We start from the raw sequence: 72,089 nt of genomic DNA, 5'->3' as shown, positions 1-72,089 counted from the left end.
TTGGTTTATCCTTTGAAAAACTGCCATGGAGGGGGGGGAGCAGAGAGTGAGAGAGGCAGAGAGAGAGAGAGGCAGAGAGAGGGGGGCAGAGGGAGGGAGGGGGGAGAGAGGGAGAAAGGGAGGAGAGGGAGGGGGAGAGAGAAAGGGGGAGAGAGAGAGGAGAAGGAGGGGGAGAGAGAAAGGGGAAGAGTGGGGGAGAGAGGGTGTGGGGAGAGGGAGGGAGAGTGGGGAGGGAGAGAGAAAATCAAAAGAATCCAAGAGGACAAAAGACTTTGAATTGCATATAATAAGAATGTTATCATTAATTCATTCATTTATGTATATATTTATATATGGTACAATACATCTCTTTTACTATTTTTATCTTAATTAACATGTTAAAATTATTTTAATGCAATTCCAGCCCTATTTGAAGCAATCATCTCACTCTTTCAATAATTGTATTAAATGGCTTAGTCATCCATCCACGTCTGCCCCATTGTGACCCAGAGGATATTTTGCCAAGGTTATTTGTGAATAGCTGCTCTTTTGAGTTCTTTTAAGCCAATGCTGACATTATAAGTGTGATGGTTTAGCCATCTTGTCTGCTGCCAGACATTTTCATTTACTTTCAATTCTTCAAGCATTAAGGGCTTCGCCAATGATTCTTGTCTGTGCATAATATGTTCCAAATAAGCTTTAGCTTTATCATTAATACTTTCAGTGAGCCATCTAGTTTTTCTGCTTAGTCTAGTGTTCTTGTGTTCTAAAGCAGCGGCTCTCAACCTTTTGGGTACCAGGGACCGGTTCGGTGGAGAGAGGATTATCTGCGGACCGGAGGGGATGTGGTTTCTCATGCTGCATCCCACAGATAGGGCTGTGCTTGTTTGTGTGGCCTAGTTTCTGACATACCATGGCCTCGTGCCAGTCCACGGACTGAGGGTTAAGGACCCCTGTTCTAAAGTGTCCAAAGTATTCTCAACCATTTTGAGCAGTAGCACAGTTCAAAGGAATTAATTATTCTTTATTCAACTTTTCTGAAGGCTAGTTTTTATAGCCATATGTGATAGGTGGAGAAATCATAGCTTTGACAGTATGTGCTTTTTGTCAAAATATTTCTGCACCAGGCATCTTTTTATTCCGTGACTACAGTCATCATCCTCATGCATTTTTTGATCCACAAAGACAATCTTTTGCTACCATATTTCAATTTTTTGTCTGTCTACCGTGTTTCCCCAAAAATAAGACAGGGTCTTATGTTCTTTTGACACTTCCCCCTGAAATAAGTACTTGGCCTTTTTTTCAGGGAGGTCTTATTATTTCTGAGGTGCAGGAGGCAGCGAGCGTGGTCACCTCCTGGCTGCTGCTGTGTTGCAATATTTATGGGGAGAGCTTATTTTTGGGGGGACAGCTTATTTTAGCGCATGTGCTCAAAAGCCCAATTGGGCTTATTATCCAGGGAGGTCTTACTTTCAAGGAAACAGGGTATTTTCATTGGAAGTATATGTACATTATATTTGTTGGGGTTTTACAGTACTTTCATATATTGAGCAGAAAATAGGCTTTTGACCTTTTTCAGCTTTAGAAGGTATTTCTTGTTCACTTTGTTATCAAACCATATCTGAAATTGATGATACTTCTCTCAATAGATTTTAATTCCAGTTTCTATTTCTTCTACCACAACCTTTCTCATGTGACAGAAACTCTTTAAAGTGTTAAGATAAGTGTTCAGCTTCTGATGTAGTACTCATACAATTATAAACATGTGAATGTTTATGGTAATAACTTCATTTTAAGCTTTAGTTAGAAACCTTCCTACAATCTTTAATTACTGGAATTAGATTCTACTCTTGAGGACATTCCGTTTTTGTGTATTTAAGTACATATGGTTAATGTAAATTGTTTCTCTGCAAGCACTAAGTGTACAATTATACTTTCTAAACAAAATCATTATGTTTTCACAGCACTTTTCCCTATGATTATCTGAAATATAGTTTATCCAAGTAACCCAATTTTGTAGGTACATATGACACATTGAACTCTTAACTAACAACACAGGCAAGATAAGTTCAATATACTGGGCTAAAATATGGTTGGCTAGTTTGTCGTTATAATGTGTTGTGCAAATAAAGTTAGTGAATAGAAACCCACAGGTATCATGGGAGTGTTTCATACTTACGTTTCTTGAAGGGCGGGAGAAATCCCATTGGTTTCTGCAAAGCTAATCTGGACTCTGAGAATTGTAAATCTTCAAGTTGTAATTTATGTTGGAACTTTGAATTTAATTGCTACGATTAGGGATCCTCCATAAGTTGAATAGCAGAGGGAGAAAGAGAGAGGCAGTCAGAGCGGGAAACACTGTGTAGAAAGCTTGTCAGGTCAGATTGGCATATGAAAAAGACAGGTTTTAGTCTTGAAAGAAGTTCTAGTGGAGTAATGAGGAAAGAAGAGAGGCACATGGCTTTTATGCGGGATGGAAGAATAAGAGAAGATAAGCTCCGTGGGTATGTCAATTTTTTCAACTTTCAAATTGCGAACATTAGGGGTGCGCCTGTGGATTTACAGGTGGCTGTTATGTATAAATTGAGCTGACAAAATCAGAAATGAGGAGGTGATAAGCCTCCTGGGAAAGCCAAGGGAAATCACTAAAAGCATAAAAAAACCAAAAGGTAGAATATTTTGGACATGTGATGTGACACCCAGAAAAATACAGCATATTTCACTTAATCCTCCAAGGAAAGATTGAAGGCAAATGAGGTCCAGGCAGAAGAACATCATGGCTTCAAAATCTAAGGGACTTGTTTACATAAAATTCAACAAAACTTTTTAGTGTGGTTGTTGATAAAAATAGGATCGCCAACATGATCGCCAATGTCCAATGCTGTATATGGCACAACAACAAGAAGAAGAGTGTTCCAAAGTTGTGACATGCCTTGTAAAGACACTTTGGCTACTATAATAAATTTAGATGTGTTTGGTGAGTAACGGCATAAATATAACTTTTTAACATTTTGTTTGTTTCATTTGAGTCAAGTATTCTATATGCTCCATGAACTGAGTCTGAGATAAGACTACCATGTGGCTGACTATCCCTGTTTTGGCCATTCATCGCTTCCTTTTTTGAAAGCTCCATTTACTGGCAAAATCCACTTGGATTACATTAGACTGCATACTAGATATACTGTATTTTTCTGAGTATACGACATGTCTTCCTCCCCCTGCCCCCAAAAGAGAGGGTGAAAATCTGGGTGCAGATTATATACTGAATACAGCATTTTTGGCCTACTGAAACCCCACCCCCTTTTCAAAAATGGACGTGCAGAGAGTTAGGGAGGCTTGCAAAGTGCTCCTGGGAGCTAGGGAGGGCAAAAACAAGCAAAGAATTAGCCATTTCCCCCCCCCCCCAACCCCCAGGAGCACTCTACAAGCCTCCAAAAGCCTCTGCATGCCCCACTTTTTTTCAAAAATGGCCCATTTTGGGGGAAAACAGACTGTGTTTTGCTTGTTTTTACCCCCCTAGGCCCCGGAGCACTCCACAAACCTCCTAAAACTCTGCATACCCCCCCTTTTTTTGCAAAAAAAAAAAACGCAAGGTGTGCAGAGAGTTTGGGCGGCCTGCGCAGTGCAAAAACTTTTTTTTTTAATTTACCTCTTCAAAATCATGGTGCATCTTATATTCTGGTGCATCTTATAGTGCGAAAAAGTATACAGTATATCTGGATGTGTGTTCCTTTGAGGTAGATCTGACTAGGAAACCAAAGCCAGGCAGGCTAATACTACCTTTAATTTGTAAGGTTACTATAACAGAATCTCTATAGAATCTGAATGCCCTTTCCCCCTCCTATTCTTTACCTTTGTGAACCTTAGGGAGGGTCTTCCCTGAGATGGCATCTCAAGTTACAGTTCTGTCCCGCACTCAGATTTCTTTTATCCAACACTGGCTACCTATTAGTCTCCGAATCTGCTTCAAGGTGCTGGTCGCTACCTATAAAGCCCTACATGGCATCAGACCTGGGTACCTGAGAGACCGCCTCCTGCTGATTACCTCTCTCAGACAAATTAGATCGCACAGGTTGGGTCTCCTCCGGATTCCATCTGCCAGCCAATGTTGGCTGGCGACTCCCTGGGGGAGAGCCTTCTCTGTTGCAGCTCCGGCCCTCTGGAACGAGCTCCCTGTTGAGATCCGGACCCTTATTACCCTCCCGGCCTTCCGCAAAGCCACCAAGTCCTGGCTGTTCCAGCAGGCTAAGGGGAGCTGAGAAGCATCTACCTCCACGGAAATTGTGAATGTTGGTTTTGTTTTTAATATGTTGTCTTTGTCTCGTTCCCCCCTTTCCCTTGTCTTTTAGTGGGCGGCATACAAGTCAAATAAATAAATAAATAAATAAATAAATAAATAAATAAATAAATAAATAAACAAACAAACAAACAAACAAACAAACAAACAAACAAACAAATAAACAAATAAACAAATAAACAAATAAACAAATAAACAAATAAACAAATAAACAAATAAACAAATAAACAAATAAACAAATAAACAAATAAACAAATAAACAAATAAACAAATAAACAAATAAACAAATAAACAAATAAACAAATAAACAAATAAACAAATAAACAAATAAACAAATAAACAAATAAACAAATAAACAAATAAACAAATAAACAAATAAACAAATAAACAAATAAACAAATAAACAAACAAATAAATAAATAGTTGTCTTGATAGTGAATCTTCCTCTTGTTTCTCAAGGTCATTTCTTCTACCCATTACAAAGTGTTGCAAAATAGGGCGGTGCATCCCTACATCATCATCATCATTCTAGGCATTGTCTACCCATTGCAGGATGAAGGCCTCTTCCACACATTTCCAAACAATACAGTGAAGAGCTTTCTTTTGCTAATTGGGCCCACCATACTTGCTGATGTCATCGATCCATCTTGTTTTAGGTCTCTTTCATGGATGGTTTTTATCAAGTGGGATCCAGGGGTGAAATCTACTCACCCTTGCTACCAGTTTGCAAATGTGAGCGTGTGCACCTTCTGCGCATGCACAGAGCATCAAAAACAGATGTGATGATGTCCGGGCGGGTGGGTGGAGCCTGCTACCGAGTGCATCTGCAAAGATAAGTAGAACAGGAGGGGGGGATCCACTGTGCCACGTGATTTAGATTAGCTAGAAAGGTGGAAATCCTGCTTTCTAGCTAATATAAATCGCACGCCACAGTGATAGTCGGAAATACCGGTTTGCCCAACCCGGTAGCATTTTTTTACTACTGGTTCGGGTGAACTGGGGCGAACTGGTAGCATTTCACCCCTATTGGGATCCATTCTATGACTGCCTTGGTCCACCTGCCATCAGTTCTTGCTATGTGACCAACCCATTTCCATTTCAATTATTTTACTCTCTTGATGATATTATATACCTTTGTTAGTTCTCTAATCCATGTGCAAGTTTTTATTTTGTCTTGTGATGCCAACCATGTATCTTTCCAGGGCTCTTTGCCAGAGGTGGGTTCCTACCAGTTCGCACCTATTCGGTAGAACCGGTTCGTCAAATCTACCGAACCGGTTAGAAGAGGTTCCACCAGTGGACCCGGAAAGCAGGCCACACCTACAGAAGAGGTTCCAAAAATTTTTGAAACCCACCACTGGTCCTTGGATATGATTATTCTACACTATCATGCTCATATTTATAAAACTCAGGGCCTCTGTGAAAGGTAAGGATGACTACTGCATTTGTGGTACAATCAGAACATTGCGTGTGTTGAAGTTGTTTTAACGCAAACCAAAGATGCCTTTTAAAAAACAAGTTTACATCATATTCTTATGCATGCTAGTGCTGTGTGTGAGGTAATTTAAGGTGGTTCTGACAAGTGTCATTGGCATCTTCCTATCCGGTCACATGGGCGGCAAGCCACTCCCATCCGGTCACATGGGCGGCAAGCCACTCCCACAAAGGAGGCCACACCCACAGAGTAGGTTCGAACAATTTTTGAAACCCACCACTGCTCTTTGCACCACTTTGTAGCTTTGGTATCAATTGTCAGGTCAGTGTCCATGTTTCACTGGCATATGTTAGAACAGGTAGCACATCTCTACATATCTCAAGGTATCTCTTTATTAGCATCCCTATACATCTGTTAGTAGCAGTTAGTAGCATCTCTGAATATATGAGTATATATCTCTATATAGTATCTGAATATATCTCTTTATGTGTTCTGTTCTCTGTTGCTGAGTTCCATTTTTTAAAAAGTGCAGGATATGCTTGGTGTAACTATTGGTCAGTGATGTATTTTGGATAATTTTTTTTAAAAAGCGGGTAGGACCAGAACCCTCATCCCACTCCTAACTTTGATTTCAATCTTAATTCATTGGAAATTCTTCTATGAGCTGAGTATATTTAATATAACTGTTCTACCTGCATTTACTTTTTTCCTCTTCTTTTATTGTATTGAGCATTCCAGTTCAGCATCAACTTTGGAGTGTGTTCAGGAGGATGTGCCCAAAGGGAACCACAATCTGTGCACCCCACCTTAATATTTTCTTACTGATGAAGGAATAAAGAAACAACTGAAAGGAAAGGGCAGCAAATGTAAATGCAAATGCCAAACATAGACAAGATCACATGAATCTACTGCTTCAATGAGCAGGACCCATCTGTGTCTGAAATCTTAAGATGAGCAGAAGAGAATAGTAGTCTAAAATCCTCCCTATCTCCCAACTCCGCTAGCTGAAGGCAAGTCACAAGAACCCTTAAATTGTTTTGCGTCACCAGCCAGGCAAAGGTTTGTTTAAACAGGAAGATTGTGCGCGACTATCCAAGAGATTACCATGAGCTGGAGAACCAAAGCAGCTTTCAGAGTTTGATTCAAAGGCCAGCCCCTGATTGGCTTTTCTCTAGGGACTGAGCTATGCAAATAATTAGAAGAATTTCACAAGGTAAAATGTCAGGTTGCTTTTCGACGTCTCCATCAACATCTGCACCATCACCGTTTAAAAGCTTAAGAGAAGTCTTCCATTCAGTGCTATGGCTCCCAGATTACCACTTGGGGAACTAGACAAAATTAATCTTTTTTGTTCTAAAGCCTATTATGAGACCTGCCCTTGGTGGCATCTGAACCCCCTCAGAGAAAGTCTTGATATAGCTTGGGAATTTTTCAGAAACGCGTCCTTCAGATGGCTTCTCTCTATCAGCAACTCCCAGTGACATACACTATATTGCCAAAAGTATTTGCTCGCAACTGCTTCTGATTATGTGGATGGGTTGGCAATATAGTGTAGGTCAGGGGTAGTCAACCTTTTTATACCTACTGCCCACTTTTGTATCTCTGTTAGTAGTAAAATTTTCTAACCGCCCACCGGTTCCACAGTAATGGTGATTTATAAAGTAGGGAAGTAACTTTATAAAATTTATAAAGCAGAGTTACAGCAAACCCCTCCCACCCACCATGAAAGCTGGAACGCCCACTAGTGGGCGGTAGGGACCAGGTTGATTACCACTGGTGTAGGTAATCCTTGACTTAGTGGTGGGTTTCACTTATTTTTACCATTGGTTCGCACCGCACGTGTACGCTCACTTTGCACACATGCACACCTTCCACACATGTGCCCAGCCTTCTGCGCATGCGCTTGGCATACGCATGCACCTTCCACACATGCACCCGGCCTAAAATACATGGCTAAATAGGACGTCATAGTGCCGAGGCGGGTGGGAAGGGGAAGGCCCACCTGCGATCTCCGCTACCGTTTTGCCCAAACCGGTCCGAACCGGCTGAATGCCACCTCTGCTTAGAACCCTTTGTTTAGCAACTATTTCAAGTTACAACGGCCCTGAAAAAAGTGGCTGATGACCAGTTCCTCACATTTATGATGACTGCAGTGTCCCCATGGTCACGTGATCTGTTGCCAGGCACTTGGCAATTGGTATATATTTACGATGGTTGCAGAGTCCAAGGATCATGTAATCGTCACTTACAACCTTCCCAGATGGCTTTCAACAGGCAAAGTCAATAGAAGAAGCTGGATTTGCTTAACAACCATGTGATTCACTGATTTAAAGTTTAATTTAAATTTAAAGGCTGCCTTCAGATTTAAATAAACAAGAAGAGATAATTTTTTTTCATACATAATACTTACAATGATCTATTATAGCAGGAGACCAATGCAAACTCGATCTTCAGAGGGCAACTAATATCTATTATCTCAATTGCTCATTGTTATGGACCAACAAACAAACATCAAGTTATGCACCAAGCATTATTCCCAAATGTTCCTTAGGTCTAGAGTCCCCAATCCCTGGACCAGTGCTGAGCTGTAGCCCATTTGGAGCTGGGGCGTGAAAGTGCTGGGTAAGCACGCCATGTGCAGGCACACATGGCTGCATTTATGAAAACAGCACATGCGCAAAACCATCCCCTCTCCCACTGGCATTTCACTGCCACTGCCGGTCCACCAAACCAAAAATGTTGAAGACCACTGCCTTAGGTTATCTGTTCAACAGCAAATTTGCAATCTGTCTGTCTGTTTCTCCCTCCCTCCCCATCTCTCTTTCTCTTCTCTGTGGCTGCTCCGGCCCTCTGGAATGAGCTCCCCGTGGAGATTCGGACTATCACCACTCTTCAGGCTTTCTGCAAAGCCCTTAAAACCTGGCTGTTCCGACAGGCCTGGGGCTGATGAGTTCCCTGTCCCCGCTCGAATTGTGTGGTTGTTGACTGTTTTTAAATTGTTGTAGTTGTTTGTCCGTTGTCTTTCCTCCATGTTTGTATCCCCCCCCCTTTATTTTGGTTTGTGAGCCGCCCTGAGTCCCTCTGGGAATAGGGCGGCATAGAAATGTAATAAATCAAATTAAATCAAATCTCTCTCTCTCTCCCTCCCTTTCCCTGCCCATGCTAGTGGCAGGATGTGAATATGGCAATGTTGTGTTCTGGTTCCATTCTTAAAGGATACTCAGAAGCCAGTGCGTCCCCTGTTATTCTACACATTAAAACTTGCTCTACATATATTCCTCACTTTCATAATATCGAAAGCACAAACCATACTGCTGTATCACATCACCATTCCCCCCCCCCATTGAATACCACATGAGTGAGGAGTTCTTGAAATGTAGATAAATCTGATAAATCCCACTAATACCTAGGTGTTTACAGGAAGTGGTACTTCAGTCTAAGCTTGCTATTTATATTAGCATCAAAAGTGAGCAGAAAGTACGTATATCTAAAAGATGTCCGTCATCCCTTTGATCACGTGGCTGTGGAAGGCTATGTTTGTTTGTTTTTAGGGTGTGAAAAAAATAATAAAGCAAAGCACAAATGAAAGCAAAACCCATCGACAATTCTAGACAAGAACTCTCTTCGCATACATCTGATAAAAACCATAATTTGGGTTGTTCGGTGTGCATGTGTGCATATTTTTTTATAAATTATTTGTATACCATTGCAGAATGGCATGGTGGCCTAGAGGTGAAGACTCTCGCCTCTCATTCAGAAGGTTAAGAGTTCAATCCCAGGCAGCAGCAGATGTTTCTCTATCAGGGCTGAAAGAGAAAATATTTGCTGTGAACTCTGCGTAGGTGTCAGGAAGGGCATCCGGCCAGTCAATGCTCAGCTCCATTCAGTCGCTCTGATTCCAACCCAAAACAAGGGTTGTGGGGGGTGGGGGGTGGAGATTTAATAACATCACAGCTGCACATCTCTAGGTGGCTGAAGTTTACTCAATAAACTATTTTTAAGTTAATATCTTTTACGGCAGTGTGCAAGCTTGGTTAACAAGTGAGATAGCCTCACTGCAATGCCCAGTTTCTCCTTCCACCTGCCCACAAAATCAGCATTTTACAATTATTCTAATGATAATACACCTACTGCCTCATACATTTTCACTAAAGCTGAGTTACAATTCATATTGTGCATATATTCTCCCTTCCATCTAAACTTTAATAATAATAATAATAATAATAAACATCAGGGAAAGAAATCATCTAGCATTTATTAAACCATTCACCAAGATTAGTGTTCAGATCAACATTTTTCATTATGTGGCCAAGTTAATAAGTTTGATTCTCAGTCCGTATTTACTACAAATCTTCACTGAGCCTCATTTGTCAAGGCTTTCCCAAGAATGAGGAATGAGGCTATAAAATAGCTAAGCAAGCAGCTCCACCTACAGGGTAGCTTAAAAAAAAATCTCACTGAATTAATAAACTGATTTTCTAGGGTACATATCAAAATGTCTCATCAGTTTGTGGAATATTTCTTTCTCTACTTTCTCCAGAAAACCGTTTTTTTAAAAATATCTCTCTTAGAGGTCAAGAAATTGATATTAGGCTTATTATTATTATTACCAGTTAGTTCTCTAAAGTCACAAAGAAACCAAGAATATCAGTCTGCATTACAGGTTCCAAACCAACCTCATGAAGCCAGCAGAATGGGCCCATCATTTTCAGTTATTCAATCTTGTGTTTATATGATACATTCACCCATCGCTAACACCATCAGGGTTTACTTATTAACCCAACTGATCAGAGGTGGGTTCCTACCAGTTTGCACCTATTCGGTAGAACCGGTTCGTCAAATCTACCCAACCGGTTAGAAGAGGTTCCACCAGTGGACCTGGAAAGCAGGCCACACCTACAGAAGAGGTTCCAAAATTTTTTGAAACTCACCACTGGTCCTTGGATATGATTATTCTACACCAGTGTTTCTCAACCTTGGCTACTTGAAGATGTCTGGACTTCAACTCCCAGAATCCCCCAGCCAGCGAATGCCAAGTGGCCAAGGTTGAGAAACACTGTTCTACACTATCACGCTCATATTTATAAAACTCAGGGCCTCTGTGAAAGGTAAGGATGACTACTGCATTTGTGGTGCAATCAGAACATTGCGTGTGTTAGTAGCACTTCCGGGGAGTGGCCTGTCGCCGGTCGGCAGCTTAACAGAGCTGCCCCCAGAATTCAGGATCGTTATCTACTCAATATCAAGAAGATAACTCTTTTTTCAGACAAGAAAAAAGCAGTGAGGAATCTCAGCTGGTAAGAATCTTCTTTGAAGTTCACAGTTTGTTTCTTTGTGAGCTGTGGACGGAGGGGGAGGGTCAACCCAAAGCTGAGTCATTCAACTCCGACCTGAACTTCGCAGCTGTTATTCACAGCACGAGACAGGATCCCCTCCCCCTCAGGACAATCTTTAGAAAAGAGACTATTAAAAAACAATACGAGCAAAGACCAACTTGTGAACTTTTAAACCTTTCTCTATCTGAAATACCAGCTTCAATGTTATAAAAACCTCTTTTGCTTAATTGTCTTCAAAATGGCGTTTACAGCTTCTGCATCTGTTATCTCCGGCTTCCTGCTACAGAAGTAAAGAAATAATCTCTTATAATTTAATTAGAGCTACTCCCTTAAAGCTTTCAAGACTCTTTGTTGATTCAGACACATTCCAAACATTCTAAACAGACTTTCTCTTTTGAAATCCTCCGTAAAACCCCTTGGAAAAAAAAAAAAAGGAAAAAAAAAAAGAAGGGAAAAAAGGGGGGGGGAGGAATTTCTTTTTCTCCACATAGCACAGTGGATTAGTAATTTAGAATAAATAATTAAAACCAAAATATAATGGCATCCAAATCAACCTCTGTTAAATTACCTCCGAAAACGTCTCCCATACCTGGCACAAAGTTGCAACCCCCACCATCTATGCCCCCTAGTGGAGATGTACTAACAAAAGAATTTTTTCTGGAAATGTTCAAAGAATCCAGAGAACAGAACTTAGAAATGTTTAAAGAATTCAGAGAACAGAATCTAGAAATGATTAAAGATTTCAAAGATGAAATAAGGAATGAGATGGAAGTTCTATATGACAAATTTGATACCAGGGTCACTAAAATGAATGATAATATGATGGGAATTGTAAATGTGATAACAGAATATATTTCTGGAATGGAAGATAATTTAGAAACTCTCAATGAAGCTAAAACTAACCTGATATCCAAAACTGAAGCGGTGGAACAAAAAATTGATAATGCTGAAAAACAAATTATTATGATACAGTATAAGCAGATGGAGCTTGCATTAAGAGTGAGGGGGCTGCGTGAAGAAAAGCAGGAGAACTTAAAGCAAATGTTTTCTGAAGCCTTTGACCGTCTGGTGGGAAAACCGGGATCCAATTTTGATTGGCAGATTGACAGGATTTTTCGTGTTAACTCATGGGCGGCAAAACAAAGGCAACTTCCCCGAGACGTGGTAATATACTTTGTTACAAGAGAATCTAGAAATATGATACTACAAGAGTCCTACAATACTAAGCTTCAAATTGGTGGACAGGACCTGATTGTTCTGAAAGAAATACCGCCTCAGATGCTAAGAGCCAGAAGAGATTATGCTTTTCTGGTGGAAGAGCTCAGAAGGCGCCAGATACAGTACAGATGGGATGCCCCATTCGGTATTATAGTTACAATGGACAAACAAAGATATCGTCTCAGCTCTGTATGGAAAGCTCGTGATTTCTATCATAAGATTCTGAAGATGGGATACCCTGAATCTTCGGGATATGGTGAAAAACCACGAGACGAACAAGATAAACAGCAAACCACACAACCATTAGATAAAATGTATCATCTCCCTCTTCCGGAAGGGCAAGGAGTCAAGGAAAAAAGATCCAACCGCAAGACCACCAGACAAACGGATAAACAAGCTACTATGCAACAATCTCAACAATCATTGGCCACTGACCAAGGAGCTACTGCAACAAGCTCAGAAGCTGTGGGAGGAGCCAAACCAAAGGTGAGACAGGCCTTGCGGGAGGCTCTAAAAAAGCTTCAGGCAACCAAAAATGACAACTAAGATTTTGACATGGAATGTTAACGGATTGAACTCTCCACAGAAAAGAAAGAAAATATTTCATTATCTTAAACAGTTTAAGAATGACATAATTTGCTTGCAAGAAACTCATATCAAATCAACCGATCAAAAATATTTGTTTAACCCCAAACTGGGCCAACATTTTGCGACCTCAGCCATGGAAAAGAAAAATGGCATAGTAATATATTTAAGAAAAGACATTAAAGCTGAGCTAATTGAAGCAGATCCCTTTGGAAGATATATTGCATTAGATTTAATCTTAGAAGGGAAAAAGACGTTACTTTTGGGAATTTATGCTCCTAATCAACAACAAGATGGATTTTATAGAAATCTCCATGCTAAATTAGTACAGTGGGATTTTGAGTCTTGTATATTAATGGGTGACTGGAATGGCGTGATCGACACCAAAAGAGATAAGAAGACAGCTCGCCCGAACACCAAATTTCGAGCTAAGTTACCCAAACCCTTTTTTGACATGCTGGACGACTTTGAATTGCGAGACGCTTGGCGCGAGAGGCATGCAGAAGAATATGACTTTACCTTTTTTTCCAATAGACATCAATCTCTTTCAAGGATTGATTTTATACTAATTACAAATGATTTACTTTGTAGGGTGAAGAAGACAAAGATTATGGCGAGAGTTCTTTCAGACCATAATCCAGTCTGGATGGAATTGGGAAGGGTAGCCCAGGCAAGAAGGTCCTGGAGGTTGAATGAAAACTTATTTAGATATGAAAAGTATGTTAATGATTGTAAAAAATTGCTATCGGAATATTTTGTCTTCAATATGAACAAGGGTACATCTTTGGAATATGTATGGGATGCAAGCAAAGCGTATATGAGAGGAGTATTAATGAATATAAATAAAATACATAGATACAAACAAGGGCAAAAACGAAAAGAATTGGAAGAGGAAATTAAAGGGAAAGAGTCAGAATTAACATTGAATCCAGGAGATACAAAGATTAGGGAAACAATTGCTATATTAAAATCTCAGTTTGATATGCTGATCTCTGACCAGGTAGCTACTAGTTTATTATATGCTAAACATAATACTTTCTGCAATGCAAATAAACCCGGTAGGTGGTTGGCTTATCAGATTAGAAAAAAAAGGAAAGCTCGAAATGTATCCAAATTGTGTCACAGAGGGAAGGAAGTGTTTCAACAGGAAGAGATTCAAAAGGTATTTCGGGAATTTTTTACAGAGTTGTATAAAGGGGATAAAATTAAGGACGGAGATATAGACAAATACCTAGATAAAGAGAAAATCCCCCTAGTCAGAGAAGAACATAGGCATAAGCTGAACCAACCTATAACCTCTGGGGAAATTTTGCAGGCAATTAAACAATTAAAGTTAGGGAAAGCACCAGGCACAGATGGTTTAACAGCTGTTTATTATAAATATCTACAGTTAGAAATGGTAGAACCCCTCAGAGAACTATTCAATAAAATTCAATCGGGAGGGAAAGTGCCTCCCTCGTGGAAGACTGCGTTCATATCGTTGATACCCAAAGAAGATCAAGACCTTACCCAACCAAAAAATTACAGACCTATTTCATTACTTAATGTAGATTATAAAATTTTTACTAAAATATTAGCAAATAGGCTAATGGGGGTAACTCAGCAACTGATACATACCGATCAAACTGGTTTTATACAGGGCAGACAGATGAAGGATAACGTTAGATTAATTATCAACGCTTTAGAATACCTGGGAAAGAACAATCAAATCCCGGCCGCATTCATATTTTTGGATGCGGAGAAAGCCTTTGATCGAGTTAATTGGCAATTCCTGCTGAAGACATTGCAAAAAATGCAGATAGGAGATGGCTTTTTACGGTCAATTGGTGCAATATATCAGCAGCAAACAGCCCAGATCATTGTCAATGGAAGTCTGACAGACTCCTTTCAAATTGAAAAAGGTACAAGACAGGGCTGTCCTCTGTCCCCATTATTGTTTATTATAACTTTGGAAATACTGTTGAATAAGATACGGGGCCTGGGCGGTCTAAAAGGGATCAAAATTAGACAGCAAGAATATAGAGTTCGTGCATTTGCGGATGATCTGGTTATAATATTGGAACAACCGCAGGAATCTAGTAGGGTATTATTGAATACGATCAATCAATATGGTCAAGTCTCGGGATTTAAAATAAATCTAGGAAAAACCAAAATAATAGCTATAAATATGACTATCAAACAGAAGGAAGAACTGGGGGCGACGCTAAGATGTGAGGTAGTTAAAAAAGTTAAATATCTTGGAGTTAATATCTCAATCTCAAATGGGAAATTATACAAGTATAATTATGAATCACTTTGGCATAGTACACAGTTGGAGTTGAAAAGGTGGGAAAAACTGCATTTGTCCTTGCTGGGTAGAATAGCGGCAGTAAAAATGAACATTTTACCAAAATTTTTATTTCTTTTTCAAATGTTACCAATACTTAAAAGAGATGCGAATCTTTTACAATGGCAGAAGGGTATCAACAAATTTGTGTGGGCAGGAAAGAAGCCGAGGGTAAAGATGAAAATAATGCAAGATGCACGTGAAAGAGGAGGATTGAAATTACCTAACTTAAAATTATACTATGACGCAGTGGCATTATCTGCAATTAGTGATTGGATTCATCTAACTAATGACAGAATTTTGAATATCGAGGGATATGATTTGTTATATGGTTGGCATGCTTACCTGTTATTTAACAAAAAAACGGATAAGAAATTTAAAAATCACATCTTAAGAAATGCTTTATTGCAGGTTTGGAAGAAATATCAACATAAACTAAATGATAAAGTGCCCATGTGGGCAATTCCTAGACATGCAATTGAAAATATGAATGTAGAACAAAAACACGATAGAACCACCTATAGACAACTTCTTATCTCAGAAAGAGGGGTGATGGAACTAAAATCTTTAGAGGTACTTAAAGAAGAGAAGGTAGTTCAAACGTGGTTTCAGTATGGTCAACTACAAGCTAGGTGGAAAACAGATCAAAAAACTGGCTTTGTAAAAGTTGAGGATAATTTGTTTAAACAAATAAGAGATCAAAGCTCAATGCATATAAAGAGGATATATAATGTATTAGTACAGATGGATTCTGAAACGGAACTGATTAAGGATTGTATGATAAAATGGGCTCAGAATGTCGAGGAACCAATAATGCTTGAAACATGGGAAAGAATCTGGGTAAGAAATGTGAAATTTACACAAGCACAAAACTTGAGAGAAAATTTTTATAAGATGTTTTATAGATGGCACCTAGATCCTAAAAAGCTTGCCTCTATGTATCCAAATGTTCAACCTAAATGTTGGAGATGTGGTTCTTGTGATGCTACATATTTTCATATATGGTGGACATGTCGTAATGTTAAGGCATTTTGGATAAAAATATGGTGGATCCTGCAAAACATCTTTAAAAGAAGGATAAAATTTACCCCCCAGCTGTTTTTACTGGGTATATGCATTGATTTTACAGTAGCAGAGACTAATTTGATCCTGTATTTAATAACGGCAGCAAGACTCTTGGTGGCGCAGTATTGGAAGAAGAAAGATTTACCCACAATTCAAGAATGGACTTTGAAAGTTATGAACTTAGCCGAAATGGCCAAAATCTCAGCATATCTCAAAGAACATTCAAACGAGAGATACAAAAGAGACTGGAAAAAGTGGATTGATTACATAAAAAGTAAATATGGGACTAAAAAACTCCAGATAGCTTATGCTTAGTATCAGTAATAATTTAAATTGTTTAAAATTTGGGTAACAGTAAGAAGCTGAGCTCAATGTAGAGATATTTCAGACTGTGATTGTTCAAAAATTATACCAAGTATGGTCTTTGGGAAGTCGGGGGGAGGGAAGGGAGGTGGGGATTTAGGGGGAGGGGGGAGGGGGGAAATACAATATGTGTTAAATTCCATGATTGTATTTGTATACTGTGGCTTTTCAATGTTAGTGCGAAAATAGTACAAACCGAATATACTGGAAGGTAATAGATACCGAAGGAAAGAGTCGAGTGAAAGAAGAAGGAGGGTGGAGAGGGTGAGAGAGAGGAGGAGGAGAAGGGAGGGAGGGAATGGAGAGGGAGTGATAGGGTTAGAAAGAAGGGGAGGGGAAGTAGGCGTAGAGGGGTGTGTGAGAAGGAAGAATGAAAGTTGGAGGGGGTTGAAAGAGGGTGTATGGCAGGCCAAGGTGGTATACTGGGTTTGTATTGTAGAGGGCATTTTCTATATAAGTGAAGGTCGTGTTTATTATTCAATGTTATATGCCCTGATCAAGCACAGTGAATATGTGATTGTATAGAATGAAAACATAATAAAATATACATTAAAAAAAAAAAATAGAAAAACACATAAAAAAAAAAATAACACAACAAGAACATTGCGTGTGTTGAAGTTGTTTTAATGCAAACCAAAGATGCCTTTTAAAAAGCAAGTTTACATCATATTCTTATGCATGCCAGTGCTGTGTGTGAGGTAATTTAAGGTGGTTCTGACAAGTGTCGTCGGCATCTTCATATCCGGTCACATGGGCGGCAAGCCACTCCCATCCGGTCACATGGGCAGCAAGCCACTCCCACAAAGGAGGCCACACCCACAGAGTAGGTTTGAACAGTTTTTGAAACCCACCACTGCAACTGATTAATCCAACACATTGAGTTACAAAGGACTTAACCTATTGCCCTAAAGCAGTCTTTCTCACCTGGGGATCCATGGCAGCACAAGGATGCTGGAGTTTCCATAAGATATCTTGACTGGAAAAAAAAATTAGCATCATTTTTTAAATATTAGCACCACACAATGACACTACTCACAGTGATGAAATTTTTACGTAGTTTCCAGCCTTCTGCTTTGCTGTTGTAAATATAAAATGTTGATTGTGTGGATTAGAAATGAATTATACTGTGAAGAGTGGGGAGGGGTGTGTGTGCCTTTTTTATGCAGGGTTTTCTCAAGACCAGAAAATTATTTCAAGGGTTTTCCTTCAAGGTAAAATGTTGAGACGAAAAAGGCTGCACTAAGACTATGATATAGTCTGTTTAAATTTGGCGTAATGCAATGTATTAGTTTAAAAGGGATGCAGTGGCTCAGTGGCTAAGATGCTGAGCTTGTCGATCAGAAAGGTCGGCAGTTCAGTGATTTGAATCCCTAGTGCTGCATAATGGAGTGAGTTCCTGTCACCCGTCCCAGCTTCTGCCAACCTAGCAGTACGAAAGCAAGTAGAAAAAATAGGAACCACCTTTGGTGGGAAGGTAACAGCGTTCTGTGCGCCTTCAGCATTTAGTCATGCCAGCCACATGACCATGGAGAGGTCCTTGGACAGCGCTGGCTCTTAGACTTTTCATTTAAGCCTTGTATTACTGAACGGATGCTTTATTTGCCTCTTGAAATTCTTAAAGCTGTCAAACTCGCGGCCTGCAGGCCGGATGCGTCACTTGCTGGCCACACCCACACCTGATTTAGAAAACGGGGGAAAAGTCACGATACATCACGTGACACCACCGTGATGACGTGAGTTTGACACCCCTATCTTAAAGGGGAAAACATCTGCACAGTTTCATTTACTAAAAGCTTATAATGAGCAGCTCTGGTAGCTTTAAAAACATTGTAATACATCTCCCCTTTTAAAGGGGAAAAGCAGGGGCCGTACTATGCTGGGCCTCTGTTCTTTCTTTCCATTTGGAAAGGATGAGACTGACTGCTTGGGAACTCTACTTACCTATGACAATGGGATAATGCAAAGTCCAGTCCCTGAACAGATGTTTGCCAGATATGTCAGCATTTGGATAAAGTACAGAACTTTCATCAAGATGGAAAATATAGCAGAGGTCTTAGCTAAGTGGAAGGAATGCTTTATAAAATGTAGCTAACATAAATATTATAGTAAATTAATAACCTGGAATTCCAAATTATAAATCCAAATGTCACATTTTTCCTGGTCAAAAGTGTTCCTTGAAATCATCTCACCTTTGTTCCCAAACAGGCAACACAGATTGTGAAAGGAAATTAAATACCTTTCATTAATTTTTCACCCTCCCTCCCTATCTGCATGTTCTTCTTGTGTCCTCAGATGATGCTTTTAACTAGCCGGATTAGCATCATTTTGTTCTGGTTCACAAAAGCCCCAAAGAAAATGATAGAATGCCAGAATATCTATGTCATCACCATCTTAACCTTGGCCATTAAAAATCAAATCAAATAAAAATAGAGTTTTTTCTTGGCATGGTAGATTTATGTTATAGGTACATAGTTGAGTAACTTTTATTTGCTGGTATTCAATGTTGAGTTAATTAATCTCTTTTTTATGTTGGTATCCAATGTTGAATTGATTGATCTATTATTTGCTTGATGATTAATCATGCAATCAATCAGTTAAACAGTAAATATGCTAATCAGTTAAACATTAAAACAGTAAATATGCTAATGCTACACTGATCAATAACATTAACTAGTCAATGTAATAGATGCTCAATTAATTAATATACACTCAATTAATTAGTCAATGCTGTAATATTCATAGTAATTAATCCATTAGCAATAGATCTGTCATTCTAATGTTTAATTGCAAATAAAATAAATGTTTATTTTCAAAACAAAATGTTGCAAATTGAGAAGACAGCTTTGATTTTTTTATTTAAAAAAAATCCGACTTGGATTATAGATTTATAGCCATAATGTTCAGTGGCAACTAATGGAATGGAATTAATGAAACATCAAGATAATAGTCCCAAATCTCAACTTTGGTGGAGGAAAACAATGATGATGGTTGCTTTGGGGGCCCCTTCAATATGAGTTTGAAGAACCCTTATGTAAAGGCTTATTCTTTCTAGGCCAAGTAGTGGTACCTCAAGAATTCCTACAAATATATCATTTCAAGTAAAAATTTAGACTTCATCTCCTTTTTTAATGCTACTTGGTCTGCATAGTCAATAGAGGACCCTGTTGGAAAGAACATATTACCTCTTCCAAACATGCAAAATATTGAACCCCCAAATTCTATCACCCATTAAAACAACTCTAAAAAGCTGTACTAAACTCAACAAAGAAAAGTGGCACCATTATTAACCTTTCATTAGAAATTATTTCTATCAGCATATTCACCAGCAAATGAATCTGATGAATCTCTTTAGAGAAGAAGGTATACAATATCAGAATTTGCAAGTCCTTTCTTATTCCCTTTTGATTTTACAGATATATGTACAAGAAAAGCTTCCCTTTATAGCCATAAAGCTTGGAAAGGTTAATATATAACAGGGGTGTCAAAGGAAACTCAAGCCTCTGAGTCTTCTTTCGTTGGGGGTGTTACTTGGAACCTTGACAATCTTCTTGTAATAGTCTGCATTTTTCATATAAAGAGATATGGTCGCTGTAGTCATGATTAAAATGTCCGTCTTATTCCCTTTTGATTTTACAGATATATGTACAAGAAAAGCTTCCCTTTATAGCCATAAAGCTTGGAAAGGTTAATATATAACAGGAGTGTCAAACTCAAGGCCTGGGGGTCAGATCTGGCCCACGGGGGTACGTAGATCTGGCCTGCAGTGCTTCTGCCAGTGAAAACGGGCTCCCGGGCTTCATTGTTGGCTGCCACGGCCTCCTGCAATCCTCTGCCAGTGAAAATAGAGCTCGCCCTCCCAAGCTCCCTTTTCACTGGCAGACGGTTGCAGGAGGACGTGGCAGCTGAAAACAGAGCTCGGCAGTCTGTTTTCACTGGCAGAGCGCTTGGCCCACCACAGGTGCCCCTGACAGGAGTGACACTGAAGTTCCCCCACACACACATAGCCACATACACACAGACACAAGGTCAAACACAACCTTGATGCAGCGCTCAAAGAAATTGAGTTTGACACCCCTGATATATAAGAAGTCCTTAAAAGAAAAGTGGTGTAGTGTAAAGATTAAGGTGCTGGATTATGACTAGATAGAACCAGGTTCCACTCCATCCTTAACCCTTAATGACTTAGGTCATGTTCTGTCCCCCCTTCTCTGCTCGTTAACAGACGACATGCAGACAAACTTAAAAAGGAAGAACTTTATCAGTTCTCGGCTCAGACTGGCTGCGAGCCGAAAAATAAACATAAATAAAGTCTCTGACGAGAAGATAACAGGATACAAAACAAAACTCTTACAAAACAATTCACTTCTCCAAGTGTCTCCTTGAATCAGGGTTACAGAAAGCAAGGGTCTCTCACAAATAAACCATGACCGATCAATGATGAATGAATGAATGAACATTGACTCCTGCAACCAGGGCGTGGCACCATCCGTCCTTTTATCACCAGCAGACACCACTAACGAGCCCCAGCTGCATTGTTCATCTTGCATCCCGAAAAGACTCACAGGAGACTTCTGCTGAGTCACAACAGGTCAGCTACTGTCTTTTAGCCTAACCTACTTTACACTGTTTTTATCACAGAAAATGGGCTCTGTAGAGCCCTGTAGAATCTGGAGAAGCCTTTTTCTTCTTAACAGAAGTAAAGGGGAAAAAATCTGGACAAATTAAGAGAAAAGAGAATGACAACTGGAAAGCAACTTAGGCGGGCCTTTTGTCAAATTCCATGACTGAATGTGAGGAAAGTGTGTAGAAAAAAACTCATCTGGAAGCACCTCTAGTAGCTGCGGACAATTTGTTTCTCATCCACAGATAGCAGAACGCATCAAAATATTTGGTCAGCCACAGCTGGAAATAGGACAATCCTAAATCAGAGGCTCTTATTTTTTTAATTTTGCGATGGATTTTTCTGAGATTTGCTGAAACCTACAGGGCCCATTTATGCTCAATTATACAATTATAAAAATATTGAAAAATAAAAAAAATATTCAATGTGGTAATATATGTAAAATTAAAGTTGTTGTTTTTCTATACTTGTTTCCACCCAAAGTTAAGAATCTTTGTTCTAGATATTTGAAATTAAGGGATCCTTGGTGTTCTATGACATTACATTTCCAGCATCCTGAATCACTGGCTATCTGGGGCTCATAGAAGCTACATTTTCTACTGTGGGAAAATGGAAGGGGGGATTATTTGGAGTATGGGTGAGATATGGTCAAAATAACATTCTTTTCTCGGAGAGTCAAGGACATCTTGTCCTGCAGCTGTGAGGGTGTGCCTGGGAGGCATCTCCTGTTTTGGATGGTGCCTGATTGGATATGTGGGTGCTAGGCAGGGACTTGAAACTTCATTTGGGTGGGGAAAACCTGGAAACTTTCAGATTCGGGTTTTTCCAGATGTGCCAATATGTCATCTCTAATAAAATTGAACTTTGAGGAAACTTAAGCCTCGGAGTCTTCTTTCATTGGGGGTGTTACTTGGAACCTTGACAAACTTCTTGTAGTAGTCTGCATCTTTCATATAAAGAGATATGATAGCTGTAGTCATGATTAAAATAAAACTACAATTCATAGAAGCAGGGTCCTCATTAAAATCAGTGAAGTGATGCAACATTATGGTAAGCTTCCAAGTTTCAAGAATTTTTCATTTGGATAAGTTAGGAAAAAAGGAGTAACAGGGAGGAAGAAAAATGTTGATATTGGACCTATGCCCATACTAAGTCACACTGATCTTCAGGGAGTCTTCAGACATGCAAATTGGATTTTATTAAGTCATAGTAGAATTAGATTGAAATAACAGTACTCTCAAATTTTGCAGGAAAAGTAGAAGCAAGCCGGTATGTATCATTCTCAATTTGGGAAATACACCTATTTTCATCCGATCAAGGTCTTGTTCACTTGAATAGTATTTAACAAAAGGCTATTTAGCTAGCTCCCTATAAGAAAAGTCAATGAGCACAATTTTAATCATTTAAAAATGAAATAAGTAAATACACCTGATTCATTCTAAACCTAATATATTTCATTGATGCTTAGATAATCCTGCTGAGTTAACTCCTGTCTTTAAAAAAAATATCTCTTCAACTGAACATGCTTCAATCCTATCTTTTGCAATTTGTTTCCAACATCTGTACATGATGTTTTAAATGCAGTCACTTGGTGGTGCTGTAATTAATATCTTTCTTTTTGACCTTAGTACTATTTCCCAGCCTCTTTCTTATCTGTGTTGGTCAACGCTAGTTTAAAATGGCTCATGTCTCCTTATTTCATACTTAAAGTAGAGGCAAATGGCATTGGTTTTGGATGTTCTTGACACTATCTCAACAACTTTTCATTAAACAAACATTCAAACAAATGATCACTTAGGTATATTGCCAGCTTAGCAGACTGGATTAATGTTGGGGACTTTCTTGATAACCACAAAGAAGGGATCTTTGATAAGCATTTATTACAATGTGCAAAATTGAAAACTTGAACACATGTAAAAAATAAACCATTTGCCAATGACAACTTCTTCCAATTGCAAAGCAAGATGAATAGCTTCTGATAGATTTTGATTTTCCTTTTTGGGGAAGCAGGGTATATTCCTATCACAGCTGAATTAGAACATGTATTTATGAAAACAATTGCACAATGTTATTTCTGAACATTTTTCTCTCCTAACATAAGCCTGACATGCCTCACCAGTCCTCATTACAAACAGCTTGTCCTTTACTTACAACACTTTGTTTAGTGACCATTCAAAGTTACAACAGCACTGAAAAAAGTGAGTTATGACCGTTTTTTACACTTACGACCATTGCAGCATCTCCATGGTCATGTGATGAAAATTGAGTTGCTTGTCAATTGACTCATATTTATGACGGTTTGGTGTCCCAGAGACATGACATCCCCTTTTGTGACCTTCTGATGAACAAAGTCAATGGGGGAAGCCGGATTCACTTAATCATATTCCTAATTTAACAACAGTGATTCACTTAAGATCCATGGCAAGCAAGGTCATAAAAAGGGGCAAAACTCACTTACCTGTCTTACTTAGCAACAGAAATTTTGGGCTCAGTTGTGGTTGTAAGTTGAGGATTACCTGTACTTTCAATGTAGGATTTCTTTTCTTTCTGTTGTGACGCAACAGCAATTTATTTTCTGGAAAGCACGGAAAATAAATTTGGAACTCAAGGGCATTTGTCAGAAATAGAACAGTATAGCTGTTAGCAAACTAGGCTCCCACCAGATGATTTTAAGCTAGTTTGAATCTATTTGATATAGGACATCAGCTCCCTAAAGAGCAATATTGAACTTTGGTGGTCTACGCTGATTTATATGAAACTACAGCAAAGTTGGAGGTTTTTTTTTTATGTGCAGCTAATTATTTATAGGTATTTTGGGTTTTCATTGTTTGCAGTTTACCTCATTTCCTGGCCAACTGTTTCCAAATCTAAATGTAAGCAGCTTTACCCCTTAGAAAAAAATCCCTGGAGAGGATATGATACCTCTTGAGGTACAGTATATAACTGTGATGGTGACCTATGGCACGCATGCCAGAGGTGGCACATGGAGCCCTCTCTGTGGACATGCATGTCATCGCCAGCTGATCTTCCGGGTTCTGTTGCTGCTTTCTTCATGTGCGTCGGCCAGCTAGTCTCCGCCCAAGTGGTATATGAGATGAATGATTACAGTTGAATTCTTATCTTGACCAGACCCTTCTTGGAAATAGATAAAATATGTATTATACCTATTTATGGGATAGAAAGCATTGTACACCCAATCTTTAGAAAGGGCGATAGACTGTTAATTACCTTCCAATTCATCTTCTAGTTATCTGAAGAATAAAGCAAAGAATAAAGTTGTGGAACCTGACCAAAAAAACCCAAATTCCTTTTAAACAAATTGGACTATTAAAAGGAAAGCTAAATTAGGTAATATCTGTATTTCAACTAGGCTTCTCCTCAGGAATACTTTCATTGGACACCATGTTCTTGGTAATTATATTTATTAGAAAGATACAATATTTTCATTTATATTTCCCACTTCTTAACCATGTATCTCCCTCAGAATATATTTTTCATGAACTGAGTACTTCGGGCCTAGCATAAGGTTGCTATCGAAGTACTATAGTAAGGATCTTTTTTTCTTCTTTTTATATATTGCAAACTGTGAGCACGTGAATGATGAAGAACGTTAAGACAAGGACCATTAGAGATTAAAGTGTAACTGATAGCTACATGTTACCAGCTGTTCCCACAGCAATGTTGAAAGATCTAAATTGATCTCTGTGATTTATCTCCTCCCATTCATTGCAAAGTATGTTGTTTGCTACTCAGTTCTGCCATGTGGTAAAAGCCTCTGCCATATGGCCCAATAATTTTTGTTTGGAGATGGGAGCTCTTAATGCTTTTGAATGTTTGATCTTCACATTTCCCTGGCCTCAGTGGATGCAGGGATCCGTTTTCAACCTTCCAGCCATTCAAAGCTTTAATTTTAGTCCTTGTTTTTTTAAAAAAAATAAAACTTAATTCTTCAGCTTCTGTTTCACGCTGTATGTAGGTCTCGGTTAATTCCATAAGTTATGGCAATGCCAAACAAATGGATTTAGAGAAATGTGTGCAGTCTGAAGAAAGGCAACATGAGCTTTCAGAAGGTTTCAGGAACCTTTCATGAAAAGGCTACATGTAATTTGGAGAAGGGTGGGGCATGGCCTAGGGAAGAAAGTCTGGCCCAGCTCAAAGCTCCCCCCCCGCCACATAGAGACAGGCTAGGTGCCCCTCATCAGTAGGAGAAAAAGTACATGGCAAAGGTCAGCTTAAAACAGCAGGGCGCTAAAAGAACAGACAATGGGGTTGGCTGGGGCCTTACTCTAGGGTGCTGCTGGGATAATTGAATGGGATGCAGTAGCAGTGGCCAGCTGAGATTGCTGAAGTCCACAGGACTCTAATTCAGGCCCAGCACTGCTGGCACTTCCACTTCCACTTGGGAGAGCTGTTGTACAGGGCAGGCAAAACATTCAGGCATGTTATACCAGCTATTAACCCAAGTCAAATATTTTTTGGGTAACAAATGTGACAACTTGATGTATCTACTGAACAAAGCTCCGCATTGGCAACAGGAGGAGCATCCGGCCATTAAATGTTCTGTTACCTCCATTCAGTTGCCCAGACTCCACCAAGGTTCCCCTTGCACAAATGTGCTAGTTGTTCCCGACTCTAGGGGGCAGTGGAAAGAGATAGGCAGGTTGGGGAGTCAAAGAGTTGCAACACAGCAGCAACCATGAGGTGACACAGCAGCAACCTCCTCCACTTCAAAAATAATAAGACCTCACCCAAAAATAAGACCAAGACCCTGTCTTATTTTCAGGGAAACATGGTGTATATATATTTGGCGTTTTGTCATGCTAGCCACATGACCATGGAGATGTCTTCGGACAGCACTGGCTCTTTGGCTTTGAAATGGAGATGAGCACTGCCCCCTAGAGTCGGGAACAACTAGCACATTTGTGCAAGGGGAACCTTTACAGTTCCTATACCTACACATATCCATCCATCCATCCATCCATCCATATATCTATCATCTATCTATCTATCTATCTATCTATCTATCTATCTATCTATCTATCTATCTATCTATCTATCTATTTATCTATCCATCCATCTATCTATCTATCATCTTATAAAAAGGTATAAAATATAAAGGTATGCTACCTTTAACAGAGAAAAGTTTGCTGGGTTGAAATTCGCTGGAATGTTCACTATACTTACTGCTTTGATTAATCTACAACATGAGGAAAGTGAATTCTTCCACCTATCCAACCTCTTCACTTTCAATTGTTATTTTGACATTTCAATTCCTCACAGTAATCATGAGCTTGATCTTTTTGATGTTTACGAAGAGACCAATTTTTTCACTTTCTTCTTTAATCCTTTACGAGGCCAAATTTCTCACTTTCTTTTTTTATCTTTTTGATCAGATGTTTCAAGTCTTCTTTGATTTCCGAGAAGAGAGTTGCGTCATCATCATATCGAAGATTGTTGACATTCCTTCCTCCCTTCTTTATTATGAACTTTGATTCTTCAAATTCCAGCTTCCTCCTTCAGTATACAGGTTGAACAGGAAAGATGAAAGAATGCACCCAGTTCCACACTCCTCTCTCTTCTTGAACCCATCAGTCTCTCCATATGGTGTACACACAGTGGCTTCCTGATTTGTGTACAAAGACTGCAGTAACTTTACCAGGTGTGTTGGCACGCCAGGTCTTCTAGGCCTATCTACATCTTGCCACGATCAACAGAATCAATGGTTTTCTAACAATCAATAAAGCAGATGTGGATATTCTTTTGATATTCTAGAGCCATGATGCCGAAATTATGACCCATGTGTCACAGGTGGCATGCAGAGCCCTCTCTGTGGATCCACAAGCCATCGCCCCAGCTCCGTTGTGCATTCGCGCACACCTCCCACCGGCTTGCTGGTTTTCGGGTCTCTGATGCACATGCGCAGAGGGCATGTGGGAGACATGCACACATGCGTGGGGGCAGGGCACACATGGGGGTCACACTCGCATGCACGGAGGCGGGGGTTGGCCATGTGCGCATTGCATTATGGGTGTGTGTTCACACGCGCTATTGGCACTCTGTGCCAAAAAGGTTAGCCATCACCATTCTAGAGATTTTTTTTCATGATCCAGTATAGATTTGCAATATGAGTTCAGTGCCTCTGAACATCTGGTAATTCCTGATGGTAAGTTATAAATAATATATTTAATGTAGCAACAGACTGAATATCTATAACAGTAAAGCGTTATAAATTAAAGTTTTACACATCAATTCATCTTCCACCAAATTTCAATATTTTAATCCACACAGAGGGGAAAAAACATGCTCACGTTTCATAATTTCAAAAACTAGGAGTCCCCAATCTGTGGGCCGCAGGTCGCTACCAGGCTGTGGCCTATTTGCACCTGGGTCATGCAAGGGGCAGGTGCTGACATTTGCAGACCCATTCACATGAACGGTGGGCACCAGCGCTTGCAGCCCTGCTCACACAAATGAAGTTGTGCTCATGCCCCTTGCACAAAACCATCCCCTCCCCCCCCCATGATAGACCACAAACCCTGAAAGGTTGGGGAATGCTGGCCTGGAGTATAAAAGCTGTTAAATATTCTACTACAGGTCAAAAATATTCTTGATGCTGTTATCTTCTCCTTTCAAGAGAAAACGGGTGCAATTAATCCTAAATAATACTTAAATAAATATATTAGTTGCAATCAACCATTGAAATGGTAGCATTAATTTAATTTAAAGTAAAGGCATTTAAATGTGTAGTACTGTATGTCAACATTCTTTTGAAAGTTGATAGCAAAAGGGGTGTATTTTTGTGTTTATGAAGAGACCCAGAATGCAACAATTTCCATTATTTCTTTTTTTATATATAAAATTTATTAAAAGCAATCCCAGGCTGGGTTACAAAAAATATTTAGTTAAGTAAGCATATAGATTTTAAAACTGGTAAAATAGTTACTAGTGAGTGTACTTACTCAGTTGTTAGAAATGTCTTTTGAAATACAGAAGTTTGTAATAAACTAAATACACTAATACACTAAAATAACTATCAGAACAATAATGGGATTTATTTGTTTGTTCATTATATGCATGTGCTACCCATCTCACCTCTACAAAAAGATTCTGGAGTTTTGAAGAATTATACTTTTGTGACCTCATCTCACATATTAATCAATCCAAACTTCAGCTGTTCAATCTAACTATGCAAGTTTATCCCGCTTAGTTCAGCCGTGATAATTGGGGAATTAAAACAATTAAAATCTAACTTCTCTGAAGAGCCCCTCATTGAAAGCATGCACCCTTATTGTAATCCTTATTATTCCACCTATCAAATTAACCTAAAACTTTAGTTGATTAATCTACCAATTAAACAAATTACAACTTGTCCCCCTAGTTCTTATATGATAGGAACATCAATTCTGACAATTTTATTGCAAGCTTTGATCATTATCTTATTAACCTGATAAACCCCATTCTCATCACAAGGCAGAACTATTCTGGGAATATTAATTGTAATGTTTCCCTTGAGGCCCTTATTTTATTGAAATTTTCATTGAAATAATCACAGTTGTACTTCTCCGCAATTCTGGCTCATATTTTCCCCTAGGGAAAAACTCAAGCATCCATACATGAGCTATATAGAGAACCATATCTCCGTCCCACTACCCTTGTACTATGAAATGGATACCATTGACAAATCTGTGCAATTTTTTTCCTAAGTTTTTTTTAAATTAAATACAAAAACCAAAAAAGAATACACAAAATGATAAACTAAGGGAAAACAGCTAAAAAGGAAACAGAAATATACCAAATGTGCATTTACAGATGTATTGAAGCCATGATTCATTACAATCCTCAACAAAGGATCTTTATTTAATACAAATTTAAGCATTTTTAAAAGACATTGCTATGTAGTTTATTTTGATGCTCAAGGCACATGCTAAATAATAATTTTTTAAAGAGAGGCCAGTGGGTGGCCATTCAATCTCACAAATGAATAGGAGGAAAAGGTGGTGTTCGAAGAATATCCTGTCTCAATATCTCTAGCAGCTTTGCCACAACAGACTGGTGTGTTGTACATAAGCAAACATCATAGAATGATCTCAGATTAGTTCTCCAAACATGTTTGAATCTATAAATTGATCTTTATTCTTCAGCTGCCAGAAGACTATTGAAACAAAGCACAAGGGTGAATGATGACGTATCTAATAGAGCAAACATATTTAGGGTTAGGCCTGAATCTTATTTCCTGCCATTTAATCTCTATTTTATACTTAGATGTGCCCTTTGTCCAGCCTAGCACAGCTGTGATTTCTTTCCCTCCTACAAATGTATTACAGTTCAGGTCTGTGGATTTCTGCCCTCATCATGTTGTTATTAGGAGTGCTAGGATGAATATGTAATCTGCATTTTCGGAAGGTGAAATGCAATATTTCCATCGCTCCTGCATTATAATTAGCATTGTCATAATTAAGAGGGAGAGAGGAGAATGAGCAACATAGTGCTGTAGAGCAAACAGCTAACAAAAAGAGCAATTTTGTCCCTCAGGAAGTACCTAGCTTTTCTCCTCTTCCCAACTTGCAGCTGGCACATAGATTATGCACCTATGCTGCTTTACCCAGTTATAGTTTAGGGCTTTGGAAGATGGTAATAGTACAACACAATCCCTTAACAGAAAACTGGGAACCTTTTTCTTTTTGTGGGCCATGTTTCTACAAGAGTGAAATTGGCGGCAAACAAATTTAATAAATAAATATTGCTCATGGTGTGGTGTAATGGTATGTGGGAAGGACCTTGGTAGACAGGAAGAAGAGTCGCAGACTAGACAACTGTCAAAGGATATCTCAGCTCACAGAAGGAAGAATAGTGTGGGAAGCATTCTCAGAGGATAGCCTCCCTAGATTTTGTCAGTTTGCTGCAGTAATCACATCCAGGAAGCACACACAGCTAACTGATTCAGCAGGATTCATTAACTTCTCTTTATATATAACACATGAAGTAAATATACAATACCAATGCTGGTCCTTACAATGTGGTAGCAAATACAAGCAAACACGGGCAGAGGAGAGATTAGTTTCAGTTTCAGTTTAGAGCAGACGACTAGTTTAGAGCTCAGCACAGACTCAGAGCTTTAGTACAGACCAGTTGAACTAAGCCACACCCAGCTCCTTGCTGTCTCCTTGTTACTCACACAGCAAATACTCTTTAAGTCCAATTAAAGTACCTTCACATAATACTTTGATACTATTCTTGGACTAGTGCCATATGTCTATGTTACAATACAATACAATACAATACAATACAATACAATACAATACAATACAATAGCAGAGTTGGAAGGGACCTTAGAGGTCTTCTAGTCCAACCCCCTGCCTACGCAGGAAACCCTATACCATTTCAGACAATGGCTATCCAACATCTTCTTAAAGACTTCCAGTGTTGGGGCATTCACAGCTTCTGGAGGCAAGCTGTTCCACTGATTGATTGTTCTGTCAGGAAATTTCTCCTCAATTCTAAGTTGCTTCTCTCCTTCATCAGTTTCCACCCATTGCTTCTTGTTGTACCCTCAGGTGCCTTGGAGAATAGTTTGACTCCCTCTTCTTTGTGGCAACCCCTGAGATATTGGAACACTGCTATCATGTCTCCCCTAGTCCTTCTTTTCATTAAACTAGACATACCAAATAGGTTCCCATATAGAAATTGTTTATGGGTAGATGAGCTGATTGAGTGATGATACAACAATAACAATTTCAGTTTGACTGTGTGTGGATTTTCATAAGAAGACAAGTGCCGACATAATCTATTTTATATAACTTCCCACTGGTATAAAACATCAGATTTTCAAATCTAAGCATTTATCTCACCAAAAGTACTTAATATCCACAGCTGGATTTCTTTTTAAAGAAGTGATTGACATTTAACCCAAACATGCTTTCATAATTTTGTTGGGGTTGTCTCTCACAGAACTTGGAGGGAAAAGGAAAAAAATCTTAGGATAATACAAGCCTGAATTCACTTTGCTGGTAATTCTACAAATATAAAGTGTTTCCATCTTTCTCCACTTACAGCTCCCCATGTTGAGAAGAAGAACAGATGAAAAAAGCAGCAAAATGTGAAAATTTAATTTAATTATCAAAATTTATATGCCACCCCATCCCGAAGGACTCCGGTAAAAGGAAATAAAGGATACGTATGATCTTGATTAGGTGCAAAGAAGGTGTCTTATTTGAATAACCTTACTAAATTTTCCTCCCAAATTAAATGGCATTGTTGCAACTGATGAAGAATCAAATACAGTACTCAATCAATTTGTAACCAAGTTGCAAATATAAATAATAGACTCAGGATACCATTTATTCATTTCTAGGACAATAATCTCATTTCATTAAGTAGAATTTGATAGTGTTTTATGCCTCTTTCTCAAAATGCCCAGGCAGTTCTGTTTTATTACATACACATAGCCTGCATAATACTGGTAATCCCCAGGTTACAACCATTCCATTAGCGAAATTATGTGATCAGCGTCCCCTAGTGTTTCCGAACAAGGCTCAAAATACAAATCTTGTAGCACCATGGCAATTGTTCACCCTTACAAACAACTGCAGAGGCTCTGCAACATTTGTCCTGCAGGTTGCTGGTTGAAATGGAGGTTCTGAGGGGCAGATTTCCCCTGGAGGCTCCATTTCAGTCTGCAACAGGCCAGGGGAAGCCTGTGGAGGCTCAAACGGGGCACATGAGACTGGAGAGGAAGCTGCTTTCTAGATTTTCACAAGGTAAGTGGCCTGGCGTGGCAGGTTGGGGTGGGAAGCAATTTGAGCTGGCATGAGGTATTTCAGTGGGTCCGGGAGGCCTTGGATGCAGTGGTGGGTTCCTACTGGGTCAGACCGGGTCGGCCGAACCAATAATGATTTGGCAGCCTGGGTTGCTGGCCTGCCATGCTCCTGGTTCCCTGGTCTTTTCTGCCATCACCGGCATGTTTCTGTGTATGCACAGAACAGTTTTCACTAAACTGTGCATGTGCAGCAACATGTGGTAGGTGTTTGTGCGAGCAAAGCGAGCAGTGCATACAAAATTTTTGCACACATGCAAAACATCCTCTCTCAGTGAACTGGTAGTAAACCGGTTAGGAACCCATTAATGCTTGGATGGTCTTAGGAAGGTGGCCTGTTCCATTGGTAGCCCCCCCCCCCCCATGGCCTTCCTCACCCTGAAATACCTCATGTGCACTTAACAAGCCATGTATTTGATTAGAGAATGTGTGGGCAAAAGGAGGGAGTGATCTCATTCAAAGTACAAGATTCACTCCCATGAACCCTCAGGTTACGAATGGAATGGGCAGGCTCCATTACATTCATAACTCGACGACTACCTGAATACATTACAGTAGTTATGAAATTCATTTAACATACAAGGACATTTGAAGAGAAGATGGTGGATCATATTGCAGAACGAATAATGTCCAAATGATTGTTTGTTGCCCAGCAGCTGCCCAATTAGCCATCAGGATTAGGAAACCTCCTGAAAATCATTCTGTGATTGGAAACCTGTGGTTGCATTGGAGCACACATAGTGCCACGCTGACATACAGGTGGAGTGAAGGGTCCCTCATGCAGGGTCCCTCAACATGATCTATGTTTTTATACTGAACATCACCAACTGCAGTATAGTTATCCTGGTTTACATTGTCAAATCAGACAAGTGCAAAAAGCAGAAGTTTCTACCACTGATTTTTTAGGATTCAGGGCTTCTTTTTCATCTTCTCACAAGGTCAAAATGAGTGAGTATTTACCACTCTCTTGGGGTTTCCTGCTTACAATAAATGTAACTTACTCAGGCTTTCTGTCTCTAGGAAACTTGCCTTAAATCTACCTGGCTTCCAAAGGAAACGATTCTGGGCCTCCAAAGAAAATGGTTCTGGGCCATGTTATAGGGAAGGAAGAAGTATCCAGATCAAGTGTGTGTCTCTGGAGCTGCATCTACCCCCGAGTTTAATTATAAAGACCATACCTGGAGCCAAATCAAAGTCCAAATTATAAAGACCATACCTGGAGCCTTGAGAAAAAAACATATCTCAGTTAGAGGACTGGATCAAATTGCTTTTGACTGCCCAAATTCCCGAATTTTGTTTTAAATACAAAAGCTGAGATTTAGTGTCTTTCTGTCTTCGTACCAGAATTTGTGAAAGAACAGAGCCAAGCACTTAACAACATTGTGTACAGTATCAGAAAGCATTCTGGCTCCTGCTTTTTACGTTAGAAACAACTCTAATTCTCTTCAAGACGATTCCCTTGTTCAGGGAGTATCGACCTTGTCTTTATTAATTTTATCCTCTTTCTACTTAATTCACACCTTCAGGCAGAGATCCCTGTCAAAGTGCAACAATCCATGCAAATAAATGAAATCCTGGATATTGTTCTGAATGAATATTCTCTAATACTTTGCCCAGGTTGAAAAAGTAGCAAATTCCTTCTGACAACAGAAAAATTCATTAACTAAAGCTCTTCACAATAATAATTTAATATGTTTAACACTGGAATCAATGTGACATTTAATCCTTTTTGGACACTAATGCACAGGTTCATCTACGAAATCTGAGACGTATTAGAGTTATATTCCCAGGGTTCCTATTCAGAGTCATATAGAAGAAGTACGTTAACATATTTGAACAAAATCCTGCTTCTCAGAATAAATATAATACTCAAGCCAGTAAGTATACCTCTTTTTTTAAAAAAAAATCCCTCTCAGAAAATAAGATTTTCTGTATGGGATAATTTCTTAAGGTTTGGAATACCAGGGGGACAGCATCAATTATGTTAAAAAGAAATCTATGCTGCTGTTTCTTGTAACAAAAAGTGCAGATATGCCCTTAATCAAAAGTATAAGATCGCTTCAAAGTCACAAAGATTATCAGGGGGGCCAAAGGACCATTATGACATCATGCCCTTCAGCACTTAACCTCTCAACAATCAGGCCCTATGTCAAACTGGCACCAGTGCTCAGGTGAGAAGACATTTCTCTTTTCTCTATTAGCTTGTTGGTCTCTGAGTTGAAGGAAAGGAAAGAAAAGGGGAAATCATGGAAGTAAGATTTCACAGCAAAGTCTTCATTCTCCAGGAGGGCTCTTTGCCTCTCTTATTGTTGCTGTCTTCTACCTGTTCCTGCACAAGGGAAATCTCTGCAAATAATTTCTCTCATCTTTTTCTCTCTATTGCAGGTTGTCCAAAATAATACGGTTCTTTCTCAGAAAGAATAACAAAGTTGCCCCAGAAGTTGTGCCAAAGAAAAGGCCCTGCGTCCTCATCATCCTCGAAAAGAGCAACAGAGTCCAACCCATCCAGCCTCTTGGAGATTCCTCCAAGAAATACTCCAAGGGTTCTCGCTGAAGGCTGGGGCGTTTTTGTGCATAGGAAGTCCAAGAGGTGAAGATGGCTCCACTAAAAGTAGAGCTGATGACCACTTTTTCTGAACAAGAAAAAGACTTGAGATCACCAGAGTGCTTCATACAATTGCTCTTTGCCAGAAGACCACAAGTCAGCAGTCTTCAGGGGATTTAGAATTCTCAGTGATGATCTTTTTACTCAAATTGTATTACATGTCTTTAAAAGGACACTGGGTTTGTTTATATATTTTCTTTTGTAATCAATTTTAGTATTTTGTAATCAATATTATTCCATTCTATATTATATTGAAGATTATCCTCGAAAAGAGCAACAGAGTCCAATCCATGCAGCCTCTTGGAAATTCCTCCAAGAAATACTCCAAGGGTCCTCGCTGAAGGCTGGGGCGCTTTTGACCTTAGTGCAAGAGGAAGTGCAAGAGGGGCATGATCTCCTCCAAACTGAGACATCAGAAATGGCGAAGTGAAGATGACTCCACTAAAAGTAGAGCTGATGTTGACCATAGTAGAATGAAGATCTGGGAAGTAGACCAGCTCTTTGCCATTCCTCTCTGGACAAGGAAAAGACTTGAGATCACCACAGTGCTTCGTACAAATGCTCCTTGCCAGAAGACCACAAGTCAGCAGTCTTCAGTGGGGTTAGAATTCTCAGTGACAAGGGAATGGTGATCTTCTTACTCAAACTGTAGTATGTGCCTTTCAAAAGACACTGGGTTTATATATTTTCTTTTGTAATCAATTTTAGTATTTTGTAATCAATATTATTCTATTCTATATTATATTGAAGATTAAATATTTAACAGCGTTTGAAAAAAGTCAGCATGTGTGAGTGTACTGAGATACAGCTAAACCAATGCAGCCCTTCTCATGCTTATCTGTGTGAAATTATTTCAAGAACTAACTAATCTCCAGTTTGAAAGGAATTTGGACCATAATATAGAACAGAGATGGACAAAGATGAAGATTTGTGGGTGAGAAATCAAGTATGGTTTTAAATACAAAGTCCTTAGCCAACTAGAGTTATGTAAAGTTACGATCAATTTCGTTGCATTTAAGTACAATGACAATAAAGATTATACTTTTACTTATATGTTCACTAATATTTTAGGAACCACACACTGAAACTGTCTTTGAGCAGTTGTTGAGAATTGTTTGCTCTAAATCCAGGTTCTCAGTCTCTTCACAGAAACATCCATTCCTCATTTTCCTCAAGATTTCCTTTTGCATAGATCCTGGTGCCTTTTAACTAGCTCTTCCCATCAAGATACTGACAACACATTGGAGACCCTGGAGGATAATACAGGGTTCAGTTTCCATTGCATTATATATCATCATTTTCATCAGCAGGGCTATCTTGCATTCTTAAGGTGACAAACAGGCTAATTCCCATATGCAAAAGAGTAATTTGATATCAGAAACACTAGGTATTGAGAAACCAGAGAGGGAATCACTTCACTGACTACATATTCCACCACTTATCTTATCTTACCTTTAAAAGGTAGGGTAAGATCAGAGGGGGGTTTCTGCCGGTTTGCCCCAGATCGAGCGAACCAATAGTAGCGGCGGCAGTAGGCTCCGCCCACCTGCCCGGACACTTCTGCGCAAGCACAGAAGTGTCACGCAAGTGTGTACGTGCGAGCAAACCAGTAGTAAAATAAATAAATTGAAACCCACCACTGGGTAGGATGAAATAGAAGAATTGGAATTCACCTGGCAATTCAACACTAGATCCTCTGGCTTGAGCTAAAAGAACTTTTTTTCAAATCACATCATGGTTAATCCATTCCCCAACTGAAAGGATATCTGTGTTCATCTCACATATATACTCCTCTCAGGATAATACTTTCTGAACCTGATGTGATCCCATAATGTTTAACAAACATATTTTGGCATCTGAATTTCTGGATTTCAGTCTCAATAAAGTGCCGCAAAATCAGGAATCTAGTAGCACCTGTCCAAATAAGAAATGTTATTAAAAAGCATGTTTTTGGCAAGCTGCAGTATTACATTCAATTTCGATGAACATTACATTCAATTTCTTAGCTACTAAGATTGTTGGCTGAGCAGGTACAAAGATGGACAGAAAAATGATTGAAGCCTGGAAATGGGCTCCTTGTCAGTCAACAGAGTGCTGATTTATCACTAGATCAGATCCTTAGGAGCCGAGAGTTGGCAGCATAAGGAAACAACAGCCAATGACTTAATAGCCAGTCATCAACATCCCCTTCAACTAATAAGAAGTCCCACCCAACCAGGCACCACATAAATACTGTGCACAGAATAGTCCAAAGTGCACATTCTGGTAGAGAAAAGTTCCCTGAGAATGGATTCCAGAATGAGTTCGAAAGTTGGGAAGACTAAATCTCTGGTCCCAGTGACCAACCCAGATTGCATCCTGCAAAAGAATTAGGATATGGGTCTTTGGATGGGGGGGGGGGGGGGGGCTGTCTCAGACTTCACTTTAATAACAAAAGAGCCACGTATGCCTCCTAATCTGCTTTGAACATCCAAAATAAGTCCAACAAGCAGATAATCGTGAATCAGATGTGAATCAGATCAAATTACTTTTTTGGAGAAATGATCAAAAATAGAACTTGAATTATTTTGCATCCAAAGTAGAAATTACACATCATAGGCCAACTTGTGGGTCTCCTGCCCTTATTAATCGTGTAACACTTTGGTCTTAATATCTATAGCAGTGATGGTGAACATTTTCGGCACTAGGTGCCCAAACCAGAACCATGGTGACTGTGCGCACCGGAGCGCTGGAAAACCTGAAGACCAACTGGCTGGTGCACATGCCTGTTTTTGGCCGTGTTTCTGGCCATTTTTCGAGGCATTTTCCAGCACTTGCAAAGACCAGCATGCTGGAAACCAGAACAGCAGCTGGCAACAGTGCGCATGCCCACAGAGAGGGCTTTGTGTGCCACCTCTGGCACACATGCCATAGGTTTGCCATCACAGATCTATAGTTACTGCCTTTCTCTCCTGATCTTTCCCACAACTTTTAATTCTTCCCATTTTCTTGCTCCTTCCTTATGTGGGAACCAAGGACACTCTCACCAGCACCTGGAGGGGCATGGATGGGGAGCATCCAGGATGGGAAGAGAGATCTGATTGGGGCATATGATGGGTGTAATGTGGGGAAGAACTTTGGATTTTGAACTGGGTGGGGAAAACCTGAGGGATTTCAGATGTAGGTTTTCACCAGCTGTGACAAGATGATATGCCTAATAAATCTAAACTTTGAGGAATCTTTCCTTGGAGTTTTGATTTCCTATGGGCTGTTACTTGGAACCCTGACACAGGGGACATTTGCATTGACAATGATTCATCCTCCATGTGTGTCTGTCTGAGAGGCAGGCATCAGAAGTTCTAGGAATTTATTTTAACTGTGGCAATTAATTGTGCTGACCAGATGTAATACAGGACAGAACATCTGCCTGCCAGGTTTTCCTTTGTCCCCCACTATCTTGTCAACCCACTTACTTTTAAGATTCTGAACAACTGCTCTATGGTGGTTGTTCCAGACATTCCTTCAGCCTATGCTTGATATTTCTGAATCTCACATTTAACTACCTGAACATTTTGAAGAGGAACAAAGTAATATGGAGTTCTACCTATTGAGATAAGATCCTTCTCCGTGAAGTGGGAGAAGATGAAACTATACTTACTGTATCTCCCTCCTAGCATTCTCCTGACCTGTCTGGATATCATGGGTAGAGCGTTGAAGTTGAAATGTAAATTACCATTCAAGGGAACAGATACCTGCCAGAAAGTAAATGAGCTTAGTAAGACCATCAAGATAGATGAATAAGTGAAGTTTTGGGCTCTGTAAGCTAACTATATGTTATTGACAGTTTCCCTAGCCATCAGGATTAGGAAACTTCTTGAAAATCATTCTATGATTGGAAACTGTGGTGCCACACTGACGAACAGGTGGAGTGAAAGGTTTTAGGTTTCAGGGCTTCTTCCAACTGCCATGAATTGTTCATTTTCATCTTCTCACAAGGTCAAAATGAGTATTTATCACTCTCTTGGGGTTTCCTGCTTACAACAAATGTATCTTTCGTCATCTTTGAATTTTCCAAGAGGCAAGAGCCATGGCTTAGTCAAGGCAAAATTGCTCAGGCTTTCTTTCTCTAGGAAACTCCCCTTAGAACTACCTGGTCTCCAAATGATTCTGGGCCTCCAAAGGAAATGATTCTGGCCCATATTATAGGGAAGGAAGAGAAGTACCCAGATCAGGTGTCTCTAGGGCTGCATCTATCCTGAGTTTAATTATAAAGACCATACTTAGAGGCAAATAAAAATCCAAATTATAAAGGCCATAACTGGATCCTTGAGCCAAATCATATCTCAGTTAGAGGACTGGATCAAATTGTTTTTGACTGCCCATATCCCCAAATTTTGTTTTAAGTACAAAAGCTGAAAAATTAGTGTCTTCCTGTCTTTGTACCAGAATTTATAAAAGAACAGAGCCAAATACTTAACAACATTGTATACAGTATCAGAAAGGATTCTGGCTACTGCTTTTTACATTAGATACAAGTCAAATTCTCTTCAAGATGATTCCCTGTATGGGATAATTTCTTAAGGTTTGGAATACCAACTTGGAGTTTAAACAGGGGGGCAGCACCAATTATTTTAAAAAGAAATCTGTGCTGTTGTTTCTTGTAACAAAAAGTGGAGATATGCCCTTAATCAAAAGTATAAGATTGCTTCAAAGTCACAATGATTATCAGGGAGGCCAAAGGACCATTGTGACATCCTGCCCTTCAGCACTTAACCTCTCAGCAACTCAGGCCTTATGTCAAAATGGCACCAGTGCTCAGGCGAGAAGACATTTCTCTTTTCTCTCTTAGCTTGTTAGTCTCTGAGCTGAAGCAAAGGAAAGGAAAGGGGAAATCATGTAAGTAAGATCTAATGGCAAAGTCTTCATTCTCCAGGAGGGCTCTTTGCCCACCCAGTACAGGAAAGGGTATCTTTAATACACTTTTTCTCTTCAGTTTTGGAAGAACTTTGCTGGTCACCTGAGAATGAAAGGCGGCTCATAATTAAATCTGAGGGGACAGTTGGTGGAAATCATTTTCCCTATCATTCGTACGGAAGCCACCCTTCTGAACAGAGTTTGGTGCCCTTCATAATTACACATCCACATAGTTGTCCCAAGTAAAGGTAACGGCGAGGAGAATTCAGCATATATACCTAGATGCTTCTCTGTTGTGAGCCTGCCCTCTCCAACAACATTGCTCCAGAAATTAGTATGGCCTTACAGATCTGTAAGCGAGCCTCTAAATCTGGCTTCTGCCCCAGACCTTGTCTCAGTGTGTGGCTGGGCCTTTAAAGTGGAGAATGGGATGAATTGTCTTCCTGATTTGCTCTGTCTAGGTAACTGTTGTGCTTTTGTTATGATCTTTTTTCTCTCTCTTTTTAATTTGGAAGCATCCTAGAGTATTTCTGCACTCAGAATTTTATCTATAGTCTTCTCACTTTTATTCCAGTTTCCTGCTAACTGCATATATTTTACACACAGAGACGTGCAGTCGGGAGGCAGGGGAGGCAGAGCCTCACCACTGTCATCATGAAAAGAAAAGAAAAAAATGTAAAAGGAAAAAGGCAAGAGCTGAGGTCAGGCTGAGCTAGTTGCTGCCAGAGTCACCGTGGATGACTCTGCTTAACTGTTTAAAAAAGCCTCTAAAAAGCGCCCGCTGCAGGAGGCAGCAGGAGAACGACGTGCCTCATCTAGTCTGGCGTTTTATGATCACTCGAGCAGAGTTAAGCAAGGGTTAAAAGCCTAAAAATTCCTGGCGTAGGTGAGGCACGTCATTCTCCAACACTCATGCGTGATTAACGTCTTTTCTCTGCAAAAACCCCACAATAACAATGCTTACAGAGTATAAGATGCACCTTCCCCCCCTAAAAGAGCATGGAAATGTTGCTGCGTTTTATACACCGTATACAGCCATTTTTGCCTCCCGAAGCCCTGCCCACGCATCCCATTTGTTTCAGCAGGGCTGGGGGAAGGTAAAATCACTCCGTTTTGGTGGAAAACTGATGGAAAATGGGCCATTTTTGACCAAAATGGGGATGTTTTTGCCTTTCCCCCACCCCCGAGAAGCATTCTGCACATTTCAGCAGGGCTGGGGAAAGGGGAAAATGCGTCTTATAGTCTGAAAAATACAGTAGCTAATAATACTATTAGTTAACACTAAAGAAATTGCCTGAATCAACCAATCTACAGCAGTAATTCTTAGCTGGGGGTTCTTTTGAATTTGCTGACCACTAGTGAGTGGGAGAAAGCAATTTCACGGAAGAGGGGATGGAGAGGGCTGTGGCATGGTTTGTCTGGGAAAATTCACACCCACTCCCAGGCCCCCTTGGGATCAATAAGGATACCTGCAGTCCGCCCCTGCCTCCTCAGGTGTTGGAGTGGGGGGGGGGGAATGCTTTTCAAGGAGCCACAAAGGGACTGAGAACTGATTTCTTTCCCAGAGTAAGATTTGGTCCAACATAAAGTTCTTTTATTTTCTCCTTGTATTCCTTGTCATTGCATTTTTACATTATTAATTCCAGAAGTCAGGTTCTGGATTAAATGGCATTCCAGACAAGATGGAGAAGAGGATCTTGCTTTTAGAGATGATAATAGCTGTCTAGTAAGGTGAGTTGTGAGCTATTTTTACATCATCAGAAATTTAATTTCTTACATGGTAAAAATGCAAAGAGAAGGAGTACAAGGAGAAAATAAAAGACCTGCATGTCGGGATTAGGTCTGGACCAAATCTTACTTGTGGGACAGAAACCAGATCGCAGCCCCCCTTGGGTTCCTTGAAAAGCATCCCCCCCATCCGACCCTTGCTAGCCCATCTCATTTGGGCCAGCAGGGCATGAAATGGCTTCGGAGGTGAGGGCTTTGGGAAGCAGCTAGCAAGGCTTCCCCCACCTCCCTCACTAGCCCACTCACGGTGTTAAATGGCTTTGGAGGTGGAGGGCTTTGGGAAGCAGCTAGCAAGGCTTCCCCCACCTCCCTCACTAGCCCAGCACGTTGTTACATAGCTTCGGAGGTGGAGGGCTTTGGGAAGCAGCGGATTCCCATGGATATAAGGTCTCCTGTTGCAGCAGGGGTTGGAGTAGATTACCTCTGAGGTCCCTTCCACCTCTGGATTGCTGTGCTGTTTCAAAGCATCCTCTGAAGCAAACCTCTAGTGCCAGGTTTGTGGTCCTTCCTTCTTCTCCTTTTTCTCTCCCTCCCTCCCTCCCTCTATCCATCCATCCATATCACATTCACTTTCCCTTCTGTTTTTCTCCCTTCCCTCCCTCCCTCCTTTCTTTCCTTCCACTATTGATTAGCTTAGCCCGAGCAAGGATAGCTAGCCATATTTTCAATAAGCTCTCAACTCCATGCCAGAGATCTGCAAACTTGGCAACTTTAAGACTTGTGGACTTGAACTCCTAGAATTCTCCAGGCATCAGAGCTGAATTCTGGGACTTGAAGTCCACCAATCTTAAAGTTGCCAAGTTTGTAGACTTCTGCTCCATGCACTTGGGGATCCCCAAATGGTGAGGATTTCTTTCTTTATCTCTCTCTTGAAGTCCCCCCCCCCCCCACAAAAAGCTCTATTTTGGGCCTAGCAGATCTCCCTGAAGCCTGCTGGGAGCCAAAATGGATGTGGAGGCCCCTCCACGCTTTATTTTGGCCTAGCAGGCGTCCCTGAAGCCTGCTAGGAGCGAAAATGGGCCTCCCCCTATTGCCCCCCCCACACTCTATTTTGGGCCTAGCAGCCCTCCCTGAAGCCTGCTCGGAGCCAAAATGGGCCTCCCCCCATCCCCCCCCCGCTCTATTTTTGGCCTAGGAGGCCTCCCTGAAGCCTGCTCAGAGCCAAAATGGGGCTGGTGGGGATCCTGAAAGTGGCGGAAGGGAAGGTTGTGAGCCCAGTGTGAATGGGGTGGTGGTGAAGCAAGCTCTGTGGGGTGGGCTAGAGAGACTTACCTGTAGGCAGGAGGAGGAAGCTCATTTGGGGCGTAGGGCAGGCACCACGTGGCACCTTAGGCAGGGAAGCCACCCAGGAGTTGAGGAGTGACTGGGTGGGTGGGCAGGGCATCTGCACTTAAAATGGTCTGCGCATGTGCACAACAGTAAGAAAAAAAAAGGGAGAAATTACATTTTTCCATGAAGATTGTTCTGCGCACGTGCAGAATAGAAAACCAAGATGGCGCTGTACCGGGAGAAAAACGGCCCAACAGGCAACCTGGAAGTCCGCTCCTAAATGTCCGGTTTGCATGTTGGGCTGTTTTTCGCCCCGCAGAGGCTTAAGGGAAGCCTCCTCAAGCTTCCGGAGGGAGAAAAACTGCCTAACATGGAAACCAGAAGTCAGAAAATGGGCCGTTTCCAGTCTCTGGAGGGCCTCCGGGGATGCGGGGGAGGTCGTTTTTGCCATCCCCAGGTTCCTAGAAAGCCTCTGGAGCCTGGGGAGGGCAAAGAAACAGACCTACTGTGCCCACCGGATGTCGGAAAATGGACCATTTCCTGCCTCCAAAGGGCCTCTCGGGGGCCTGGGGAGGCCGTTTTCGCCCTCCACAGGCTCCAAGAAAGCCGTATGCACATGCACAGCCAGTGGGGCGGGGGCTCACGTGTGCATGTGCAGGGGGCATGGCGCGGGGGAATAAATTATGGGGGTGGGCATGCAAGTGCATGCAATCGTGCGCACCTGTGTGCTTTTGACACCTGAGGCAAAAAAGGTTCGCCATCACTGTCCTATTGTCTATCGATCAAGTTAATCTGAAACATGCCAAGAAAATATGCAGATACACAGTAAATATCATGGTCACAACTATGAATTCCAGTGGTTGGAAAAGAACCATAGTTCAATGATAAAGCATATACATCATAAGGAGAATGTCCCAGCTTCAGTCTTGAACTTCTGAAATGAAGAACATGTTAATTAATCTCTACGGCAAGGGGGTGCAATGTTTCCATGCCCAAGAGCCACTCTTCATAGAGTGTAGCTACCTTTATAGAGTTAGCGTTTCCAAGTCAAAGAAGTGGGAAGGATGAGGGCAAGCATTATATTTATTTTAAGTTCAGTTAAATTGTGTCCAGTTCTCACTGCTGCTTCTTGACTAGCATATAGGTTTCTCAAAAGAGAAATAGGTTGATAACCACTTTCAAATAAAACAAAACAAAATATTAACAAAAAGCCTCCATACTTACAATTTCTGATATCTTCCTACTTAGTCCTGCATCTTGAAACATCTTAAAATATTCCAAACTTCCAAATATTCCAAAAAGCTGGATTTGCTTTAATAATGGAGCTCCATTTACATGATGCAGACTTTGGCTTATGATATTGCTTTGCCTACTGGATATTGTCCACCTCTGCTTCAGTGGACAAGTAGCCATATCAGAAAAAGACACAAATTCTATTAATTCATCATAGGTGCTCAAGTAAGGAAAAGGAATGCAATCCTATGCACAATTTTCATGGCATAAGCATATCTGAATATAGGGGTGTCCTTCTGAATAAAGATGCATAAATGATGGCAATCATCTACACGTCTGTAGACAATAAGATACAGTGATAAACTGCATCAGGGACATGACTGGTTCAACTCAGTCAACATGACTGACTAATGAATGAATAGGTATCTGTAATAATAGGGTAAGAATTATAATCCATCACACAGGATATTCTAAAGTAGTGAGGGGAGCAGTCTTGTATTCGGGGACTGCACTTTTTATAAAAAATGTTTTTTCTCCTTCGTCAACATGGTAGAAAAATTGGCAATACCTACGAGAGGAATTTCTTTTTCAAATTGTTTGGGGATTTAATTATTTTTAGAACGGTCAATGTTTACACTTGTCAGATTTAATAGGCCTGATAGGTTTTTTTTTTAATGAGGAGGAAGAAGATTGTATATATACTAAAATATGCCAAAGGTGCAACAGATCCAAAAGGTGACATAGGTCTCATAGTGATGTATTGCAATCAAACAAATCATTCCACATTGATGGCAAGGTTATTCGTCTGAAATAAGACTTTTTAGGTTATCCAAATCTATATATAAAAAAAGCTATTCAATAAACGGATTGCATTCAGTTAAAAAAAAAAGACAAGATGGTATCAGGTGGTTTTACTTTGCTGTGTTAAATACAAAGCAGATGGAAACATCCACTCCATTACCTGATCGCCAGTTTGCCTAGTGTTTGCTGAGTTTTCCCATCATGAAATTGGATCCAGCCATTTTTTTGCTGAATTTGCATAGACTGCATTTTTCTAGAAATGAAATAACTGTTAACACTAAAGAAGGAGATGAGCCATTATGATATTGACTCTGGCCACAACATGTTTGTTCACTGGTGTATGAGAGATCTCTGCCTTCCTTTTTTTAGGGGCAACAGAGCCAATCAGATTAACCACTAAGTAGAATCATCCTTTTTGTTAGACTTTAGTGGGAAAGATACCCAGGTCAATGCTAGATTTCAAGATAAAGAAGAATGCACAAATTGACTCTTAACGTCACCCATCTGCAGACAGCATCTGAGTAACAGATTGAGCAAGCAATCTGACCGCTCACTAGTCTTTCTCATTATTCTGATGAAATGCATTTTTGTAAAAGTAATTCTTTTAGTGATTCACATTTGCATACATATCAAACAGCATATGCTAATTGTATCCAAATTTCTACCCTCTTGGGGAAAAGACATACTTGTTCCTAGAGTTCAAATTGAATACAGCCAGTATGGAAATTCATTGCTGTATTGAATTATTGCTCTATGAATGCATACAGAGGCTGAATAGTCTCCTTTCCTTCTACTTGGCAAAATCTGAAGAAGATACATTTGGCTTAAATATCATCCCAGTGGTATCCCTGATGATAACAACATAAAGATGTATGTGAAGCCTTCTCATATAGACCCATGTTAAGTTCTAGTTTTAAATGAATTTCTCTTTTCAGGCTAGCAATGCCAAAAGTGAACAGTTCCAGAGAATCAAAGCTACAAAATCAAGTTGAATACCGGTAATTGCCCAGTCCAAGTTCTGAGGGAATATTTTATGTGTTTGTGTGTGTATATAAACTCACTTTTGTCTTGACAGCTCATCATAAATCACTTGGAAGAAATGTTTGGATTGCTAAATCAACCCTAGCCTGTGAAATTTAGATACACACATTTGTATTTTGAAACAAACTTCAGCGCTTTGTGAGCTATTGTTACTATGGTCAGTTCCAGTAAATGAGCTATTGTAGTCTGCTATCTGGGGTAAAGAAATTACTGACTAAAACAGAATAAATAATAATGTCATAATTACTGTTTTTGTTTCTTCACTTCCTTGCCCCACCATAATAAAGAAATATATTTCTATACCTAATCTTTGTTGTACTTAAGTGTTTTTTCCTAAAAACCTATATTTTGCTTAAAACAGTTCTAGGACATAACAAAATGGGAATGACACATTTTATTTTCATTATAACTGTTCTTGAGATTATAAATATACACATAGTCTTTAAACAATTAAAGGTTTTTGTTTTTTTTAAAAGGTCTTTATTGGCACAAAACAACAACCATAAAATATACAGGGCCTGCTTTCAAACATAACATTTACAAATTGATTTGGATGTTCATGTTAAAACATAAACTTCCAATCAAAAATGCAATTGGCCTGTCATTTTGTATTTCCTTCCATGCATATTGCTCTGCAGTCTTCCAACCTGTTCCTGTGATTTTCCTAGACTATGTGATACACCAGCATTGAGCAGGCAGTCTGGGAAAATTGGAGAATTCCCCTATTAAGATTGAGTTGGCTGCTTTGAAAGAAAGGGGAACAGTGAGTTGTGAAAACAGTTGTTTTCTGTTACACTAGAGTTCATACTTTGTTTATTTGCTTGGGGGAGACAAGAGAATATTAGTCATATATTGATGTCATCTATATAGTTGCTAGGAGTCAAAAACAACTTGATGGCATAATCAATCAATCCATTGACGTCACAGAGCGAAAAATGGTACACTTTTTCAGGCTGTTTGAAATGATGGAGAAGTTTAATCACCTATTTGATGCTTATTTATTTCATTCTTTAAGCAGATTAAGCAAATTATAGCTAAAAATAACAATGTATCCTTGAACTTCAGCAACACAATCTTGGTGGGGCTGCAACCAGTGGTGGGTTGCTGCCGGTTTTACTACCGGTTTGAAACCCATGCGCTATTCAATGTAAATTGTTTTGCATACATGCACAGAACAATTTACAGTGAACTGCACATGCACAGTCATTGAAATCCAACATGGGGGTGGGGAACTGGTTCGGGGGCATGTCAGGCGTGGGTCGCTGCTGGTTCTGCAACCCAGGCTTCAATTCCACTACTGGTTCAGTCAAATCAGGCCAAACTGGCAGCAACCCACCTCTGGCTGCAATAATAGAAGTCTGCACAACCCTGCATTCCATTGTCATGGCTGTGACACTGGGAGCTTTGCTTTAGCCAAGGTGGCGCAGTGGTTAAATGCAGCACTGCAGGCTACTGCTAGATCAGCAGGTCAGCGGTTCAAATCTCACCGGCTCAGGGTTGACTCAGCCTTCCATCCTTCCGAGGTGGGTAAAATGAGGACCCAGATTGTTGGGGGCAATATGCTGACTCTCTGTAAACCGCTTAGAGAGGCCTGAAAGGCCTATGAAGCGGTATATAAGTCTACTGCTATTAAAGTTTTCTTATTATGCTTTTCTCCTCTCCCAATTCTTCCCTCTTGGGTTATGTCCATTTGTGGATTTTAGTAAAGTTTTATTATTTTGAGGGGCGCAATTTTATCGTGGAAGCTAAGACTGGAAAAGGCCTAAAGGCCTAGGCCTAAATGATGGCCTAGAGTCTAGACAATGGTTCTTAACCTTGGCAGCTTGAAGATGTATGGACTTCAAGGCTGGCTAGGGAATTCTTGGAGTTGAAGTCCATACATCTTCAAGCTTCAAAGCAGTGGTGGGTTTCAAAAAATTTTCGAACCTACTGTGGGTGTGGCCTCCTTTGTGGGAGTGGCTTGCTGGCCATGTGACCTGGTGGGAATGGCTTGCCGGCCATGTATTTTTTTCTCTCTCTCTTTCCTTTTTCCTTTTTTTCTTTCTCTCACTTTTTCTTTCTTTCTTTCTTTCTTTCTTTCTATTTCTCTTTCTCTCTGTGTGTGAGTGTGTGTGTGTGTGTGTGTGTGTGTGTGAGTGGTGGGTTTCAAAAAATTTTGGAACCTCTTCTGTAGGTGTGGCCTGCTTTCCGGGCCCACTGGTGGAAACCTCTTCTAATCGGTTCGGTAGATTTGACAAACTGGTTCTACCGAACTGGTGCAAACTGGCAGGAACCCACCTCTGCTTCAAAGGTTGAAAAATCATGGCCTACAATATAAGTGCATGGAAACAGAGGAGGCAACATTGCTCCTCTCCTCACCCATTAAAGGCTTAAGAGGACAATGGTAAGAATCATTGCCAAGGAAGGCCAAAAGGAACTGTATATTCTCCCCATTTAGGATTCATCTGATCTGGGCTACACAGATCAAGAGTAATGCTAAATGGCAGTGGGGGAAATCTATGGGTTTTCTATATCTCTTTGCTGCTATCTACTGGTTGTTCAGCTCTAGTAACTCGATTGTCATTATCCTGGACTTCTGACACTGTTTAAAAAATGTACCTGGTTCCAATGATGCAGGGGGTGTGGGGGAGTTTTGTTGGCTGAGCTACTGTGGTTTCCTGGGATTTGAGAAATTTTAGCAGAATGTATGAGCCTGTAGTTGCTGATTAACCTTAGGCTGATGTGTTTGTTATAGCTGACTCATAAACAGCTCAAATTGAACTTGTAACAATGCAGGTGACTCATATTCAAACCAAAAGAGGTTTATAGCTACAATTCCTCCTCTGCAGTTTTTCCCCCCCTTTAAATAATAAATACTCATTGGATTTTCCTTAATACTGAAATATTTACCAAATAATCAGCTTCTGGTCACATTTGATTTCAATACTTTACATTTAATAGTTGGCATCTGCCCACAGTTCCATGTAATGCAGAATGCTGTTTACAGTGTGTTGTGTGATAGACAATGGTATTACATTCTAACAAATATAGTACTTCAGTACTTGCAAGTTTTCATATTTGACTTGTTCATAGCAAAAATCAATGTGGTATAATGATTACAATGCCTAATCAGAATTAGGGAAATAATCCTCTTAAAAGTTTATAAATTCATAAAGTTTGTGATATGATCTTAACCCAACTGTCTCCTGGGGATTGATGTACCTTGTAGATTAACTTTGTTATCTGGATAAAAATTATCATATAAACTTATACAGGCACCAATCACACAAATGTAGTTGGGCAGTGCGCATATGGTTAAAAGCCAAACAAAACAGACATAAAATTGAAGCAACATGTACTATAATTAAGGCTACTAGGAGGAAGCTTAGGAAATGGAGATAATTAAATTAAGTGGAAATGAACATCCATGGCATTTAAATCCAACAAATCATAATCTACTTATTTCAAAATCAATTGAAAACAAAACAGCACCATTCTGAAAATACATCAACATTATTGTTTCACATGGTTTTGATCTCATTGATAACAATGAATCCCCATGAATTAATGAATTAATTCAATTCATTAATTCAATTCATAATTCAATTAATTCAATGAATTAATTTAATTCATTAAATTAAAGAGACACCACATACTTAGCTTCTTCACTTCTCCTGAAGATGTTAATATCCCTTACATTATAACTGCTGGCATCACCTAAGCCAGCCTTGGTTGATTTCCAAAAAGCTAAACAGGGTCAGATCTATTTAGCATTTTTATGAGAGACCAGTAAAAATCCCTTGAAGAAACCCACCAAATTCATAGTCTCTCAATTGTTAGTTTTTGTTTTTTTTTGAGTTTTATTGAACACTTATAGGCCGCCCTTTTCCCTGAGGGAACTCAGGGCGGCTTACAATAATGAGGGGGGGAGTGCAAGACAAGACATAAAGAAAATGTGAGTAAAAAATAATTAACAATAAAAGCACAACATTCATTCAGCATTCGGGCGGGGAGAGAGTAAAGTCCTATCCCTAGGCCTGACGGGATAGCCAGATCTTGAGGGCCGTGCGGAAGGCCTGGACGGTGGTGAGGGTGCGGATCTCCACGGGGAGATTGTTCCATAGCATCGGAGCTGCAACTGAGAAGGCTCTCCTCCGCGTAGTCGCCAGTCGGCACTGACTGGCGGATGGAATTCGGAGGAAGCCTACCCTGTGCGATCTGATGGGACGCAGGGAGGTAATTGGCAGAAGGTGGTCTCTCAAATAGCCAGATCCACTACCATGGAGCGCCTGATACCTTCAGTGTTGCATCAACCTGGATCTCTTATCTCTACATCTGGACAGTTCAGAAGGAAAAACCTCTGTGGCTGCAAAGAGACCATTCCTTCTGCTTCTTTGTACAAGCCAAAACAAGCAATGAAGCCCTGTTGGCATTTTTGTCGCCTAGTGCTTTTCAGAGAGTTCTAACCATGGTTGTTGTTGTAACTGCAAGAGCAAGGGAATGCTGTTGGAAGGGATTTCAACATGCTTCAGCTATTTTTAGATCCTTGCAACTCTTTTTAGAAGCCCATTAGTAGCTGAAAGAAATGGAGGCAAACCCCACAAGAGATCTGTCATCCCACGCACTCCCCCCTTATTACAGTATCCTGCAGTAGGTCAACAGGCATCTAAATTGGGGGAGGAATTGAAGGGAGGGACGATTGGCAAGGGGAGAAAATGCAATGTATTATTCACCCTGATTTTGATTTATCATAAGCTTTGGACCCTCAGAAGTGTAGGGAAGGGAGAGATGCAGGGCATGTCTGCCAAATATTGGAAATGCAATCAGACACCGGGCTCTTATTATCGTATGTGGCAAACATGCTCCAAAGCGAACAAAAAAAAGATGAAAATACACACATGGTTAGCCAAGATGTTAAAGCAACATATAGACATAATTTTGCTAGGTATACTACCAGAAAAATATGATAAAGGGAGCATATATTTAACATTACATGTCTTGACAGCAGCGGGAATTGTATTTGCACATTGGAAAAATGAGGAAATACCTACAGAAGAAAATATAATTTAAAAAATACTAGATTGCGCAGAAATGGATAGGTTGACATTAAAGATAAAGGATGAAGATGATACAGAATACTTTTAAAACATGTTTTATCAATGGTTAGAGTAGACGATAGATGTAGAAATTAGAAATTGAAAATTATGATTATGTATAAGTAAAGTGACCCAGCACAAATTACTAAGCACAAATTATATATACTGGGAAAGGCAAAGAAAACCAACGGCCTTTGGATTGCATTCTATATGTTTCCAAAGACCAACGCGGGGCTTCCAAGGCAAAGTATGTCGCCTCTCTTGCCCCCTGGTTCGGCTTCTGACGTCTCTTGCTTTGCTTCGTGACATCGTTCTCGACGTAACGGACTGCACACGACCAGAAATAACTGGAAACGTGCATGAGCGTACGCCTCCAAAAGCCCTCCAGCCCTGCCTCTCAACCAGCGGCGTCGCCTTCTCGGAGGGAGTCTGCAGGCGGGAATGGTAGCGATGACGCTCCCATTGTTTGGGCCGGGGCCGCTGTAATGTTTTGTTAGCTTCGTGGGCGATTAGGGAAAGGTGGTGCCGCTCCTCAAACTGGTAGGGGATGGAACGCTCCCTCGGGCGGGAACGGAAGCTTTACAAATGCGGGGGTGCGAGGGGGGAAGGCTTTGATTCGGGGCTGGCTTATCTGGGCTTTTGAAAAATTGCCAGGGAGGCAAGTATGGTCGAGGACACCGGCTCTTGCGTGGCGGGACTGCAGACTTTGTGCGCGGACTGACAAAAGAGCTGCGAGATCGTGATGGAAACTGAAGAACTGATGGAAGAGATCATTTGCACCTCGGGATTGAACCGTGGGGTCTTTGGTGCTCTCCCTGAGCTTGGTGGTTTTCTTGCAGGCATTTTTTTTATTACCATACTGTTCGGTTGTGTGCGTGTGTGTGTGTGTGAGAGAGAGAGAGACAGATAGACAGACAGACGTACGACAAATAGGGTTCAGACCCATTCAAATCTGCTTGGTGTGCTTCTGAATAGATGAAAGTAAAATCTTAAGCAGTGTTTTGATCCCTAAATTTATGCTGAACAATAAAACAAAATTATTTCAGGACTTGCTTATTATTTCAGGACTTGCTTATGCTCCTTCAAATACACCTCTCTCTCTCTTTCTCATATCTATCTATCAATCAATCCATCCATGTACAATATATACTACACAAGCACACACATGAATATATGTATATTGCTCCCCACACAAGATGGAGTAGAAGTGGCCACCTCTTGGCAGCTGCCATATTTTTAAGGCAACTCTCAGTCTGGCATTTTAGGAGATCTAAATCCTCCATTAATTCAAGAAAAAATGTGAAGGCTTTTCTCTATTCTTTAAGGGTAAAGGAAGGGGAACAGAATTCTATCAGTTCTTTTGTTCATTAATGTTTATATTGCAATACAGTGTTCATGGAACTTCACAGTAACAGGAAAATAATACCTACAATATTGAACAAATAATCTAAATTTCACCATGTACAAGGCAAAGGGAGGCAAGTTCTTAAGGTAAATATGGCATCTGGATTTATACTTTATGCTAAGCCATGATTTATTTACCATAGTGTGTTAAGTAAGCTATTATTAGGTAGGTTCCCATGCTCTTAAGCAAAAATCAAACAAGCACATTGTAGTCTAATGTGTTAATTCAGAATTACTTCTGAACATCTGCAATTCTATGTCAAATATTCATTTTGCAGGGGAGAGGGATGAAGGAAGGAAGCCTATCCAAGGTATGATGGTAGTGCAAAACTCGAAATGGATGAGCAGGATAATTATAAATTGATGCATAAAAGTAGGGAACTTTTGACACAAGTTCTGAATCATTTGTTTCAGGAGTATTGGTAGGAGTGTCACATTTACTGTAAACATGGGACTCTCCGCTGAATCTCTGGAAACATCCTAAAGGCATGTCAGCGTCATGCCCCCAAACTTTTGGCAGATCAGAAAATAGAGCCATGTAAATCCTATAGCTCAGGAGAAGAATTTTTTTCTTTTTGTACTTTTGTACTACAAGTGTGCTTTGTTCCACTGGGGTACTCAATATTTAAAGATGTTATATTATACTGAAGCAACAAGCAAGATTAATCTGTTAGTTGCTGTTCCATCTTACATTCAGTTGATGTAAAGGACAAGGCCAGAAGTGGTATTCAACAGGTTCTGACCAGTTCTGGAGAACCGGTAGCGGAAATTTTGAGTAGTTCGGAGAACCTGTAAATACCACCGACTGGTCCCATCCACATCTGTTCTCTACCTCCCAAGTCCCAGCTGATCGGGAAGGAATGATGATTTTACAGTAATCTTTCCCTGGAATGGGGAGGGAATGGAGATTTTACAGTATCCTTCCTCTACCACGCCCACCAAGCCACGTCCATAGAACCGTAGAGAATAATAAAATATTTTGAATCCCACCACTGGACAAGGCCCCCGCGCATCTGTTTAGATGTTTGGAAGTCCTAAACCTTTTACTTTGTTGAAATGCTTTGAAGGGATACGTTGATTTAAACTATATTGAGATAAAATGTGCCTCTGAAACTTCTCACACTTCATTTGTGTGAATTAAGACTCAGAGATTCATTCTTCACATTTTTGTAAAAAAAAAAATGCACAAAAGATTAACCAAAAGCCATTTCCCTGATACCCTGGAACTGATGGGAAAAGATGGCCCTTTTGACTTGTGGACTTCAAATCCCTGAATCCCGGAGCCAGATGTGCTGACTCAGGAATTCTGGGAGTTGAAGTGCTGACTCCGGAATTCTGGGAGTTGAAGTCCACACATCATGAAAGGGCCATCCTTCTCCACCTCTGTCCTAGAAGGTCACTGACAGTTAGGAGTCAACACAATTCAAACAATACAGTCTCTTAAAGTACAACTCATAATGGCTGGATTCTTGAAGCCAGAAACAAAAGAACCTACTTGTAGGTTTTCTGTGACACGTGAACCATGTCATTGACTTGGTGTGCTAAGTTCCAGATATGTATTTTATTTTGATATATGTCAGACAGGTATATTTGGGTTGAATCTCCAGAACCTGCAGCTCTCCTTTAAGTGTTGAACAAAAACAGAAATAGTTCATAAGAACATAGGTTAGGCCTATCACACCACCTTCAATTTATACAGGAACTATTCTGTCACCAACCTGGACTTGATCTCATGGTTCTATTGTACGGTAGCTAAGAGACTGAGTTCTTCTGGCATTATACAAAATGCCAAGTCCCTTTCCTGTCACAGCCAGTGAATAAACTGCTTTAAGGTTGCTTGGTATACATATGACCCACTTCAGCGTGCTTTCCCTCTCTCTGCCCTTCCCAATGACTTCACCATTTATTCCACACCCGAGATGTGACAACTGATACAGGGAGGCCCACAGCCTTGTTCTTTCCTTTTCGTGAGTCATCTTAAGTATGACTCAGTAAGTCATTATGTGTTAGGGAACTTGGAAGCTTTTGAAAAACACTGTTGGTTTAGGCCTAATGATTTTCTTCCTGCTCAGGGTATGGTGTAGTTTTACATGGCATTTTTATTCTCAAGTGTTCCCGCTCCCCACTAAATAAATAGAGGAAGTAACACTTTCCCCCGCTCTTTAATTGCCCATGCTTTTACTTCTACTATTTAAGTCAATCTTAACAGAACTGAAAGATATGTTCTGCAAAAATAATAATAAAATAGTGAACTTCCAATAAGCTGAGATGGAAGCCTCCCGCTTAGCACCATCTTATTTGTCCTTCTGTAGAAAGACTTCACTGTCTTTGGAGAAGATGTCTTCCTGGCCTTAGATAAGGTTACATTCTGGCTAATAAATGCCATCTGTCTCCTTCTTTCCCACTGTGGGACGAGATCTGCATTTTCACCTCCTTAGGGTAGAGTCTGTTAGAAGGTGTTCAGCCAGCTCTGGCACTCTAGGAACAATACTAGAAGTGCCAGATGACCATTTGGACTACCGCAGCCGTTTATGCATCGTCGGAGAGAAGGAAAAAGTGCCATTCAAAAATAGGGCAAAAGAGGAGACAGAAGTAAAATGGAGAATGTAATGGACATCAACCTCACAAAATATGATCCTCATCATCCTGCTCCATCACTGTTGCTGAAGTAAGAAGTGAACCTTTCCATGCTACTTTTTTGGGATGGGTGGGGAGGGGTTTATGCCTGTCTCTTTCAGTTCTCGCTTTTTCTTCTTTAATGGGCCTTTAATCTGGGATGAAGATTACAAATGGCGTCCTAGAGCTTTTTTTATATATTTATATTCTTGCCTTAATCACTTCTTAGTATAATTGTTTGTGCACTATTCAAAAGCCTGAAAGTTGGAGTGGTATATAAATATTGTAAGATAAATAAATTAAAATGTTTACTACACCATTGTGAGTTTTCATTTTCTTCTTGTAATTATGTTTGCTTAGGCACAACCTTTCACTGAGCCTTTAACATTCTACCTTCCCCTTCCCTGGATAGTTAGATAAATACCTTTGCTTCATCCAACTTCATTAGCATTTTAATTATTTTCTCATCCCTGGATGTCTCCTCCTCGACTCATTTTTTTCCCCCTCATTCGCAGAAAGAACATTCCTTCGGTTTGGAATATCAAGGCTGCTATTGTTAGAATGAAATTATATAATGCGAAAAAAGGTCACCAAATTCTGGACATATTTATATTAGACTTAAAAATTCAACATGAATTTGGTGCATTTGCATCATAATCTCTCCTATCTTTCAAACAAAGGCTTTCAGAAGAAGAAGAAGCTGTTGGTTTTGGCCACAAGTAATACTTTCTTTCTATAGGTGTGGTCTTACAAACCTTCTCTTTTCTCTCAGGTATAGCCTGACATAGAGAAGGAAGAGGAGTTTCTCAAATATTAAGCTATTGGTGATGAAAATAGCCTAATATTAAAACTTGGAATGTCTTTCCCAAAGGCAGCAGTGTGGAAGGTATACTTGTTCTCAGTTTCTTTTCTGAAAGTTTTTAATGGATTAATTAAAACATGTACACCAGGGGTGGGTTACTGCCAGTTTTACTACCAGTTTGCAAACCCTGCGCAGGCCAGATGCATGCTATGTGCGCTGTTCAATGTAAGTTGTTCTTTGCGCATGCACAGAGCAGTCCCTAAAAAACAAAATGGCAGTGGCCTAGCGGCAAAGGAACCGGTTTGGGGGCGTGGCAGGCCTGTGTCGCTGCCGGTTCTGTGACCCAGGCCTGAATTTCACTACCGGTTCAGCCGAACCAGGCCTAACCAGGAGCAACCCACCTTTGGTGTATACATACGGGGAGTTCTTGCTTTGTTGTTGTTAGTTGCAAAGTCGTGTCTGACCCATCAAGACCATAGACAACGTTCCTCCAGGGCTTCCTGTCTTCTACCATTCTCTGAAGTCTATTCAAGCTCACGCCTGCTGCTTCGGTGACTCCATCCAGCCACCTCATTCTCCATTGTCCCCTTCTTTTCCCAGCATGAGGCTCTTCTCCAGTGAGTCCTTCCTTCTCATTAGGTGGCCAAAGTATTTGGGTTTCATCTTCAGGATCTGGCCTTCTAAATTCTCTCGCGCACTGGCCACCAAAGTTAGAGTGGGGCTGAAAAAGGAGATTTAGGATTGGTCCTCAAAGCTGCTGCCATTGCAACTTCCCGGTGGTCACATCATCCCAATTCAGGTGTTTTGCAACTGACTCACCTCTACCATAGTTGCAGCGTCCTGCTATCATGTGATTGCTACCGTATCTTTTAACCTTCACAACAGCTTCTGATGAGCAAAGTCAACAGGGAAGTCAGCAAGAATTTTCAAGTCTCATTGAAGTAACGTACTTAACTATGAATGATTCACTTAACGACTGCAGCTGGAACTTGTCACTACCAATTGCAATTGTTCCAGGAGGACTATCCATATTCACATAATCGGCATAAAAAAGAGCCTTCAGAAGAACCTTTTTCACATTCCTAAGATCTCATTTTTCAAGTGTTTTTCAACATCACATTGATGTCTATTATTTCAAGGCACAGTTTCCCAAGTCAAATATCAGCATTCAGTTATTGCTGGCATATACATTGGCTTCTCCTTTTATTTTTAATTAATTTTTTTCTTAAAATCATTTTTAAATAGTAAAAACAATATGAAAAAATGTGTAAAGTAAAGAGATAAGTGACTAAGAAATAAAAGAAAAATGAAAAAAAAAAAGAAATGGCTTCTGATCTTCTTTATAGCAGTTATAAATATATTTCTGTTCTCCTCACTCACTTATTTCTATATCCTATCCTTTCTAGTCCATAAAACATGTTCATATTTTTTCTGTTTTCAGCAAAAAGTCCATAAAGGGTTTCCAGTCACTGATGAATATTGTCTTTTTGCTAATCAAGCAAGTCAATTTTGTCATTTTTACAAATGTTGTCATCTTTACCAATATTTCCTCCATTGTGCGTATTTCAGGGTCTTTTCATCTTTGTACATATAATAATCTTGCTGCAGTCATATACAAAAACAAATGCACATAAGTGTTTTCTAGTTGTCTATACGTTAATCCTAGCAAGAAAAGTTCTAGTTTCAATTGAACATTAATCTTTAACATTCTGTATATATTTGAATTCAAAATTTTACAAGTCCACCAAGCATGATAAAATGACCCTTATGCTTTCTACACTTCCTATATAGATTTGAAATACCTTTATACATGGAAGGAATTTTTTACAGATGTCATATGTAATAGTACATTGTTTTATAAAAATATTTTAAAAATTATAACATTAATGAAGTATTAGTCTTTTCAGTCACATATTTTCCCATTGATCCATCTGTAATAGTTAAAGTTCTTAGGTTGGTTTTCTTTTTTCTTTTTCACTCTATACTCAGCCTTTCTATATCAGCTTAACTAGAGTGATTAAAACAGCAGAAAAGATTAATGTGGGGTCAGAGAAAAAGTTTAATAATGAAAAATAATGCCTACAATGATGTAAGTCACCAATAGATGGCAGTACTTTGAGTATTCTATGTCCCTTCATTTCAGTTGGCAGGAAGTTACTGTGAGAAACTGAGTTACTGTGAGTTACTTGCTATTTTTTGTGAAATGGAATCCTGCAGTAAGTACTCATCAGTTCTCTTTGAAATTGAAATTCAATTCCAATTGAAATTCACTGTTATGTATTCAGGTGGTTGATGATGATTACTATGTTATAGCGACAGCAGTTAGACTTATATACCGCTTCATAGGGCTTTCAGCCCTCTCTAAGCGGTTTACAGAGTCAGCATATCGCCCCCACAGTCTGGGCCCTCATTTCACCCACCTCGGAAGGATGGAAGGCTGAGTCAACCTTGAGCCGGTGAGATTAGAACCACTGAACTGCAGATAGCAGTCAGCTAAAGTGGCCTGCAGTACTGCACCCTAACCACTGCGCCACCTCGGCTCTTGTTGATGCAAATTCTCTATTGCTGGACCAAAAGGTGAAAAGAGTTACTGTGTGGGCAGCCAATGAAGTTGATGAACAAGCAAACAAACTTTATTGGGAAGAACCCATTTCACTGATCAAGAATTAAGTGGACTGCAACCAGCATTTCACATCAGAAATATTGAAGAAACAATTAAGGATGATCAATGGAGTATTCAGAGAGAAATTGTCAAGCTTGTCCTTTCACAAGAGTTTTATGGGTCATATAATGAATGTCCTTCAGTATCAAATAGTTCTTGCAAAATTAGTTCCTTCTATGTAAACAGCAGAAATTAATTTTTATTAGGTGACAAGAATAAAGATGGGGAAATTGTTCACGGCATCAAATGAGTTGATCATTATGACCCAGAAATGAACCATCAGTGTATATAGAATATCATCAGAAAAGTTCGCTTGTGGGAGGGAGGGAGATTCAAAAAACCCTTTGGCAGGAAAATTGATTACTGATAATCCTTGGCTTATGACCAGAACCGAGATCAAAGTTTCCATTGCTAAACAAGGTGGGTTTTTTAAAGTGAGTTACATATGGTTGTTAAATGAATCGCGTGGTTGTTAAACAAATCTAACTTTCCCCATTGACTTTGCTTATCAGAAGCTGTCTGGGAAGTTTGGAAATGGCAATCAGAGGACCCCAAGATACTGCAATTGTTGTAAATACATGCCAATTGGCAAGCCCCTGAATTTTGACACGTGTGACGGTCATAAATGTGTTTTAGTGCAATACACAGTATATAAAAATCTATATAAATTGTGTTAGAAGAAGACTTAGTGTGTTTGTTTTCCTTTTTCACATCAGCAAGTAACTTCTGTATCCTGGCAGGGAATCAAAAAAACGGAATGAAAGATGATTAATTTAGTGTCACTCCCAGGAGGAAAACCATTTTTCTTTATTAGTTCAACAGAATCATAGTTGTTGGCACAGAACTTCAAAGTATTAACTTTGGGGTGTGGGAGAGCAGAAAGAATGTTGGCAACTAATCTGATTTACTTAATTATGCTATCAGCCTTCATCAGTTATGTCTATGTGCACACGTGTATGTACGAATATGAAGTGATTGTTAGAAAAATGAATGTCCCTTTGCTTGGCTTTTTTTAAAAATATCCTGAAAGTTTTAAGTCAAAATGATGAAAAGCAGGCTCAGTTTATTTCCTGCATAAAGAATAAAACCTGTATTTGAAGAGATCATATTTAAAGATGGAACAGTTTGAGAACATCTATAGAGTAAATGATTCAGACAAGAACAAGCTTGCATGTAAGAAAATGGGCTTGCTTATAGGAAGGAATGCGGCTCTTCTTTTTGATGAAGGAAGTGAATGTAGGTTGATTGACCCAATGTGTTTGATCTTTTACTAGTTATATTCTCTGGAAGAACAATCCAGTCCTGTTCCAAGCTGGGAGAAAGACGCTGGAAATAAACTGGAAGCAGGCAGGAAGTCTCTATTTATTTGGTAGCCAGAAACTAATGACAGCAGCATTTTTCTGGGGTGGCTGATAAAATGGGATTGAGAGGAATGGGCTTTTATACATTCTTTGAGGCCTTGTGATTGAGATGCCTGTTTCTGTGCAAGAATATGTCCTTCGATATTTTAATGGCTGTTACCAGATTCCTATGAGGTCATGTAGAGGTTATGGCTGGCTCTACAGGCAAGAGGGGAAATGCAAATCCTAAGTCCGTGATGGCGAACCTATGGCACAGAGCCATCTCTCTGGCCACGCCAGCCATCACCTGTTGCTCTTCTGGGTTCTAGCCAGCTGGTCTTTGTATGCGTATGCGCTGCTCTTCCAGTGCTCTCCTGCGTGCACGCACATTCCCGTTTCGGCACTTGGTGCTGAAAAGGTTCACCAACACTGTCCTAGGTGCTTGAGCTATTCTTGTTAGCTTTGGCTTACCTATTGTAAGCTTATTTGGAGTCTCTTTGTTTATGAATAGATTGGACCAGTCTTTTTGAATGGGTACAAAATCTCCATTCCTAAAGACCAGCCTCTTCAAGTTTCTGCTTGAGGCTGTTTTCTTATGGCAGGAAGACTGGGGATTCTTTCTGCCTTTGTTAAGATTTTTCTCCAATTCTCCTTTTGAGGAAATATTCTATCTTGCCTCTTTTTAATATTAAGATAAAGAATTTAAAAAAAAATCTATGAGAACACCTCCAAACAAATTCACACGGGCGCCACATATAAATGGATGTTGATTCTTATTGACCTTGTGGCCAAAAAGTAGGCATTGTGAAATCATGCCACAAACTCCATCATGTCATACTGCCATTGTGAGATTTCACCAAAGTACACAAGAGGTAGAGTTTGTGGCCTGACACACTCATCACTTTCTCCTCCACAGAGGCCTATGGACACTTATATTGTATCACACAACGACAGTGAACATTTTATTGAAAGATTCATAAGAATGTACCAGTTGTTTTTTTTAACTATTGAAAAATTTATTGGGAGAAAATATGGGTTAGAATTTACCAAGAAACTGAATAGTTGTACTTTAGGGATGTTCTTAGTGTAAATATACAAGTGATAGCTAATTCAGCACTTTAAGAAAGCCAAGGGCCTCTTTAGGTATTACAAAATTCCAGAGCATAGGTTTCTACAGGAAACCAGGATTATTTCAAAATGATAATGTGCATATGGTGACATGACACGCACTTTGCTCTCACATGGTTGCATTTCAGTGTCTTCTGTAATACATAAGGTCTGTTTTTGCATCATCCTATGGTATCTTATGACTTACATTCAGACATCCTATAAATAAGCTATGTCCCAAACAATCACTAAGGAGATTGACTCTTGTGTTATGGATCAAGAACCATTTTTTTCCCATTTTCTCCTTAATAGGTTTTTAATAGGAGGACTAATTGAACATAGAGAGTCAGTTTTGTCTAGCGGTCAAGGCACTAGGCTAGAAAACAAGAGATCATGAGTTCAAGTCCTGCCTTAGCCATGAAAGCCATCTGGGTGACTTTGGATCAGTCACTCTCTCTCAACCCGACTCATCTTACAGGGTGGTTGTTGTGGAGAAAATAGGTGGAGGAAGGTGTGTTGGATATGTACACCACATTCATTTATAAAAATAATAAAGGTAGGATGTATATAAATACATAAATTGGAGAAATTATCGGAAAACATAGAGCAATTCAACATAGAAAATGATATTGTCTAGCTCCCACGCATTCCTGCAGAATTATATAGACAAGGCATGGGGATTTTACAACAATAACCTCATTTAAAATGTCCCTACTACTAATGTCCCTTTCATTTAGAAATCAATATTGATCCCATGTAATTTGTGACTACTGTAATACTATTTACATAGAGCTGCCCTTAAAGGCCACCTAAAACTCCAGCTGGTCCAGAATGTAGTAGAACAAGTGTTAATGATTAATGACTCAACATGACCATGCGGCACCGTTGTTTTGTGAGCTGCACTGGTTTGTCAATTTGCTTCCAGGTGCAAATACAGTAGGTAAGACACTTTTGCAAAACCCAATCAGGTCACAATTGTTGCATTGGTAGAAACGGCACCTGCTAAAATGACCTCCAAGGTCCCTTCCAACCTATCCTATCTTACCCTACTCTACCCTACCCCACCAATCCCCATTGTAATAGTAATAGAAACCGAAACAGTGACACCTTTTGCAAGTTTGAAAATATGAATTACCACAAGAAAGAAATTGTTGCTCTTTGGTTATTATATCAGCCCCACCACATATAAATATTTCCTACAGCTTTTGTGGGGAGCCAAGGTGACAAAGGAGACAGAAAAATTGGATAGCGCTTTCCAACCATACCAGCTTATATTTTTAGGGACCTCAGGGCAAAATGCCAGGAACAGTTTAGAAGAACACAGGTGTAGGACCAGTAGCTCAACAAAATGAATAGACTTTAAATATTGGGTCAGCTCTTGTGAGGCTAACATCTCCCAAACATCTACTTTTTAAATTTCTCCTCCCTCACTGACATGCTGAAATAGTATATCTGGTTGCATCATATGCTCAGAGAGACATGATTCAACTTCTTTTGCCTTTCACATTTGCGTAGGTGGTCTGACCTCTGTTATGACTTTTCTCCATGTAATGGAGAAAATGTAGCTCATGTATTTAAAAAAACTTTCCTCTACTTCTCTTCTTAATTAATTTGAACCTCTTTACTGACAAGAAAGAGGATAGTGGCATGACAACAGCCCTTCAATTTTATCCCTCCTTTGGGGAGGGTTTGTGTGTGTGTGTGTGTGTGTGTGTGTGTGTAGGGGTGGAGGTTGTTGCTATAATTAGTATATAATATATGGTCTACTATTGAAGACTAACCAAAGTACTGAGTCGCACTAGCTTTTAAAACACGAACATCACTCAACTGAATTTGGGCAATTAATTTCCATGGTCTCACTTGCTGGGCGCTGGGGGCTCCATGGAGCCTACAGCCATGAGTCACCATACCAGTTATTGTCTGAACTGTCGCCACCTTACATAGGGTGGCTTTCTTTATCAGAAAGGTTGTTTATATATGAGCTTAACCAAACAAGTCAGCTATGCAGAAGAAATTGATGAGTATTAAATCAAGCATATTACTCATCCTGTCGTGATCAAAAAATGGGAAAGGAAAAGTCTTGGGATATGATTGTTTGCTTGAGAATTGAAAGAATCTTCCTCTTTTCATCTGAACTATTGGAAGTCTGAGTTTATTATTCCAGAGAAAAAGTTAGACTATACTTCCTGCTTCTTTAAGGTGGGGGAAGTGAGATGTAATCATTGCTTCTTGCCATGGAACCACAAAACGCTATCTTTATGTATCACATATATTGTAGTAGTATTAAGGGAAGAAAATCCTCTGTGCTTAACTGTTCAGACCAGTGGTGGGTTGCAAATCCCGTTCCAACTGGTATGCGTCTTAGCAACTCCGCGATGCTCCGTGGAGGGTCACACAGGGGCTGTATATGCCATGCGCCTGCGCGGAAACACAGAAGCCTTTAAACACCGGTAAGGAGCATGGGCAGGCGGGTGGGCTCTCCAGAGCACTGTACGGAACAGTATGCGGTTCTCCGGGCTGGCTCCGGTACGCCCGTACCGAGGGGTAGCGCCTGCAATCCACCACTGGTTCAGACAGACTTTATTCTATGCAGCAGACATTTTTGAAGGCTGGAAAAACTAGGTAGGCCTATTTTTAATTTCTCAACGCTTGGTAACTTTTGAAGTTCACTTCAAAAGTCCACAAAACCGTTTCCCCCTCCTCCTCCTCCTCCTTCTAACATGAAACTCAGTCAACCTAATGTTTAAAAATGTGTCACAAATATAATTGACATCATTATTATTATTATTACTATTATTATTATTGTTATTATCATGTGGTTAATCTTTACTGAATTTTCAGTATTATTATTGTTGTTGTTGTTGTTGTTGTTATTATTATTATTATTATTATTATTATTATTATTATTATAATACAATTGTATCACAGCGGCCAGTTGTTTCGCCGGATTTGGCATTGGTTACTAGTCGGGCCCCACCCAGGGGCCTAGGACGTCGTAACGTATTTTCGTAATATGCGTGCAGATCCAAGCAGTGCGGCTTTTTGCATTTGACTGATGGTGATTTTGTCAATTTTTAACTGTTTTAAATGTAATTCCAGTGCTTTTGGAATAGCACCCAGTGTGCCAATTACCACTGGAATTATCACTGCTGGTTTGTGCCATAGTCGTTGAATTTCGATTTTTAAGTCCTGGTATCTTGCGATTTTTTCAAGTTCCTTCTCGGCGACCCTGCTATCACCTGGTATTGCGATGTCTATGATTGTGACCTTATTTTTCTCAACCAGTGTGATGTCTGGTGTATTATGCGCCAGTATTTTGTCGGTTTGTATACGGAAATCCCACAAGATCTTGACCATCTGATTTTCGGTGACTTTTTCAGGCTGATGTTCCCACCACTTTGTTGCTGTTTTAATATTATAATTTTTGCACAAATTCCAATGGATCATTTGTGCTACTGAATTGTGCCGCAATTTATAATCAGTCTGCGCGATTTTTTTACAGCAGCTGAGTATGTGATCAACAGTTTCATCAGCTTCTTTGCAAAGTCTGCATTTGGCATCATCAGAGGATTTTTCGATTTTGGCCTTAATGGCATTTGTGCGGATAGCTTGTTCTTGCGCAGCCAGGATTAATGACTCTGTTTCTTTCTTTAATGTGCCTGTTGTTAACCATAACCAAGTTTGTTCACTGTCCACTTTATCTTTTATTTTTTCCAGAAATTGGCCATGCAGTGCTTTGTTCTGCCAACTCTCCATTCTTGATTTTATCACATCTTTTCTGTATTCTTGTTTCGTCTGTTGGGCCTTCAGTAGTTTTTTGTTCTTTACTTCAATTAATAGATGTTCTTGACTTTCTTTTAAATAATCAGCCAGTGCATGTTTTTCTTCTTCAACTGTTTGCTTCACTTGTAATAATCCTCTGCCACCTGATTTTCGGGGCAGATACAGTCTATCAGTATCACCACGTGGGTGTAAACTGTAGTGCATTGTCATTAGTTTCCTGGTTTTTCGGTCCAAAAGGTCCAAATCAGCTTGTGTCCAGTTAACTATACCAGCTGTGTATCTTATAACTGGTATTGCCCAGGTATTTATGGCCTTGATTGTATTTCCACCATTCAATTTAGATTTCAAAATTTTCCTAACTCTGTTGGTGTACTCTCGCCTGACAATAGTTTTTACTTCTCCATGCTTGATGTTATCCAACTGCAGAATGCCTAAGTATTTGTAGGCTTCATTTTCTTTGCATTTAATGAATTGGCCATTGGGCATTTCAATTCCCTCACATGCAGTGATTTTGCCCCTTTTTATGGATATAGTGGCGCATTTTTCCATGCCAAACTGCATTGAAATATCGGTGCTGAATACTCGGACTGTGTTTGTCAATGATTGGATTTCTATTTCTGACTTGCCATAGAGTTTCAAATCATCCATATATAGTAAATGCGAAATTTTTTCAGCTTCTTTGGCTGTTTGGTAGCCTAATTTCATTTTTTTTAAGATTACTGATAGTGGGATCATTGCGATGATGAAGAGAAGAGGTGAAAGTGAATCACCCTGGAAAATTCCTCGCTTGATATTAACCATTCCGTAGATCTCATTCCCTACTGCCAACTCAGTTCTCCATTGTTTCATCACCTTTTCAGTAAAGGATGTAATATTTTTGCTAATGCCAGTTGTTTCTAAGCATTTTATGATCCAACTATGTGGCAGTGAGTCAAATGCCTTTTTGTAATCAATCCAGACCATATTCAAGTTCGTTTTTCTGTTCTTACAATTTTCTAATATCATTTTATCAATTAGAAGCTGATCTTTTGTGCCCCTGCTCCTTCTTTTGTTGCCTTTTTGCTCTACTGGCAAGATGTTGTTTGTTTCCAAATAATCCATCATGTTATCTGCAATAATGCCTGTGAGTAATTTGAAGGTTGTTGGCAAGCATGTTATTGGTCTGTAGTTTTCAGGTGTTGTTCCTTTAGTTGCATCTTTCTGAATCAAGTATGTTTTTCCAGTTGTCAACCATTCATCAATTTGGCCCTTTTGTAAAATTTCATTCAGTTGCCTGGCCAATATTGCATGTAAACTGGTCAGATATTTGAGCCAGAAACCATGTAATTGGTCCTTTCCAGGTGATGTCCAATTCTTTACCTTTTTAACTCGATTTTTGACCATCTCAGTTGTTATTTCTAATACTTGCATTTGTTTGTTGCCAATGCTTTTCTCAAAGTCATGTATCCACTTTGCTTCCTTGTTGTAGTCCTTTGCATTTTCCCACAATTCTTTCCAGAATTCAACTGTGGCCTGCTTTTCTGGTTTTTCACTTTTGGTGTCACCATTCACATTAAGACTTTGATAAAAACGCCGTTGGTCTGATCGAAATTGCTGATTTTGTTTATATTGGATGATTCGTGCCTCATATCTTTCAATTTTTCTAGCTGTTGCTGTTATCTGCTGTTTTACAATCTCTACAGCTTCATTGATGTTTCTTGTATCCAATCTATATCTTCTGATTAGTCGATCTATGATTTTGTTGTTTTTAAGCCGTTGCTCATGCATGTTCTTTAAGTTACTAGCATCTGCCCTTAATTTTTTGATTTTTTGTTCTAATCGGATTTTCCACTTTGGCTTTGATGCTTTTTCTGTTGTGTGACTAGGTACTTTGATTTTAATGCCTAGTTCATTAGTGACTATTACAGCTGCGCTGTACATTAACTGGTTTGTTTCCAAGATGGATCCCGGTTCAATTATTATTATTATTATTATTATTATTATTATTATTATTATTATTATTATTATTATTATTATTATTATTATTATACAATTGTATCACAGCGGCCAGTTGTTTCACCGGATTTGGCATTGGTTACTAGTCGGGCCCCACCCAGGGGCCTAGGACGTCGTAACGTATTTTCGTAATATGCGTGCAGATCCAAGCAGTGCAGCTTTTTGCATTTGACTGATGGTGATTTTGTCAATTTTTAACTGTTTTAAATGTAATTCCAGTGCTTTTGGAATAGCACCCAGTGTGCCAATTACCACTGGAATTACCACTGCTGGTTTGTGCCATAGTCGTTGAATTTCGATTTTTAAGTCCTGGTATCTTGCGATTTTTTCATGTTCCTTCTCGGCGACCCTGCTATCTCCTGGTATTGCGATGTCTATGATTGTGACCTTATTCTTCTCAACCAGTGTGATGTCTGGTGTATTATGCGCCAGTATTTTGTCGGTTTGTATACGGAAATCCCACAAATTATTATTATTATTATTATTATTATTATTATTATTATTATTATACTTTATTTATTAAACATGAAACTCAGCCAACTGAACATTCAAAAATGTGTCACAAATACCATTGACTGGTGCTAATGGTTGATACGGGTTGCGGCCAGTGTCCTAGGTACCAACCAAGTACCTTCTTAAAATATATGATTTTCCAAGCAGCACAGTTTTTTGCAGTTCTGCTGGTGTTGTTGCAGGAAGCTGCAATTTGTTGATGTTTCCTATAAAATTCTTGGACATGGTGCCAAGTGCCCCGATGACAATGAGTATCACTAATTACATGCTTCATCCATAGCCGTGTAGTTTCGATGGCCAGGTCGCGATATTTCATGATTTTTTTTCTAGTTCTTTTTTTTTGACTCTGGCATCTCCTGGTACAACAATATCAATAAACTGTACGCTTCGGCCCTCTACAACCGTGATATCTGGTGTGTTGTGCTCCAAATGATGATCTGTCTGTATTCGAAAGTCCCACACGGTCTTCACCTTCTCATTTTCGATTATTATTATTATTGGTTAATCTTTGGTGAGATTCACAGCCTTTGGGGGTCAACAGCTTGAGTCCTAACCAAGGACCTAGGAACTGTTAAGGTAACGGAGAATATAAGCTGTCCCAAATAGGGTGGTTTTTTGTAGAGTCAGAATGTTGTTGTTGTTGTTGTTATTGTTGTTGTTGTTATCAACCCATTTTCTGTGAACTAGCAGATACTTCATTTATTGAATAAGCAAAAAATAGCCTTTTCTCTCATACAGTAGGAAATCCTTATAAAGTAGGAAAATTTATCTTACTTCTAAAATAGTTATTGTGCTGTAACTGTGATTTCTTTAAGTTTTGCCCACTGAAAATAGTCTATTATTTTCAACTTCCCCTTTGGCAACAGTACACAATGTTAAATGTTAAGGGTGTCATGTACAACTAACATTTATTCCAGGAAGTTTTCATTTTCAATCTTTCTCAGCTTTCTTCTCTCTCCCCTTCTCCCTAAATTTGCAAGTAAAACAAAGTACAGCAACACTGGCTTAGTTCTGAACACAATTTGTTTATTTAGCAGGCTTTAATATGATAGTTACTATTTTGGTAATTGGAAATAGGCTCCAGTTTGTAGTTTCTATTCATATTATTCAGCCCATTTATATGGTTGAAATCCATATATACCAGGGGTGGGTTCTGGAAGGCACTGCTGCTGGTTTGCTCGTGGGTGCGCTGTGCACGCACACACATGCGCAGTGTAATAAAATTGTTCTGCGCATGCGCAGAAGTGAAAAACAAGATGGCAGCACCTATGACGCCACCTGGAGAACTGGTTCAGGGGCGTGGCAGCCTGGGTCGCTGCTGGTTCCAGCGACTCAGGCTGCCATACCACTACCAGTTCGGCCAAACTGGTCTGAACCAGTAGGAACCCACCACTGATACATACAGTATATCTCCACCAAAAGAGGACCTGTCCTAGGCAGATTTTTAATTGTAGTCTACAATAAAAGAGAAATTATAATCACAGTAAAAAAAATAGCTCCCTGATAGGAAGATAGAAAAAGAACAATGCACTGCCAGCTACTCTAGATAGAATCACATGGAAATTGTTATGAGCTATGGCAAAACACAATTTATCCTACCTATGTGGCAGGTTATAGTCTAGAACAGTGTTTTTTTTAAAAATTTTTTATAAACATGTAAAGCACACACACACACACACAAAACTTAGACGTACACCACATTTACACAATACAATACGAACAGTTCTTTCTGTTCTTTCTAATAGCAATTGCCAATCGATATCGCTCACCTTATATTGTTTCCCCTTCTATTCTATTTCATTTGCATTTCACCATTCTTAACCCTCTTATCTTACTCATCTGTCTGCTATATTGGCTGATTACCTCTAGTAAATTTAAACCACTTGGATACATATATATGTGTTAATTCTCCTTAACTACTATTTTTGGGCTTTGTTGTCTTCCTTCATTGATCCTTGTTTCTTTCCTCCAACAGTGTTTCTCAATTTTGAAAAAAATATGATATCCTATTTTGGGGGAAATTTAATTCAACAGAAGCTGTTTTAGGATGTGCTGCTCCTAAACATAAGCAGAATGCTAAAACAATACTGAATTATTAAGTCATAGAGCTCAAAATTGGAGGCTGATACTCATTTTATAATTGTTTTATAGAGTTTGGGATTAGCCCAGCTCTTCATGAATACTAACAGACCTTCAGTACATCTGAAGTAAAAGTGAGGCACATTGGGAAATATGTGATGTACATCGTGACCTGTCAAAACTGCGGAGGACAAAATCGCGCTCGACGAAAGCGCGCATGTGACGTCATCACAGCGCGACGAAAAAATTAAAAATTTAAATAAAATTAAAATTAAACCAAGCCGATTCACATAAAGGTAAGGGTTAGGTTTAGGGTTAGGGTTAGGGTTAGGGTTAGGGTTAGGTTAAGGGTTAGGGTTAGGTTTAGAGCGTTAGCGTTAGGTTTAGCGTTAGGTTAAGGGTTAGCGTTAGGTTTAGCGTTACGTTAACGGTTAGGTTTAGGGTTAGATTTAGGGTTAGGTTAAGGGTTAGGTTTAGGGTTAGGTTTGGGGGGGTTAGGGTAAGGTTTTAGCTTTATTTTTACATTTTTCGATCACAGCGCGATGTTTTCATCGCGCTGTGATGACGTCAAATGCGCGCTTTCGTCGAGCGTGATTTTGTCCTCCGCGATTTTGTGGTGGAACCGATGTACATAAGCATCATTTTCAACTGCATCTCGAGAAAAGCACCAGACAGCAAAGAGAAAATTCTCTTTGTTTTTAAACATAGAGATTCATTTCAGGCCAGGTGAAAAGCAGACCTAAGAATAACAAAATCCCTTCCTTTCACCTATAGCTTGTTGTTTTCCTTAGTGGTCATAGAAACCTTATTGGTGGAAAGAAGTGACGCAACCTCCCATTGTTCCTGCATCACAAAGTTGCAATTCAAATATTGAACAACAGAGGTAATCATTAAACCAGATTCGTAAATAAATCTGTGATGGCGAACCTATGGCACGTGTGCCAGAGGTGGCACGCAGCACCCTCTCTGTGGGCATGCAAGCCGTCGCCCTAGTTCAGCACCCTCTCTGTCCGCGTGCCTCCTGCCGCCCGCTTGGTCTTCGGGTCTTTGCCACGCATGCGCAGAGGCGGAATGTACGGGGCCACGTGCACATGTGTGGGAAAAGTAGGTGGAATGCGGAAGACTGTGCAGGGGTGAGATGCACGGGGGAGCCACGTGCATGCATGGGGGTGGGGCTCATATGCGGGGGCCACATACACATTGCATTTTGGCAGTTCGGGCATGGATGCATGCGCTTGATCCAGAAAAGGTTAGCCATATTTTTATTCTTACCACCATGTTCCTTTTTTAAAAAAAATGCATATAATAGATATGCATTCAGGAGTCTGAGTTAATTAAGGAAATACAATATGTTTTACATATAAGCTCAAGAACCTTCCAAAATCTTGTGGAATAAGAATCTGACATGATTTATAAACATTTTATATTACAGTAATGTCTTTGTTTAAAAATAAATTAACTACTTGGCATTCACCTCTGCTGGAAGTAATGTTCTTCAAAGAGGAATATGGAAAATATGCACTTCAGTTTTCCTCTTTCCTTCCTTCCTTCACTCTGAGAACATTTTTTTTAAATGAAAAAGCTTACATTTTTAAATACCAAATTGGAATTTGTCTTCTCATTACTGCTGTATCATGCAAGCTACATCTTCCAGTTACATTATCCAGAGTCTTTTCTGTTTAGGTTACAGCATTTTCTTAATACCTACTATCATAATTTCCATGATTTGGCAAGATTTTAAGCAAACACTATTTCTAAAAATCCTGCTCATTTCAGTGCTTCATTCCTTTAATACGCTTGTTCATCATTAATGGATTTCAAACACATCAAACTGATAGTTGTGTAATAAACACAGCCTTGTTCAGGAGAAAGGGGAGACAGGAAAAGGAAGTTTTTCAAGCCATTAAAATATGTGAACTGCATATTTGAGGCACTAGTCCAGTGTTAGCATCAGCGTAACTGATAAGACAGCAGTCATCAGCATGTAAAACTGACAAAATCCAAACCTGCCATTTGCCTTTGTGTAAGTAAACTCATCACTTCATCTTCCCCCATTTAGATTTGTTACTCAGGTTAGTAAAATTGAGAAATAGGTGTGGCTTTAAAAAGAATTCTATGAACATTCACACCGAGATATATGCAAGCTTCTGAACTGGGAAATAGATTTCTGACAAAGACTTTAAAGCAGGTGTGTCAAACTCAAGGTTCGTGGGCTGCATCCTACCTGTGGGGTACTTACAGTGGTGGGTTCCTGCCAGTTCTAACCTCTTTTATAGAAGAGGTTCCACACATCTACAGTGCTGTTTAGAACTGGTTCCAGCTCCCTCTCCCCGCCCGTCCACACATCATCAAGATGAAGAGCGAGAGGAGGAATGCTGGGAGTTGAAGTCTACAAGTCTTAAAGCTGTCAACCTTGAACACCCCTGGGTTTTTTTTCCTAAGGGTTAGGGGTACAAGGGTCTTGTAACTTGACAGCTTTAAGACTTGCATGCTTCAATGCCAGAGTTCCTGAGCCAACATGACTGGAGGAGGAATCTGGGAGTTGAAGTCCACAAGTTTTAAAGCTATCAAGTTTGAACACTCCTGGAGTTTTTTTCTAAAGAGTTAGGGGTGCAAGGGTCTTGTAACTTGGCAGCTATAAGACTTGCATGCTTCAAATGCCCGAGTTTCTGAGCCAACATTTTGGTTGCTAAGCAAGAGCGTTGATAAGTGAGTTTCACCACGGTTTTTTACAAGTTGGCCATGCCCACCCAGTCACATGACTGCCAAGCCACTCCCACTTGGTCACATGGCTGGCAAGCTACTCCCACCCAGTCACATGGCTGGCAAGCCACTCCCACAAAGCAGGCCACATCTACAGAAGAGGTTCTAAAATTTTTTGAAACCCACCTCTGGGTACTTAGATCTGACCGGTGGGGGGGGGCTTCCTTGAAACAGTGACAGACTGGCCCCCGGTGCATCTGCCAGCAAAAATGGAGTTCAGGAGGGCTCCATTTTGGCTGGCAGAGGTTTCAGGGGGCCGTCACAGCCAAAAATAGAGTTTGA

General features: G+C 39.8%; 1 long non-coding RNA gene across 1 annotated transcript; it reads right to left on the bottom strand.

Moving 5' to 3' along the window:
• Window positions 1–28,114: 28,114 nt before the first annotated feature.
• Window positions 28,115–38,337, bottom strand: LOC148049348 (uncharacterized). Its single transcript, XR_015696023.1, has 4 exons — window positions 38,281–38,337; window positions 36,317–36,557; window positions 35,726–35,893; window positions 28,115–29,377 (listed from the first exon to the last, which is right to left on the bottom strand). It is a non-coding gene; the product is annotated as an uncharacterized LOC148049348 (long non-coding RNA).
• Window positions 38,338–72,089: the final 33,752 nt, after the last annotated feature.

Source organism: Thamnophis sirtalis, unplaced genomic scaffold (assembly GCF_051295495.1).
Source record: "Thamnophis sirtalis isolate CommonGarterSnake01/CBP01778 unplaced genomic scaffold, rThaSir2_p1.2 scaffold_1, whole genome shotgun sequence".
NCBI classification, from domain to species: Eukaryota; Metazoa; Chordata; class Lepidosauria; order Squamata; family Natricidae; genus Thamnophis; species Thamnophis sirtalis.
Note: the sequence above shows the minus strand (reverse complement) of the source record. Positions and strands in the feature narration are given on the sequence as shown.